The 72,089-nt window shown below is 42.4% G+C and overlaps 1 protein-coding gene and 1 long non-coding RNA gene across 3 annotated transcripts in view; one reads left to right on the top strand and one right to left on the bottom strand.

The window, feature by feature from the left end:
* Nucleotides 1-31,679: 31,679 nt before the first annotated feature.
* On the bottom strand, nt 31,680-67,215 carry LOC141917691 (polyadenylate-binding protein-interacting protein 1-like). 2 transcript variants are annotated; one of them, XR_012621406.1, is made up of 12 exons: nt 66,899-67,215; nt 65,519-65,700; nt 59,970-60,158; nt 55,863-55,975; nt 46,569-46,680; nt 45,153-45,278; nt 40,727-40,833; nt 39,137-39,254; nt 38,950-39,004; nt 37,922-38,009; nt 34,123-36,399; nt 31,982-32,035 (listed from the first exon to the last, which is right to left on the bottom strand). XR_012621406.1 is itself a non-coding variant. In XM_074811089.1 (11 exons), the coding sequence occupies exons 1-11, from the start codon at nt 67,122-67,124 to the stop codon at nt 31,942-31,944; spliced, it is 1,416 nt and encodes a 471-aa protein (XP_074667190.1). In that variant the 5' UTR covers nt 67,125-67,215; the 3' UTR covers nt 31,680-31,941. The 2 variants fall into 2 exon arrangements, 1 of the variants encoding a protein (XP_074667190.1); XM_074811089.1 differs by lacking the exon at nt 37,922-38,009 and having other exon boundaries at nt 31,680-32,035; nt 34,123-34,216.
* Nucleotides 67,216-71,099: 3,884 nt separating this feature from the next.
* LOC141917781 (uncharacterized) overlaps nt 71,100-72,089 on the top strand; it is a 1,476-nt gene continuing 486 nt past the window's right edge. The window contains exon 1 of the long non-coding RNA XR_012621449.1: nt 71,100-71,208. This is a non-coding gene — a long non-coding RNA (uncharacterized LOC141917781). The remainder of the gene's footprint in view (nt 71,209-72,089) is intronic.

Raw genomic sequence — 72,089 nt, 5'->3', positions numbered from 1 at the left:
AAAACAGAAGTATATTGCTATCCGGCAAGGTCCTAAAGAACCCTTTTTGCAATTTGTAGAAAAAATATCTGCTGCATTGGAGAAACAGGTAGAAGATGAAACGTTAAGACAAATGTTGTGCAAACAGCTAGCAAAGGATAATGCTAATGAGGACTGCCAAAAAATAATACAGTCTTTACCAGGAGATCCTTCTATTCCTGACATGGTGGCCGCATGTTCAAAGGTTGGTACAGTGGAACATAAAATGGCGGCTTTAGCTACTGCCATGAACATGCGAAATACAGGAAAATGCTTTGGATGTGGTAAAGACGGTCATATGAAAGTAAATTGCCCGAACAGAAGGTCGGCAGGCAAGCAGCCCATGACTGTCCCACCAGGAACTAATTGCAATAAATGTGGGAAATTGGGACATTTCGCGAAACAATGTCGTTCCAAGTTTCATGCTAACGGGCAACCGATACAGGGAAACCACAAGAAGAGCGCGAGAGGGCGTGCGAAGACAACAAATCCCCTCCAGACAGCAGGTCAAATCCCCTCTGTGAGCAGCTATCAGCCGCAACAACTGGCTCAGCAGGGTTGGATGTATCCACCGCCGACACAATAACTATAGTTACAAAAGACATTGTTAAGGTCCCTCTTGAGGCGAGGGGTCCCATAGGACAAGGACTGAGTGCGTTACTTATAGGAAGATCAAGTAGCACCTTAAACGGATTAATCGTGCATGTGGGAGTCATTGATGCTGACTTTACGGGTCAAATTTGTGCATTAGTTTCGACCCTTTATCCACTTGTTACGATTCCAAAAGGTACTCGTCTTGCTCAACTTGTTCCTTTTTTGAGTTGTGTCCCAAAAGCAGAACAGCGACTGCGAGGCGATGGAGGCTTCGGTTCTACAGGACCCCCTCAAGTGTGCTGGTCTCAGACTGTCTCATCATCTCGACCACATATGACGTGCACGCTGTCAAATCATGGACATTCGCCGACTACAGTAAGGCTTGCGGGGCTCCTAGATACGGGCGCCAATGTGACTATTGTTTCTAACTATCTGTGGCCATCCACCTGGCCAACAGAGGATGCGGACACAGGGGTAGTGGGGCTGGGAGGCTCCGCACGAGCAAGAACAGCAGCTACGGCAATTCTGATCACCAATCCTGAGGGCCAACAAGCAGTCGTTAAACCATATGTGACAGCAGCTCCCCTCAATCTATGGGGGAGAGATTGCTTGTCACAGTGGGGGGTGAAGATTACTACGGATTTTTAACGGGGGCCACTGTGCTGCAGGGTGTTAGACAACCCACGCTTGTGTTAACCTGGTTAACGAATAGCCCTGTGTGGGTGGGTCAGTGGCCCCTACCAATTGAGAAATTAAAAGCCCTGCAAGAATTGGTGGCAGAACAGCTAGCTGCTGGACACATTGAACCCTCTCAGAGCCCATGGAATACTCCAGTGTTTGTGATAAAAAAGAAATCAGGAAAATGGCAATTTTTGCATGACCTGCGGCAAGTCAGTGCTGTCATGGCCACGATGGGGGCTCTACAACCAGGCATGCCTTCACCTGCCATGATCCCTCAAGATTGGGAAATCATTGTCATGGATCTCAAGGATTGTTTTTTTACAATACCATTAGCCTTTCAAGACAGAGAAAAATTTGCATTCTCTGTGCCTTCTGTCAATCATGCAGAACCTGCAAAAAGATATCAATGGAGAGTTCTGCCGCAGGGCATGAAAAATTCACCAACAATTTGTCAATGGTTTGTGGCACAAGCTTTGTCACCTGTAAGGGAAAGATTCCCTACCAGTTATTGTTACCATTACATGGATGACATCCTGTTAGCATCAAACAACAAGGAGCAGTTGAATGACATGGAGAATTTAGCCAGAGATTCGTTACAACAATATGGATTAGTTATTGCCCCTGAAAAGGTGCAGAAAGTAGAACCCTGGAAGTATTTAGGACTAACAGTCACAGGTAGGCAGGTAATGCCTCAACCTGTGAAACTTAACCTTGAAGTTAAAACCCTTAATGATGTACAGAAGTTAATGGGATCTCTGAATTGGATTAGACCCTATCTCGGACTGACCAATTCACAACTGCAACCTTTACTGGAATTATTAAAAAATTCCAATGATCCAACAGAACCCAGAGTATTAACTGAGGAAGCATTAAAGGTAATTCACATGGTGGAACGATCTATACATGAGAAATTTGTTTCTCGAATAGATCTGTCTCAATTGGTGCAACTCTTTGTACTAATTGACAAAACTGTACCATTTGGTGCTTTGGTGCAGTGGAATCCTGAGTGGGATGACCCATTACATATTCTGGAATGGATGTTTCTGTCATTCCGACCACGAAAAACTGCTCCTGGACTGTTTGAGCTTATTGCTGATGTAATCATAAAAGCCAGAAAACGATGTACAGAACTAACAGGGCGTGACCTGTTTTACCTGTTCAAAACTGGTATTTTGAATGGTGCTTGGCAAATAATTATGAACTACAGGCAGCCATGGCGGGTTTTCAGGGACAGGTGTCATATCACCTGCCGTCACACCCGCTACTGAAATTTGCTCGAGAAATACCATTTGGTCAAAAAAATTTAAGCCACCCAGAACCAGTGAACGGCCCTACTGTTTTTACAGATGGCTCAGGAAAAACAGGTAAAGCAGCAGTAGTATGGTATGAAAACAACAACTGGAACAACAAAGTAGTATATCAAAATGGTTCTCCACAAGTAGTAGAGCTGCATGCAATGGCTGTTGTTTTTTCTATTTTTTCTGTTCCTGTAAATATTGTAACTGACTCAGCGTATGTAGCTAACTTGGTTTCCCGACTAGACAAAGTGGTTTTGACCATGTCAGACAATCAATTATTATTTGATGTACTTCTAGAACTCTGGAAAAGTATTCAACTACGGACAGAACCTTATTTTATCATGCACATCCGTAGTCATACCACTTTACCAGGATTTTATACAGAAGGTAATGCCAGAGCGGATGCTCTTGTTTCCGCTATGGCTCTTAATACTGTTCCTAACATAAAGCAACAAGCTGTATTATCACATCAATTTTTTCACCAAGGATATCGAGCTTTACGACGGCAGTTCGGCTTGTCTCATGCGGAAGCTCGGTCTATGGTAGCTGCCTGCCCTGATTGCCAAGGAACTCACACACCAGTGTATTTTGGTACTAACCCCAGAGGTATGCAGGCTTTACAGATTTGGCAAACTGATGTTACTCACATAAATGAATTTGGCCGACAGAAGTATGTTCATGTTTCCATTGATACTTATTCTCATGCCTTGGTAGCAACAGCACATAATGGGGAGACAGGAAAAGATGTAGTTCGACACTTCCAAAAGGCTTTCTCTATGCTTGGGGTGCCACGCCAAATAAAAACGGACAATGGCCCAGCATATATTTCACAGAAAGTTCAAACATTTTTTAATTTGTGGGGTGTTACTCATGTTACAGGAATTCCCCATTCCCCAACAGGACAAGCAATTGTTGAGCGTGCACATGGCACGTTGAAGCGGCAGCTTCAAAAACAAAAAGGGGGAATGATTGGGGAACCACCACAGGCATGTTTGGATAAAGCAGTTTATGTTCTTAACTTTCTCCATTATGGGGATAATTCTTCTCTACCTCCTCTTTTTCAGCATTTCTCTTCTCTTTTTTCAAAACAGGATTTGCAAAAAGACATCAAAGTGCATGTTAGAGATCTAATTACTTGCCAGTGGAGTGGACCATGTGAATTATTAACCTGGGGCAGGGGTTATGCTTGTGTCTCTACAGATGCCGGCCCTCGCTGGGTTCCTGCTCGGTGTGTTCGGCCTGTGCTGGAACCTGCGTCAGGCTGAAGGATGGGTAGTTCCACAACCCAAACAGAATGTCTGGGTAACTCTGCATTGAAAAAACTAATAAAGTTAGGGTGATGGCTTAGTAAACAAACTAATGCTACCTCATTAGCCCTTAGTGGCCTTTTAACTGATGTTGATAGTGTTAGACATGCTACTTTACAGAACAGGGCTGCAATTGACTTTTTGCTTTTAGCAAGGACATGGATGTGAAGATTTTGAAGGAATGTGTTGCATGAATTTGTCTGACCACTCAGAATCTATTTTCAAAAGCATACAGCAGCTAAAGGATGGTGTGAGGCGTCTAACAGAAGAGGACGGATTGGATTGGCTTACAAGGATGTTTAAAGGATGGGGACTTTCTGGATGGTTGATATCTCTGGTCAAAACTGTGGGAGTCATGATCTTGGTAATTGTGACTGTGCTTTTGATGTTGCCATGTCTTGTCAGTCTTCTGCAAAGGGCCCTGCAGAAGACTGCTTCTGCAATATTTCTAGCACAAATACAAAAAGGGGGAATTGTCGGGGGAGGCAGCGGGTCTGCCTCTAGTCTAACTGAAGAAGAACTTAACCTTGAGGAGATTCCAGTGTATCCATGAGAGACCAGAAAGTCCCAAGAAGTGCCATGGAAACAAGATTAGAGAACTAAGATAAGAAGAACTGTCCTGACGATCCAGGCAAGAAACTATCACCCAATCGTGAACTATTAGTTACTAAAGTAAACCAATCCTGTATGAACACCTACTTTGAAGAAGGTTATAAAAAGGCTTGTTAGAACAATAAAGGGGCTTTTGCAGCCATTTTGGTCGCTTTCACACAATCTGATGTTTGTCGTGTCCGTCTCTACTGCGACAGGGTACTAACATTCAGATCCGCAATTGCTGGGGAACCCTGGATGCAGCGAGAATTTAGAGTGCCCTTCCTCGCAAACCGGAAATCCTACGCGATGCGTCCATCCGTAGGTGAGGCATCCAACATCGCTGCAAGCAGGTCCAGCCTCATCTATCTAATTCAGCAGGCCAAAATAACTGGCAATTTTCTTTGAGTGGTGTACTGGGTCTGGCTGAGCCGGAATTGGTTTTCCCCTGTAGCAGCCCTCATGGTGCTGTGTTCTATGTTGGGAGCTGGCAGGGTGTTGATAGCACACTGGTGTTGTGGCTACTGCTGAGTAGTGCTTACACAGCACCAAGGCTCTTTCTGACATTTCCCCCCTGCCCCAGTGGGACGGGGTGGGCAAGATCTTGGGAGGGGACACAACCAGGACAGCTGACCCCAACTGACCAAAGGGATATTCCAGACCATATGACGTCTGCTCAGTATAAAGCTGGGAGAAAGGAGGAAGGGGGTGGGGTCACCCTTGGTCCTCCGAGGCAACCACTACGCGTATTGGAGCCCTGCTTCCTGAGAAGGCCCGACATCGTCTGTTCATGGGAAGTAGAGAATAAATCAGTTTGCTTGTTTTGCTTCTGCATGCAGGAATTTGCTTCACTTTGCTTATATTAAAACTGCTTTTGTTTTACCCACAAGGGTTGGGTTTTTTTTTTTTTTTCCTATCTTATTTTCTTTCCCCTCTTTGCCCTGTTGAGAAAAAAAGGGGAAGGGGGGGGAAGTGATAGAGCGACTTGGTGGGTACCTGGCATTTAGCCAAGGTCAAACCACCACAAGTGGAAACATCTGATTTCATCCTCCTGTTGGGTTCCACCCAGAGCCAGGCCACCACTCAAGGGGGAAAACCAAGGGAGTTTCTAATAAGGTTAAATACTTGAGGTCTTAATTCTTAATGTTGCTAAACAAAGAAAGTTGAATACACACATTCTTACAGCATTTCATCCTTATTAATAACTACATTTTGTCTAAGATACATCTTTCACTAGTGACTAGTAAGCCTATATATTTCATCAAGGAGTTGCAATTACTGTCAGCATTTTCTCTTAAAAGAGTTGGCAACTGTAGTGTGATTAAGGACAGAGATAGTGTATTTTGTCCTATTGCAGTAGCAAGCATTACCCATACATTCTGCTTAAATGATCAGTCGAAGAGACCGCAAACTGTCGGTACAGGGGCACCCACAGCACCCACAGCCGGCTCCTGAGTGTCCACCAAAAGCTGCCTCTCACGCCTCAGGTGTGGTCACACACACCTTGCCGGTAACCACTGGGGACCGTGACCTGTGGAGGCACAAGCATAACCTCTTCCCCGGGTTATTAAAGGATATGGTCCTTCCGAATTAGCACTTTCTAGGTTTTTTGCTAACACTTGAGCCTTGCCCTGGACTTCTTGTTGATCTGGTATCTGCGATGAGAAGTGGTGCAATATTGACGGCACCTGTTTTAACGATCCAATTGCAGCAAAGCGAGTGATGTCAGATTGCCATAATTCTGAGGAGGTGAGTCCCCGAGGGTTGACACCACTAGCTGTTGAAGAGAGGGAGTCCTTCTGGCATTCAGGGCAAGTCGCAATGATGTCTTTAGCCTGAGGTCTTGATAAAGAGAAGTGATTTTGTATTGCCCTGGCATTTTGGTGGAAAAATTGCATGTGAAAGCCGTGCTTGCTGTGTTTCTGAGATCGCATTAGCTGCATGGTGGAGATCTTGTTTCGCTTTCTCTGTAAGTACTCTGGGTGATGTCAGTGAAGGATCTCCTCGCAAAATATCAAACAAGCTATGCAGATCATCATTACTTAGGCTCAACAACAGCTGTATCCAATTTATGGCTCCCAACAGTTTCTGTAAATCGTTTAAAGTCTTAACATCAGTTTTAAGTTCAACCTGTTGCGGGACAATGGTCTGTTCACAAATTCTCCACCCCAGGTACTGGCACGGTGATGATCTCTGTACCTTTTCAGGTGCTATTTGCAACCCCACTTGAGATACTGAGTCTTTGGGTAAAGCAAGAGCCTTTTCCATGATCTCCTGTGTTTCTGCTGCTCTAAGGATGTCATCCATATAATGATATATAACAGCCTGGGGGACCTGCATTCTAACAGGGCTCAAAGCCTTTGCAACAAACCACTGACACATCGTGGGACTATTTTTCATGCCTTTTATGGTAAAACAACCCAGTGGTACCGTCTTGCAGGTTCACTAACATTAATACTGGGAACAGAAAAGGCAAATTTAGGTGCATCATCCGGATGCAAGGGAATAGTAAAAAAACCCAATCCTTCAGATCAATTATTACAAGATGCCAGTTTTGGGGAATCATTGTTGGGGAAGGCATTCCTGGCTGTAACGTACCCATATCCTCCATGGCATCATTAATGTGTTGGAGATCATGTAAAAGTCACCATTTACCACTTTTCTTTAAAATAACAAACACCGGGGAGTTCCAAGGACTGGTGGTAGGTACGAGATGTCCTGCACTTAATTGTTCCTGAACTAAATCATTAAGGTGGCACAACTTTTCCATTGGCAAGGGCCACTGACCCACCCACACAGGTGATTCTGTTTTCCAGGTTAGTTTCAGGGTGGGTTTCAGGGTGGGCTGTGCTGCAGTGGCAATTAAGACAAATTTGATCCAATTTGAGTTCCCCATCGAGCCATACAATCATGACCCCATGATGTAATAGGGGTTTCCAATATAAATGGATGAATATTTGCTACCCAGTTTTCTGGGCCCCTTACATGAATGATATCTTTGCTTTGAAACGTTACAGCATGACCACCAACCCCGAAAAGCACTTGAGTTACCCGAGCTAACAGCCAATCTGCTCGCAGATATTACGGTCACATCCGTGCCAGTATCTAAAATGCCTGTCAGTTCAACAGATTCTTCTGCTTTGGTGAGGGCACATTTTACCAGAGGTCGACCTTGTGTCACTGTCTGAGCCCAAAATATTTGAGGAGTACCTGCTGATCCAAATCCTGAGTCACCCCGGCTTCTCGGCATACTATTAGGGGGAGCTGCAGTAAAATAAACAAGCTGAGCAATTTTTGACCCTTTTGTTACTGAACACGGGGGTCCAGGGGTCCAGGCCATAATTCTGATTTCCCCTTCATAATCGGCATCTATGACCCCTGGTGAAATGAACAACCCCTGTAAGGTTGTAGATGATCTTCTGACAATATCCCCTCAGGCAGATGGTACAAGGGTGCACTCTCCCCACAGAGTATGCACCTAAATTCACGACAACAATTAACACAGAATTACTGCCTCCCGCTAGAGGAGATATCTCACCTATGACACTTCAAACACTGAGCCCGAACAAACAGGCAGCACCGATGACCCAGCAGGCACTAGGACGCTCTGTCAGAGAACTCCACACTCCGCAGCTGCAGCTGGGCTGCGTCTCACACACGCAGAACAATCACACAAAGAGGCCTCTTACACTTATTACTCACACAACATAAAATGACAAACGCTGCAAACATCAAAACACTGTTAAGAATATATAAAGCCATTGCTAGTTGATTATGTGGTCTTGGCAGACAAGGGGCGCTGCATCCCAGTGTCAGCAGCTTCTGTAAAAACTGCCGCTTGTGGCGGGGGGGGGGGGGCGAGAACGCGGTGCCGGGCTCGGCCGCAGGTGGGTAAGAGACTTAAGACTTTCTTAGTTTTGTCATTAGCATTATCATAAGCAAGCATATCAAGAGATTTAACTTTCATTTCATCATTTAAGTCAGGATTACCATTAATAGCAGCATGTAGTCTATCAGTAAATTTAGGCTAGGGCTCCGTGGGCCCCTGTCTTAATCCTGTAAATGCTGGCGCCGCTTTTTCATCGTGTACAGCTAAAATCGTTTTTTAGGGCTAATTCTTGGGTTAATGTAACACTTCCGGTTGAAACCCTGCTTGCCAGTCCGGGTTGGCAAAAGGGCCTGCGCCCATCAGCATCTGAGCTTGCACCCCATATAGAGGATCCCCTTGCTGACGGGGTGTGGCTGCCGCAGCCTCGCAGGCCACTTGCCAACGTTGGAGAAATTGCAATTGTTGGGAAGCTGTTAGTAAGGTTTGTATAATCATGAGCATGTCATAGGGAGTTAATAAATGTGCTGTAAAAATATGCTGGATTACTAAATTAGTATATGGTGATTTTAACCCATATTGTGTTACTGCTAATTTGGCCTCCTTAATCACTTTACAGTCTCAGGCCTCCCACTCATTGCCGTGTGGGGTTACTGTTACCGGGAACACCACAGGTCCCAGCTCGTTAAACTGCCCCTCAATTATTGCATCCCGAGTAACTCCCCGCCATCGATGTGCCGGATTACCATTACCACCCGCGCCTCCCAGTGCCCCCCCTCCCGTCTGAGCCGACGATGGCCGCAGCCCGATTGCCACTGTTCCCCCTGACCGCCCCCCCCAGTGTCGGGGAAAAAGGGGTTAATCGGAAGAGGGGGCGGCGGCGGTGCCGGAGGAATAGGCTGAGCCGATTCCTTCATTCGCATTTCAAGTTGCTCTAGTTTTCTCGTTAGTTCTCGCAAGTGTGGATCTTGTAAACCATAACGAGATTGTTCCTGCACCGACCGGGGTGTCGGGGGCGAGGACGGGGGCAGGGCTGGGTCGGGGCCTTCCTCTGGCGAGGCGGCGGCGGCGGCGGGCGCGGGGTCGGGCGGGGGGAGGCGGGATCGGGGCGGGTCCGTGCGCTCCGGGGATTGATCTTTTGGGCTTGAGGGAGGGGAGTCGAGCTGTAGTAAACCTGTTGATTTTTGCTCTTGCCTTCCCTGCCGCACGGGTGCTGCGCGTGCAGCGTCCCCGTCCCTCCTTTTAGGAGCCGCCTTGGGGAACAGGGATCCCGCGAACGTCCCAGCAGTGGCGGAATCCTGAGCGCCAGCGCGTTCGGCCTCTGCTGACCAGGCAGCGAAAGCGGAGGCGGGGGTCTGCCGTTCTGCTTTCAGTTCTGTCAGAGTGTCTAGGACCAATCTCCACACGGTGGAGAGTTTCCCACTGTCTTTAGAACCTGAACTAATGTTGTTCCACAGTGCCGCGCCGATCTTTTCCCAAGTAGCTGCTTCAAAGGCTGCGCTCACTGAGGGGATTAGTCCGTGCTGCCGAGCCCACAACAGCACCCTCCTCAGGTTCCCCTGATAAGATAATCCTCTCTCAGAGAGTATGTGTTGGAGGAGCTTAACCACTGCCGCTTCTTCTTTACCCAGCGCGGACCCCATCTCCTCCCCAGCCGCTCACCTGATCAGGGCGAGATTCCCACGATTGCGCGCGCGTCTTCCCAGGCGCCGGGGCAGCGCCTGCTACGGCTGATACTGCCCCCTCTGGGCCGTCTTCTCTTGCTCGGGAGGGCACTGACGGGAGGGTCCCTACTCCCAGGGTACAAGCCCCACGTTGGGCGGTCCCTGTTCGGGCGCCACTTGCTGATGCAGAAGTCCCGGACCCAACTTAGATGACCAATGTGATCAAGTTGATGCCACTTTATTAAAGGTTACACAGCAATTTATACTCTATCACAAAGCTTCACGTGCCGCTATCTTATTGCTAATAGGCTAAAGCTACTTGTTCACACGCCCTTCTGCCCTCTATGATTGGTCCCGGTGTGGTGTCCACGTGCTGCTCTCCCACTAGGTAGGCATCCTGTTTTCAACAGTCCAACTTCTTTATCTTTTGCCCAGGAATGTAGTCTCTCAATCTATCTCAGCCTTGCTTATGTCCTTGAACACAGCTGCAGCCTGTTGTTACAGTGAGGCCCCTTGGTCTGGATCACTCATAATATGTCCGTTGTTTTCCAGCCATTCCACAGGTGACAAACCCCCAATTTTTGGGACAACAATCCAACAAACTCCTGCCAAATATTATCAGTATTTATGTAGTCGCTCTTGACCCAGGACAAATCCCAGTTGGGATTTCACCATCCCCCTTTCTCAAATTTTTCTCCCAGTTGTTGCCACTCAGAATCAAGTTTTTCATTCTTTGCCATGGGACAAGCAAACACAGACACAGAGACACAGATAATGTCTTTGCACTCAGATCAAACATTGCCTCAACAGGCACAGTAAAGCAGCTTGTGCTTGCCAACAGAACGTGTTCAACAGAGATCCTGCTGCTGACACCAATAAAATGTCACAATCTCTTTGGATCTCTCAAATTTACAGGACAATGTACTCTGTGATTTAAACTTTATTTCATGAGCTCATTAAGAAAGACAATAAACAAACATGACAAACAGGGGCTCAATCCCCTTTTGCTTAGACTAATCTATCAATCACGTTAATTCACTTACCATTCAAGTCATAAGATTTCATAACTTATAACCCATAACTCTTAATATCGTGCACCTATGAGCAAAAAAAGAATTAGTTACTTAGCCAACGGTGAGAGTGCTCATCCTTCCTCCTCCATCACAGTGTGGGCATCCCATGTATCGCACCAGGAAGCATGAAAACCTCAGCAGTCCAACTGCTGTTGGATCCTCTTCAAGATCTTTTTGGGTAAGCTGAGGTTTTATACCTTCCAGCTTGGTGATTTGGTCTATACCATTTCTATAAGTTAGTGGATTCTGAGGAAACTGACAGACAAAAGATGATGGCTGCAGGAGACAGAAATTTGCAGGTGATCATGGCTACATAATGGGCCTTCAGGTCTTCCTGGCCACCTGTCCTGCCTATATGGTGCTCTTGCTTTGACCAAATGGTGCTGCTCCCAGCATACATCAGGCCTTAGCATGTACTGCGTTTGTTAGCCAAAATCTGAGCAAGAGCTGAGTGAACAGTCACAGAGATCATGTCAAAATGCATCACAGCAGCTGGCTCTCTATTTTCATTAAGCCAGGTACCCCTGTCAGAGAAGTGTATTTGTTTGAATTGACATAATTTGTTCTTGATAGGTCCATGTGGGCTGTTTTATTGCTTCATAATCTTTGTTAGTATTTACCATTTTGATCTTGATTGTTTAATAATTTGCTTTTGTATCCTCTTGTGAAGTCAAGTTAGGTTAAGTGTTCCAAGAGTCCACAGATCTTCCTTTTTCTTTTCCTAAAGATAACTTGAAAGATGTTCTTTAATCCCCTGGGATATTCCTAATCCTCCATAATTTTTAAAAAATAATTCCCAACAATTCAAAGATTATTTATAAACACTTGAATTGGTTTCACAGAACTGGTAAAATCAATTCAAGGATATTTAATGCATCTAACTTACTTTGTTCTTTAATGTTTTAGTAATCTTTTGCTATTAAGGTTTGTTTTGCTGATTAAGGATACCAATTAAACTCGGACACCAGAGTGAAAAGAGTAGGTGTATTTTACTGGTGATAACCAAATAATGTAACAGAGTAATACAGAAAACATGTAGTAAGAAAAGGCAGAATAGTGCACTTAAAGCAACAAACAGGAAAATACAGGGTAATGCATCAAATCATTTCTACCTGAGAGAGAGAAAGAATAGTGATTAAGAAAGACCCATCACCACTTGCATACGTTACCATCATCCAGATCCGCAGTTGCTGGGGAGCCCCGGTTACAGCGAGGATTTGGAGAGCCTGTCCCGGCAAGTGGGAAATCCTACGCGGTGCGTCCACCCATAGGTGAGGCTTCCAAAGTCGCTGTGAGCGGGTCCAGCCTTATATACCAGAGATCGACAAGCCAGAATAGCTGGCACCTTTGTTTTGAGCGGAAAGTTTCTGGTTTCATTCTCCTGTTGGATTCCACCCAAAGCCTGGCCAGGGCTGGGGGGGGGAACCAAGGGAGTTTCTAACAAGGCCAAATACGTGGGTTCTCAGCCTTGAACAAGGCTAAACAAGGGAAGTCGGATACATTCTCTCAGCATTTCATCCTCACTACTGATTATATTCTAAGTTGCATCTTTCACTAGTGAGCTTACATACTTTGTTAATGACTACATGCTAAGTTAGCAGCTTCGGCTTGGGGCCTGTTGTTCAGGCTGCAGCATTTCAATGCTTTAGCACTTTTTACACCAGCATAAGTGGGTTGTTATAACTTAGTACAATACCTACTAGCACAATGGTTATCAGTTATAAAATATACAGGATTCATCTATAGGTCAACTCTGGCTTGGGCCTGTTGTCCAAGCCTTAGCACTTCAAGGTTCAAGCTGCTGCTGCTTGTTAAAATTAACCTTATGTGAAGCCTGGCACATTTAACTATTTTTTTCAAGTTTGAAGAAGAAAAGGTAGTGAAAAAGTTGCCCAGAGAATTTGTGGAATCTCCGTCCTTGGAGATATTCTGAAGACATCTGGACATGGTCCTGGGCAACCAGCTCTAGGTGGCCCTGCTTGAGCAGGGGGGTTGGACAAGATGACATACAGAGGTCGTTTCCAAAGTCAACCATTCTGTGATTCTGTATGTCAGCTGTTTACTTTCTCATGAGAGAAAAGCTTTGCATTTCCCTCCCACACTTTGGTTTTAACATTCACAGACCTTTTCTTATTGTTCATTACTTTTCATTCATTTTTAGTCTACAGTTTTCTGACTTTATGTTTATTTTTGCTCTTTCTATTTACCTGTCCTTAGTAAAACTTTGTGCCTGTTTATAGATGATTTCTCTTTAAGGCCTTGATATTTCAAGACCACTGTATCTACCTAGATAAATCTCTTGCTATGCTATCTTTCTCTTTTAGTAACTGTCAATATTCTGACATTTCTTTGCTCCTTAGGCTGTCTATAGTAGTAAATAAATAGTGATAGCCACTTGAGATGGATTGTTGTGACATGTCCCATAACACAGTTGACACTTCCTCCCAAGGGAGAGTGTGGGAGACATCGGCCTGTCAGCCTTGCACAGCCTCTGAGAAGTAGCAAGGCTTTGATGAGAAACAGGCCTTGGGAGAAAGATAAGAAACTGCTGAGTTGTGCCAAGGTGTCAGGGAAAAACAACAGACAGCTGCAACACTGAACTGTGGAAAAGTACTGAACTGTGAGAAGTTACCGCTGCGTGAACAGTGCATGAACAAGAAGGTGATTGGTCTGCACAGCGCGTGTTAGAGTGGTCTTATGCTGATAGGAGAAAAGGTAGATAGCTGTCTAATTGCTGATTTGCTAATTATGAAGTAAGAGCTTTGGCGAGAGCATAAGTATGTACTATTGTAATAATAAAGGGTCTTTCCTTCTGCACTTCAATGGAGAGTCCGTGCCTCAATTGCCACAAATGGTGCCCCGTGTGAGCGGGCGATAAGTGTGACCAACTTGGATCACTCCGGTGGCAAACCCTGCAGAACTTAAGAGCTGCTGTGAGGAAGCAGAAGCCGGCATCAATCACCGTTGCAGGGTGAGCAAGGTGAGCTGTGGGGAAGCGATGGGTAGTTTAATATCCTCGGAAGAAAAGTCAGTGCTTGCATTGATGGAAAGACTGTTAGCTAAATATAAGTTGCATAATAATCTGCATGCCTTGAAGAGAATTTTAAAGTGGGTAGCAGCCGCGGTTACTATATTCACTGTTCTGATATGGGATACAGCAGGAGGAAGACTGTGGGAGTGTGTAACGTGAGGGAATGAGGTTGCGGCAGAACTCTTACTGACATGGAGAACTCTTTTTGAGATAATAAAAAGACAAGATAAGGAACATGACCAGTCTGTTAAGACAGAGGATGAGGACACAGAGGGCGAGGACACATGTTCTGAACCCCTGCGGCAAGCTTTATACCTAAAAGAGAACCTGGCCTGTGCCCTCCCTTAGCTGGGGATGATCCGTGGGTAAAAGTGAGGCAAGAAGCCTTGGCGCAAGGGGATATGGACATGGTGAGAAAGATTGTTGCTCCTGTAATCTATGAGCCGGGACGTCAGCCACGTTGGGAAGGACTGCATTTTTCTGTTATTAAAGAACTACAGAAAAGCGTTAATGAGGACGGGCTTCAAAACTCATTTACAACAGGTATACTGGAGGCAATCGCTTATGGGTATCAATTGGTCCCGTGGGATTGGCTGGCACTTTTAAAATCGGTACTAACGCCGGCACAGTATTCTATCTGGACACCGAGTGTGTGGATCTCTGTACTCAGCATTCGCGCCCCCCCACCTGCAAGCACGGAGTTGGTGGCAGTGGCCCGGGGCCTCCCCGAGCCCCCCCCGCCGCAGGGCAACCACCTGCGGCTGAGCCCGGCACCGCGCTCTCGGCCCCGCCCCCCCCCCAACGCCAGAAGCGGCAGTTTTTACAGAAGCTGCTGACACTGGGATGCAGCGTCCCTTGTCTGCCAACATCACATAATCAACAAGCAATGGCTTTATATATTCTTAGTGGTGTTTTGATATTTGTAGTATTTGTCATTTTATGTTGTGTGAGTGATAAGTGTAAGGGCCCCTTTGTGTGGGTGTGTGACTGTTCTGCGGGTGTGAGGCGCAGCCCAGCTGCAGCTGCAGAGTGCGGAGTTCTCTGACCCGCAGTTCCGTTATCCCGCGAGGGAAGCGGCCGGAGAGGAACGAAGCGCAGGGCAGACTCTGTACCAGTGGGGGGGTAGTGCAGGACCAGTGAACATTCCTTAGTACAGAGCGCCCTAGTGCCCACCCACTGGGTCACTGGTGCTGCCTGTTTGTTCAGGCTCAGTGTTTGAAGTGTCATAGGTGAAATATCTCCTCTAGTGGGAGGCAGTAACTCTGTGTTAATTGTTGTCTTGAATTTAGGTGCATACTCTGTGGGGAGAGTGCACCCTTGTACCATCTATCTGAGGGGATATTGTCAGAAGATCAACTACAACCTTACAGGGGGAAATCAGAATTATGGCCTGGACCCCTGGACCCCCGTGTTCAGTAACAAAAGGGTCAAAAATTGCTCAGCTTCTTTATTTTACTGCAGCTCCCCCTAATAGTATGCCGAGAAGCCGGGGTGACTCAGGATTTGGATCAGCAGGTACTCCTCAAATATTTTGGGCTCAGACAGTGACACAAGGTCGACCTCTGGTAAAATGTGCCCTCACCAAAGCAGAAGAATCTGTTGAACTGACGGGCATTTTAGATACTGGCACGGATGTGACCGTAATATCTGCGAGCAGATTGGCTGTTAGCTCGGGTAACTCAAGTGCTTTTCGGGGTTGGTGGTCATGCTGTAACGTTTCAAAGCAAAGATATCATTCATGTAAGGGGCCCAGAAAACTGGGTAGCAAATATTCATCCATTTATATTGGAAACCCCTATTACATCATGGGGTCATGATTGTATGGCTCGATGGGGAACTCAAATTGGATCAAATTTGTCTTAATTGCCACTGCGGCGCAACCCACCCTGAAACCCACCCTGAAACTAACCTGGAAAACAGAATCACCTGTGTGGGTGGGTCAGTGGCCCTTGCCAATGGAAAAGTTGTGCCACCTTAATGATTTAGTTCAGGAACAATTAAGTGCAGGACATCTCGTACCTACCACCAGTCCTTGGAACTCCCCGGTGTTTGTTATTTTAAAGAAAAGTGGTAAATGGTGACTTTTACATGATCTCCAACACATTAATGATGCCATGGAGGATATGGGTACGTTACAGCCAGGAATGCCCTCCCCAACAACGATTCCCCGAAACTGGCATCTTGTAATAATTGATCTAAAGGATTGGGTTTTTACCATTCCCTTGCATCCGGATGATGCACCCAAATTTGCCTTTTCTGTTCCCAGTATTAATGTTAGTGAACCTGCAAGACGGTACCACTGGGTTGTTTTGCCACAAGGCATGAAAAATAGTCCCACGATGTGTCAGTGGTTTGTTGCAAAGGCTTTGAGCCCTGTTAGAATGCAGGTCCCCCAGGCTGTTATATATCATTATATGGATGACATCCTTATAGCAGCAGAAACACAGGAGATCATGGAAAAGGCTCTCGCTTTAACCAAAGACTCAGTATCTCAAGTGGGGTTGCAAATAGCACCTGAAAAGGTACAGAGATCATCACCGTGGCAGTACCTGGGGTGGAGAATTTGTGAACAGACCATTGTCCCGCAACAGGTTAAACTTAAAACTGATGTTAAGACTTTAAACGATTTACAGAAACTGTTGGGAGCCATAAATTGGATACAGCTGTTGTTGAGCCTAAGTAATGATGATCTGCATAGCTTGTTTGATATTTTGCGAGGAGATCCTTCACTGACATCACCCAGAGTACTTACAGAGAAAGCGAAACAAGATCTCCACCGTGTAGCTAACGCCATCTCAGAAACACAAGCATTGTGATGTGTGCCCGGCCATCCGTATCAACTGGTATTATTTAACCCTCCAGGGCAGCCCTATGCTCTGCTCTTTCAGTGGGATGAAACACTTAGTGACCCTCTTGTTATTAATGAATGGATTTTTTTGTCACACGAAATGCACAAGACGGTCACTACTCGTCCAGAAATGTTTGCCAAACTGATCATGAAAGGTAGGCAGCGCCTACTATGACTTGCTGGTCAGGAACCTGTGTGTATCATTGTTCCGGTTACTATGCACATGTTACAGTGGCTAATACAAATTTCTTTGAGCAAGCACGGCTTTCACATGCATTTTTTCCACCAAAACGCCAGGGCAATACAAAAACAGTTTTCTTTATCAAGGCGTCAGGCTAAAGACATCATTGCCACTTGCCCTGAATGCCAGAAGGACTCCCTCTCTTCAACAGCTAGTGGTGTCAACCCTCGGGGACTCACCTCCTCAGAATTATGGCAATCTGACGTCACTCACTTCATTGCATTTGGAACGTTAAAATATGTACATGTGTCTGTTGATACCTTTTCTGGAGCAGTGTTTGCGTCCTGCCATACAGTGGGGAGTCAAGCATCTGACCGGCATTCCCCACTCACCGACCGGACAGGCCATTGTGGAGCGTACGCATGGCACGCTAAAGCGTCTATTGCAACAACAAAAAGGGGGAGATGGAGGGTATCAATCTACACCTCACGAAAGGCTAAATAAGGCATTATATGTCATGAACTTTTTAAACATTTCCCCTGTCTCACAGGTGCCACCAATATTGCATCACTTCTCGTCGCAGATACCAGATCAACAAGAAGTCCAGGGCAAGGCTCTAGTGTTAGCAAAAACCTGGAAAGTGCTAACTGGGAAGGACCAGATCCTTTAATAACCTGGGGAAGAGGTTATGCTTGTGTCTCCACAGGTCACGGTCCCCAGAGGTTACCAGCAAGGTGTGTGCGACCATACCTGAGGCGTGAGAGGCAGCTTTTGGTGGACACCCAGGAGCCGGCTGTGGGTGCTGTGGATGCCCCTGTGCCAACAGTTTGTGGCCTCTTCGACTGATCATTTAAGCAGAATGTATGGGTAATGCTTGCAACTGCAATAGGACAAAATACACTATCTCTGTCCTTAATCACACTACAGTTGCCAACTCTTTTAAGAGAAAATGCTAACAGTAATTGCAACTCCTTGATGAAATATATAGGCTTACTAGTCACTAGTGAAAGATGTAGCTTAGACAAAATGTAGTTATTAATAAGGATGAAATGCTGTAAGAATGTGTGTATTCAACTTTCTTTGTTTAGCAACATTAAGAATTAAGAACTCAAGTGTTTAACCTTATTAGAAACTCCCTTGGTTTTCCCCCTTGAGTGGTGGCCAGGCTCTGGGTGGAACCCAACAGGAGGATGAAATCAGATGTTTCCGCTCAAAGAAAATTGCCAGTTATTTTGGCCTGTTGATTTAGATAGATGAGGCTGGACCTGCTTGCAGCGATGTTGGATGCCTCACCTACGGATGGACGCATCGCGTAGGATTTCCGGTTTGCGAGGAAGGGCACTCTAAATTCTCGCTGCATCCAGGGTTCCCCAGCAATTGCGGATCTGAATGTTAGTACCCCATTAAGTAAGTGTGCTATTCTGTATTTTCCTTACTGTTTATTTTTGTAGTATTTAGTCATATCCCTTAATTATGGGTAGTGAAATTTGCCTACTCTTTTTAACTAGTAACTGTAACTGCTGTATTTTTTCTAGCCTTCTGTGGAACTATTTTGAGTATGCTGTGTTTTTTGAAGTTTGCGTAACCCTTAATTGATAAAGCCTTGAAACAATTCTTGCAGGTGCAGCTGCAAAACAAAGAAAGGGGATTGGGAGGCATCAGCCTGTCAGCCTTACACAGCCTCTGAGAAGCAGCAAGGCTTTGATGAAGAACAGGCCTTGGAAGATAGAGAAGAAACTGCTGAGTTGTGCCAAGGTGGCAGGGAAAAACAGCGGACAGCTGCAACACTGAACTGTGGAAAAGTACTGAACTGTGAGAAGTTACCGCCGCTGTATGGCAGAATGGGCCAGGGAATATGGGGAATTAGTTCAATTGACCTGTGGAAGAATTTCTGGGTAACCTGGGCAAATCAATCAGGACAGGAGGCATTTTGCCTAGGTTTAGCAACTGCTACCAACCCATTTCGGACCTGTTTGATTGGTATGCCATATTTTAGCGCTCGGGACTTTAAAGGGTTTGTTAAAAATATGGCAAGAATAAATAAGGGAACAGAGGACGTTAACGGGATGTGTTGGGCATTGTATAACAACGCAGTACAGGCAACGAAAAGTTGCCCACAAGCAGGCTTGCCTATGCTACAGGGACATATTGTGAATTATCACAACCAGACAGCCCCTCTTCCGTTACAAGAGTTAGAGCTGAGAGGCTCTCTTCCCCCAGTAAGTGGAAATAACACGCAGAATCAGCCCTGGGGGTGTATACGATTTGGGGGGAGGGATACACTGTGGGCTCGCTGGGGTTGGGAAAATCCATCGAAATGAGAAGGCTGGCAGAATGTGACTCCTGTCGCAATACCCATAAATGAAACTTGGTTCTGTGGTGGTCAGCACGCTTCTAAAATGGACCTACATCTTGAAGAAGGAGGAATATGGAATAATGGTTCGGCTAAAAGGTTACCACCTGGGTAATTTTTAATATGTGGGGATTGAGCGTGGGGAGAGATTCCTGCCAATGTAGTTGGAGGTCCATGCTACCTGGGAAGGCTGACTTTATTTGCCCCTAGTATAAGAAATCTTAAAAAACATCAAAGATCAAAACGGGCCATAACACATCATGAACTCACCCCAGATTGCCGAGACCAAGTGGAATTATGGGGGCCTGGAGAGATTATTGCTGCCCCTCTCTTGGCCCCAGGAGTAGGGGTTGCAAAAGCCCTATCCACCTTGAATAAAATGGCTTGTTGGAGTATAAAACAATTTAATTTAACATCTACTATAATAAGTAATTTGTTGATGGATGTAGATAGCGTAAGGCATGCTGTTTTGCAGAATAGAGCGGCTATAGATTTTTATTACTGGCACAAGGACAAGGATGTGAAGAATTTGAGGGCATGTGTTGTATGAACCTTTCTGATCACTCTCAGTCGATTTCTAATCAGCTTCAGCAACTGCAAGATAATATGCATAAGATTCAGCAAGTTTCTTCTCCTTTGCATGAGTTTTAGGAAGTCTAGGGTGGCCAAAGTGGATTACAGAGCTTTTGAGAATGTTAGCAGGACCAATAATAATAGTGGGATTATTGATATGTTGTCTTCCTATTTTAATGAGATGTTGTCTGTCTTGTGTGGAAAACAGCATGGAGGCTTTAATAAAAAGAAAGGGGGGAGATGCTGGTGTGCATGCTGGCTTACCGAACTTTCTGCCCACACTGACAATGGAAAAGTACAACCAGCACTCGGGCAGAAGATTAATGATGTCTGAAAACAAGAAATAGTTACAAGAAGGCCAGAAGAAAAGAATGTGCTCGTTAAGGAAGAAACTGATAAAGAAGGGACCTTTTGGAATTGCAAAAGCAGGAACTTATCTACTGGCTGTGTGCGGGTAGCAATGTTTGTGGAAAGTACCGAGGGGAGCTACTTTTAGAATGCACAACAGTATATAAGGGCTTGCTCTATTTTTAGAAGGCACAAGAGTATATAAGGGCTTGCTTGCTAATAAAGCTTTGAGCTTGACTTCCAATCATATTGATTGTCTGTGGTCTTGTCTCCTGTGGCCTGCATGGGAATTCGTCCCCACAGTCTGGCTTGCTGTTTGGGCTTTATTTTTGGATGTCTTGTACCCGTTTAGTCCAAGAAAATTTAAAAGTTCTATTGTTACCTTTATGCAGGTGCATATTTAATCATGATTATTTCTTATCTTAAACTCCAAAATCATCAACTTAATAACAAATCTATGATAATCAGTAACAGGGGCAGTGGGATGGAGGGGAAGAGCAGAGCTCCTGGATTGAGGCAGAGAGCAGAACGATGCCTTCACACCACCAAGCACTTTTCCTGCAGCATTGGTATTTGCTTTGGCTGCATTTTCCATGAGACATGCACCAAGGTGGCAGAGCTGTGGAAGGATAAAGCCAATGGACAGTGGCAGTTTCTCTGAAGTCTGTGATGGAAATTGAAACATCCCAGCATAAGCAAAAGGCCTATGATTAGTTCTGCAAGGGATACAGTGTGGGTATAGACTTATCACCCAAGAAACAAGGGTGAGCTGCTGCTTGTGAGTGTCTGGAGCACAAACCAAAGCAAAGATATTTCAGCACAGCTGTATTGAAACTGAGGAGATCATATAGCTAAAATCTCCAATAGCTGTCAGGGCCAAATAATTTCTGGAACAGTTTTAGTGATTTAAGGTGTTACCATCTGTGATGGAGGAGGTCTCCATCACTTTCAAGGAAAGGAAGAGTTAAATAAAAGCATACCACGGTCCCAGAGCTCCCTGACTTGGGAGACTTAGACCATCTGATAGGTAGCCACATAAGGGAGCAATCCACTGATCCGTTATAGCAGTAAAGAGTTAAAATTCTTGCTTCCCTTTTCTTTAGACAAATAAATATTTCTGTGGTTGCCTTGAAGGAAAAGCAGGCTGTGGTACATGGACCTCTGAGAGTGATTTAGGCCACCCTTTGTGGTGGGGGGAGAGACCAGTGTGGCAAGGCTGCTGCAAGACACCTCCCACCCCACGCTTCTTGCTCAAGTTTGGCAGTGGACGTTCAGCTGCCTGCTCCTGTCATGGCCATGCTGGGTTGTGATGTTCCCCAGCAGTCCACATCGGAGTGAGACAGGCTTGTCCATGCCCGGTTATTCTGTATTTACCTTCCTGTCCCTGGAGTCTGTGGCACATTGAGAAAAAAAGGTCACTGAAAAATGTCATGGAACAACGTTGTAAAAGTATAGCCACAGAAATATTGTATTTAATTTAGAGTAACCATACAACCAGTTATGCTGCTACAAAGTCCTTTGTAAAGTCCCAGGCCAAGGCCATGTAGGCTGGTAATAATCATTAACCAGATTTCTATTCAAAGAATAAGATTCATGACCAGGTACTATTGTTAGGCTGTTTGGTAAGGACGATTTATTGCCCTGTAAACCGGGATGTTCTAAAGGATACGTTGTGAAAGGGCCTCGAAGCATGTTAAAATTGCAATGTGAGCCAAAGTCCTTGAGACAAGGACATTGGAGGGTCTTTCTTTTGAGTCAGTAGTCTGTGGTGGTCGCACAAGCAGCCTCCCGACTTGTTTCAGGACTCAAGTGCGCATGACCGGAAAGAGGTGGGAATAAGAAAATGAGTTACAGGAATTATCATGTTTATGTATGATTTGTTTATTATGTATTACTGTATCCTCTATAATCAGCATGCTACACGAGTTAAGGGTGCGTTGTTGGTGAGACGACTCCCCTGCGCACCCGGCCGTTAATAAAGGAGTGTCTGCTTATCTGCATCACACTGGTGTCAATAAGTTCTTTTATCCCGTTTGGTGACGCTATGATGTAAATCATAGCACTGTTTTTCCCTTGTTTTAATGAAAGATGCAATTGGTATTGCCCATGGCTGTTACATGATCTGCTTCCTCTTTAAAATGTTCTTCTGAGAACAACATTCCTTCCCTATTATCTTCTCTTTTCTCTCCTCTCCCCTTCTTCCTAATCCCTTCTCCACAGACCAGTCATTTGTCATTATTTTCTCAGACTAAATTCCCCATCAAAACCTCCTCCACCAGAGGTGGAGAAAGGGGGCTGCCAACATCCTACATACCAGTCTTCAAGGCTTTGCAATGCCTTGCACAGACCAGCCATGGCTGCCCGCCCCAAAACTCTCCACAATACCTCTTCTCTCAAAACATATCTCAGGGTATTAGGTGGGCAACACAATGACTTGTAAATGCCAAGAAAGCTTAGCGTGGGGTGCTTGAAGAGCAGGGAAGGATCTTGTTCTGCTCCTGTCTGCCTGTTGCTTACCCAGGCTTGCCACACACTGAGCAGCCAGTAGCGCTTTAATCAAATAAGCCACCTCACAACCTCTATTTGGTTTTAGTTTTGCAGGACTGAAATTACCATCAGGATGCTGTGAATAAGCTAATGTAATTTTTACGGGAGGTCAGGTATGTGGTTTACTATTTTTGACAAACTTGATCATACGCTTTTAACTCAAGCACTTTACTATGTGCTTTTATATAGGTGTTTTCAAGCAGCTGATGACAGAGGGGTCAGGGGAGTCTCATCTACCTGAGCTTCAGGTCAGCCTCAGGGTAGGGCAGTTTGTCAAGGAAAAGAGGGCAGGGAGAGGAGGGAAACCAGACTGTACACGGTCCTGCTAACATTTTTTTTTTCATCTTGCTTTTTGTCTTGCTAAACATTTTTTTTACTGAGAATAAAGTAGGTCAATGTCAATGTAGCTTCTGGAATGTGCAGACACAGCTGAAGGTTGGTGCTTTCGTGAAGAAGAAAGGGGTTTGAAGATAAGACAGTAATAAATAAGACAGTCGGGGCCTATTCTTGAAGATAACAGGAACAAGGACGGGACAAACTAAAACAAACCAGCTCAAGACACAACACAGCTGCACAACACCTCCTAAACAGACCTTTGTGAGCACGCATGAGCGCTGAGGTCAACCAGCAGGCACGGTGAGGAAGACTGCCAACGACCACCAGGGACCCCTCGAGACCACCACCCAGCAAGAAAGCGCATGCGTAATTAGGATGCAGATATTGTAATTAGTTCCAGGAAATCTAATGCACATGTAACTCATTTCTCTGAAAAGTTATGAATATGCATAATCTCACTGTATATCAGCTGCCGCTTATAGATCTGGGGCGCACACACCTTTGCGAAGCTATTTGCGTGTGCACCCAGCGCTGCAATAAAGAATGCCTGCTTGCTAACACTCCAAAACGAGTCTTAGAGAGTTCCTCTGCTGGCTTTTATGGTAACACTGCTGTGGTTTTGGTCTCTCAAGATTAATTAACTTCACTGAGAGCAGCCAGAAAGCATCTCTAATGTACATTGCAGCTGCAAGCAGTGTAGGCACAGCATGAGGAACAAGGAGATGAAATCTTCTTGAAAATCACATGCCTGAAACCAGTTGCCATTGCTCATGGTCTAGAGCATGCTTTCACTCATCTCCCTCTGAACAACTGCCACCAGCAGCTAAGAAATGTCCTTGGGCAGGGCATGGGGGAAAAAAGCCAAAGGCTCTTGTTTAAACCAGTTCTGTGTTTGCGTTTTCTTCAGAGGAGTCACCCCAACCATCACACACAAACCAGAGAACAAAATTTTAGACCCTCAGGACTGGATCCCATTTCCTGGGAAGTCAGTGACTAATCTCCCAGGAATGACTGTGGTGGGAGGTTGCTGCTACACAGTCCTGCTGCCTCACAGCTCGCCCCAATGGTGGGCTAATAAGGCTCAGCTGAGGACCTCCACAATGAGCACGCTTCCTTGTATTGCCCAGTAACTGTGCAAACATAATTGTTTCTCATACTGATCCTTCCCATCCATCCTTGCCAACCTGAGCTGAACTGATTAGTATCACTGAGATGCTGGATCAAGAGTGGCTGGAGAGGGGACAGGGAAAGGATGGGGTGAACACTCCTGGCAGTGAAATTTCAAATTTCCCTTCTAGTGTTATTGTAAATTCAGTCTCAAAAGAACCCCCTAAGACTTAGTTTGAAGTTTTAGCAGGCAGGCATTCTGTATTGCAGCACTGGATGCACGGGGGATCATTCCACCTAACATGCATGCCGAAAGACAAAGGCACACTTATTATATACAATAAAAGAAATGAATACTCATGTAATTTCCAAGAAGTACACACCTATTTCCAGAGAATCTAATGCATATGTTAATACATTGCGCAAGCGTACTAAAATTTGGGGAAGGGTCTCTGAGGGGCTTCCACAGGTGTCTGCTGGTTTATCTGCCCTGTCCAGGATGTACCCATAACGGTTGCAAAAATTATATCCTTGGGTGCATTCTTGTCTGAGGCCCCTTACAACAATTAGCACCAACTGCTTGCAGGCATCAGCTAGCAGGCATCAACTCCCCCCTTTTCTTGAGACTTTGGACTCACAAATCCAAGGTCTCAATACTTAATACCCATACCTTAGTTTCATGCAGATTTGGCTACAACAACTACAACACTGAATCATAATGCAAGCTAAGATACAGATGCAGACCACTACTATTATTATTACAAACAGATTTCTTAACCATACCCAATTTGGTAGTCATGAGGTAAGTTTGTGCCACAATTCTTCAAAGCCCCAGGACGTATTGTCCTTGGCGGCTTGATGCAAGACCTTTGTCTGTTCCCAAATTTCTGCCAAATCCATGGAAATTCTACCATTCTGATCTACATATACATAACAGCTTGTTAATCACAGTGCAGACACCCCCTTGTAAAGCCAATAGTAAGTCAAGGGCCATTCAATTTTGTAATTTGTTGTGTTAAAATTAAATGGAGATTCTGATTCCATTTTGGGTCTGGCCAGACTTGAGCCATGGCTATCATAATTGTCACAGACCGAACATAAAACTCAATCATGACCTCCTTAATTTCAATTTAAGAGGAGGCTGCTGCTCCACTACCCATGGGCTGGGAGCTTTCTTGATTCTTGAATAATGAATCCAAGGGCTTTTGCCCCAAACCTTGACTGCCGTATTAGGTAGTTAAAAAAACCTGAAACGGTCCTTTCCACTTTTCTGTCAGAGGTTCCATGACCTGATGTAGACCCAATCTCCAGGCTGGAAAGGATGTGCTGGTGTGTCAAGTTCCAAAGGTCTATTAGTCATGACATATTTCTGGAGTTTCTGTAAGGTATTCCCTAAAGATGTCAAATAAGTTTTAAGATTTAGTTTTCCCATGATATGAGTGGCACGTGTCACACGTGGAGCCTGGTATGATCATCCATATAATAGCTCATATGGATTCAAATTACCCTTTCCACGGGGCTGGATTCTAACTCTCAGCAACACTAAGGGTAGGGCTTGTACCCAAGTCATAGGTGTTTCCTGACAAATTTTCCAAGCTGCTGTTTGAGAGTATATAATTCATTTGCTCCACTTTACTGCTGGATTGTGGTCTATAAGTAGTGTGGTAATCCCAAGTTATAGACAAAGATTTGCTCAACTGTTTCACAATTCCAGCAATAAAGTGAGGCCCATTATCTGATGACATCCCCAAAGGCGTACCAAATCACGGGATAATTTCTTTTAGCATAGCTTTAATTACCTCTTTTGCTTTGTTGGTGCAACAGGGGAAAGCCTCGGACCACCCAGTAAAGGTATCAACTAAAACCAAAATATATCTATACCCCCCCCTTTCCAGGTAGTTCAGTAAAATCTATTTGCCAATAATCTCCAGGAGAATTTCTTTCTTCGGTAACCCCAAATACTAGTTTATTGCTAGTGTTTGAGTTATTTCTAAGACAAATTTCACACTTCTCTGTAATGGACCAAACAATTTTTGTCATAGTTCTGCTCATAATTGTTTTCTAAAAGTGTTTCACCAAATTCCTGTTCCCCAATGTACCTTATTATGTTCTTTCCTAGCAATTTCTCTCATCAATGAGGGCGGAATGATCACCTGTCCAGTGGGCATAATGGCCCACCCATTCACCTGCTGCTTGGCCTGTAATTTAGTTATCAATTTACCATCCTTTTTATCATACTTGGGTGGTGTGTCTGGTAAAATTCTTTCTTTTTTCAGGTACCAGGGCTAGGATGCCTTTTTCTGCAGCCTCCTTTGCAGCTTTATCTGCCAATTGATTACCCAATTCTGGTGCGGTTTTACCTGTCTGGTGGGCTTTATAATGCATAACTGTGATTGTCTTTGGTTTTTGAATGCTTTCCAGTAGTTCTTGATCTGGGGGGCGTGTTTAATCACAGTTCTTTGTGCCAATAACAACCCTCTTTCTTTTCAAATAGCCCCATGAGTGTGGACTACCCTGAAGGTATACTTGGAATCTGTCCATATGTTGGCTCCTTTTCCTTCCCTCAGGTCTAGTGCTCTCTTGAGGGCTATTAATTCAGCTTTCTGGGTGGACACCTCTGAAGACAAAGCTCGGGATTCTATTACCTTGTCAATGGTGGTTATGGCATACCTGGACATTCACTTTCCATCTTGAACAAAGCTGCTTCCATCAATATACAGCTCCCAATCTGGGTTCTCTAATGGGGTGTCCTTGAGGTCTGGTCGACTGGAGTAGACTCCTTCGATAGTCTGCAAACAATCATGCTCTGGCACTCCTTCTGCTTGGTCAGTCGAGAGAAACACAGCAGGATTAACAACTGAGGTGGTTTTAAGATGAACATTGCCCTGTTCTGGCAACACCACTTGATATTTAAACATGCAGCTGGGAGCCGGCCAATGACCCCCTTTTTGTTCTAACACAGTAACCACCATGTGTGGAACATATACAGTAATCTTTTGTCCCACAGTAAACTTGCAGGCTTCCTGGATTAGCAACACTGTCGCTGCTACTGCTTTAATTGCTTAAATGCAGTTCTGCCGTTATCAGTCCAATGAAGATACCTATTGTGGGAATCTTTTAACATCTCATATAGAGGTTTCACCAGTAATCCATAGTTAATGAACCATAGGCAGCACCATCCCACCATTCCCAAGAACGCCCATAATTCTCTCAAAGTTTTGGGCTCAGGGAGGCGGAAGATGGCCTCTGTGTTGGATCCTAGCTGTCTGTGGCCTTTCAGGATTTCAAATCCCAAATATGTAACCGATTCTTGGGCAATTTGGGCCTTGTCCTTTGACACCCGGTATCCGCTGATGCCCAAGAAATTCAAAAGGCTTATGATCAGGGCAAGATATTGTTCCTCAGTCTCTGCTGCAATCAAAATGTCATCCACAACTGTAATACAGGTCTTTGGTGATTTTCTTTTCTCCAAATTTCCAACTCTTTTGCCAATTGATTTCCGAAGATTGTTGGGCTATTCTTAAAGCCCTGAGGTAAAACCGTCCAGGTATGTTGTGTTTTTCTCCATTTCTGGATTTTCCACTCGAAAGCAAAGAGCTCCTGACTTTTAGTATCGAGAGGAATGCAGAAAAAGGCATCTTTCAAGTCTGAGACTGAACCAACCCTGTTTCTCAGTGAGGGTTGTTAACAATGTATATGGTTTTGCCACTACAGGATGAATATCCTGGGTTATCTGATTTATTACCCTCAGGTCCTGGATGTAAAAGGAACAAGCTTTTAGAAGACTCTTTTATCTTAGGATATTATTAATAGCAGGAATAATTAATAAATAGATATTGTTTTATAGGTTTAATTAATAGGGTACAGGTGGTCTAGGAACAATACTGACAGTTCAATGCAAATACTGCTCATTTGTCCCCTGTACAGCCCTCATCATGGCTGGCTTAAAATCCAGTCAAGATGAATTACCAAAAATTAATCTTAGGTATTAAGTTTTAGACATGACAAAAGATAAGAAATAAGTGATTAACTTAGGGTAAGCAATTTAGAAAGGCTAGGTAATGAAAAGCTAGACATTAATTAAGTATATGTTAAACAGAACATTTTGAGTCTTTTCTCAGAAGTCTAAAGGTGAATTATGATGAAGATTGTTTAAGAAGATAAGTAACCATGATGACCGAAGACTGCATCAGTGAGCAGTGGCGTCAGAAGAGGAATTAGAACGGAACGATAAGAACTACTAGAAACTGTGGAATACAATGGACTTCTGAAATTGATGATGAATTGAGAGCTGAAAGTTCCTGGAAAATCACCAAAGACTCTTTGTATTGTATGTTATATCACATATATAGAGGGCCCTTTTTGTTAGCTGTTGCCACTCACTGAGGTGATGGCCCAGCTCTGAGTTGTTAATAAAGCCAGCCTAGAGATACCCACAGTCTGGCGAAGTTCTTTAACACCTGAAGCAAGTTTCAAAGTATGTATCTGGATTATGAATCCTCCTTTTATAACTTTTATTATATGTAAATCTAGCAGTATAGAAATATTTGGTTTTAAAACAAACAAGTATAACTTTTATAGGGCTGGACTAGGGTTCAGAAATGCACATTCTAATTCTGGCCGAGTTTTGAAGTATTTGTATTTTATTCATCAAAAATATGAACAATGGTAGTCCTCTGGCTTTATTACTTTTTACTATTTATGGAAAATTCATTATATTTTGCTGGCAACTTCACTACTATGGTCAGAACCCTAAGTGTAGGAACTGTGGAAGTAGGTCAAGTAGGCTGAAGTAGAGGTGGCAAATCAGTAAATTCAGAGTATAAACAGTGCAGTATCTTCCTTGACTTTTAGCTGGAATATCATCTTCTGTTCCTGTATCAACTACTAAGATCCACAGGCATAAACTGGATGATTAGAACTATAATTGAGTCAGAGAGAAGTTGCAAACTTGAACTATCACTAATTGAATGAATTCTATGCAGTAAGAAGGAAAGGCAGAATGTGATAATGAAATACTGGCCCAGAGAGAAATAAACCAACATTCAAAAACCCAGTGACCATCTGTTTCCCTAATAAATAAACAAAACAGGCCAATAGCAAGAAGTTCTTAGCAGATTTGAAAAGAAATTACCGAGAAAAAGTTGACTTTGTTTCTATGTAACTCGCATTGAAGAGCAAACCACATGCAAAGCAGCACCTCTTGCAGCCCAGTTTGAAACAACTTTAAGCAAAGCATGATTTTCAAATACTAATCATTTTCCTTAAATCACAACTGATTTGTCAAGAGTGGCAAATATTGTGCATACTTTTTCTGATGTGTGAAGCTTGGTCACATGACAGAATTTGAATGCAAAGGATGTTTCTTTTCAGAACCAGTGCTAAAGAAGTTTGCTTCACTTCTCCCCTAAAGTTTACTTTCCATGCTTCTGTGCCTTCACTGGCTTACCATTATGCCACAAAGAAAAATTTTTAAAGGGTTTTTTACCTGTAAGGTATTGTTCAAAAACTTGTAGATGAAAAACACTTTTACACAGTGCGCAGTACACTTCAGATTTGTAAATGCTAGAATTCAGGTGAAATCCTCTTTAAACCTCTCAAGACTCACTGATATCATACACAGAACTACTGGCAGTTAAAAGTGGGCAGAGAAGCAGAAAATGGTGATTGTGACAGTGTAAAATCTGCTTCTTTCTTTTGCTCTCTCACATCTCATTCCACCATCACTAATCTGGTATTAGACTCCTGTGAGATTTAATACAAATAGGACAGATTGTTAAACATTTAAGGCAAAGATTATCCTGTCTTCCTTACTCAGTAGGACAGAGTTAAAACCAATTTTTCCTTACTGCAAAAATACAGGCTTAAAGCTCTTGCAAACCTTCATATGTACAGACACCACAAACTTCTCCACTCTTTTGAGCAAAAGTCTCACTTTGATTTTTCAGTATTTCCGGTGGAGGAAAAAAGTTTATTTTGCAAACCTTGATTTGAATTGCCTTAAATATACAATTCCTAGTTCCCCAAATTTTTGTACGGGATGACTTAGTGTATTTTTTCTCTACATCTAAGACATACTGTCTCCACAAGCTGACAGAGTATACATCTGGAGCCTGACAGCTACTTTTCAGGAAAAAAATACACTGTACAAAAGATGCAAAACTAAACATGTAAGGCAGAGTTCCCTGAAGACACTATTACCTTATTATAATGCATTTTTGAATAAAAATAAAAGGAAAAAAAAATTTTTTAAAAGCAAAAAGACAAGATAGTGGAAATTATACCAAAGGAAACAAAGCTAGTTAAATGAGTATGTTAAATATCCAGAAAACTATCACTGTATTAGCAGACACACAAATTATTTCACCAAACAAATAACAGAATTATTTACATGCATATTTACAACATGCGTTCTTTAAAGTAGCTACCTTTTGGGAAATATTTCCCATTTGTTTTTGGTAAGGGGTTCTACTCAGTCTAAGCAATAACAGGTAACAGGAAGAAGTACAACTGAGTTTGGCAACAACAACAATGGTGTATCCTAGGAAGGCTAACATGATTATATGGGGTCAAAAAAGAGCAGTTGGCTTCAGAATATTAACATGAAATATATGAATTTACTCAAACTACAAAATTAAAACAAACTATATAAAATAACTAGAAGAATGGAGAAAGTTACAAGGGTTGCTAGAAGGTTAGACATGTTAGATACCTTCAAAAAAATATATCAAGCACTGCACATACTCTTTGAGAAGCATGGGTTAAAACATACCTATATTCATGTAGTCTTAAAGAACACAGCAAATTAAAGGATAGTTTTTGCTTGTAAAAGTTGAAAATAAGCTTACCTGAACCAAAGGTCTTGAAAGCACAAGACTTCCAAAATATTGCTTGCTTTTTTACATATCAACATACAACATGTTTATTCCAGGAAAGAGTCCAGACCTCACTCATATGCCTTTTTGGAAGAGGAAGGGAAAGGAAAAAACCAAAACACACCCCCATACCTCCCCCCCCCCCCCCCAACAAACTCTTCACAAACCACTTCTCATGATTTCATGATTGTGATCTACAGGAAAAAAAAAAAAAACAAAACAACAAAAAACCCCCACCTGTATTTGGGTCATATGCTCCTTAAAAAAAATTAAATACCAGATCTTGTATATGGCAAAAAGGATAAGTCCTAGTGTATACTAAACCAAACAAGCAATTAAAATTTAGATCAAGTTATTCTTCCCCCTTTCCCCCCCCAAAGGGAAATTTTATGGGATAGTTCCCCATTACATTTTAGTTTTCATTATGATAGTTTTAAAATCAATTTTATTGCAGCCAAAACATTGTTCATATACCTGTCCATAAAATAAACTATGTTATATACACAACATTTTAAGTTACAGGTCATAAGTTTACAATTTTTGGCAGATTCTGTTTAACAAAATGGAAACTGTATAACTTTAGTACTTGGAGAAACTAAAACTCCTTATTTTGGTACAAATGTTTTGTGTCCCCCTGTATTCTAACCATACCTAAACTGGTTTAATAAACTAACATTAATGTGTAACATCTCACTGTTTTCTCTTATGTTCTGATTCTAGACAGAATTTTTCATATGCTTCTTCAATTTCTGGATCCATCTTGTCATCAAGGTCATCAAAATACCTAAAAAAAAAATCCACCAAAAATATTAAGGTTATGTACAGATTTTCAGAAACAGTAAAAAGGTGAAATATCTATGCAGATGTCAAGAATAAAACAAAGCTTTATAAACAGTAGTTAACTATGACATTTACTAAAAGGGGACGAAGAAAAAAATTATGGGTACTAGAAAAACAAACAGAAACCTCAAAGCAGCATAGATATGTACATAATTGCTATAGTGTTTCTCACCATTTTAGATCATCTTATGCTGTCCACACGTTAAAAGACAGAAATAGTTTCCAAGATGATAGAAAAATGCAATAATGCAATACAAGCTTTCCAGAATGTAATAATGCATTTGCACTGATTGTTATTTGCAAAAACCCAAATTAGCATCATATTAGCATAATTTTGGTTAACATCCTAATTCAAATATTGCATCAACTGTCTTGGTTGCACACTAGTCAGAAAAATGTATTTATATAGAAAACTTGTATTCCTATTTGTTGATATATGAAAGAAAGCAACCTTAATTCACCTCCCTTTTGCATATGCGTTATATTACCTTCTATTACATGGTAACCAGTCTTTCAGAAAAGTTGTCTCATTTAGGTCAGAAAAGAGACTGAATCCCATTAATGATAATCAGTACTGCGCAGAGTGGAGACTACCACAGAGTTTCAAAATAAAGCTGCGAAGTGATGGGGATCACTTAACAGCTTGCTTTCTCCTCACAGTTACTGAGAAGCAACTTGAGTGTTCCTTGTTTTCTCTAAGTCCAACTGGAGCGTTCATCACCATAAACTAGGACAACAGAGTTGTAGTTTGAACATGATAGTGCATATAATTCTAAACAGCCTTAAAAACAGTCATCAGCTATTGACTCTCAAAAAGTGTGCATTAGTTTCAGGTGCCCAGTTTATTATCTTCTGTGCCTTAGTTCCAAACAAGGGAATTAGCATGCGCATTAAAGCGGCAGTCTACATATTTATTTTATTTGTTCCTCCTTTCCTGTAGGAGTGTAGACTTGAAAAGGAACTCAACACAGAACCCTTCTCCCTGATGTCAGTCATGAGAAATAGCTGACAGAGGATCAGGATAGATTTGTCTAAGCTTTTCTTAAGCCTTCAAAGAAAGTTCCAGTCACCTTGCATGAAGGTTGACTCTCAGTCTTCCACATGTCACTCTTCAGATTTGCTGTGTTTAACTGCTGTCTGTCTCCATTTTTCATTTAATTTGTTTCAAGCACAGCAGTTCATGAGGGTAGTTTTTTTCCACAGTATGAGCTTGTTGATTTCTGATAAAACCTCTAATTTATCTTCCAAAGTTCCTGTAACTCCCCTCAGCTAGGTGCCATCTAAAAGTTTTCTAATTTATTAACAAATGTATCTAATTTATTAACAAAAATATCAATCCAGACCAGCACTCTTATCACACAAACACAACACTGAAAATGCTTTTGGGTATCAAATCATGATCTGAAAGTCCTCCTTCAACCAAATGACTACAAAGTTCAGAGCAATTTATTTTAGAGTGTATTTCTTTCACTGATTTCCTATCCAATTCTTATAAACCAGTATCATATCAGAAAGTCAGACTATATTCCCATCTATTGCTTCCCCTTTTTTCAATAGGTTGTTTTTCTTGTTCTACAGGAATACTGAATAGCCATTTAATTGAGGGAATATTACTTATCGTGAGGAGAGAAACTTAACCTCCTCTCTTTCAAAGACACTGAAAATTTTATCATCTCTGGCTAGGATGTGTATGCGCATCAGTCAAATGATTTCAGGTTGCCTCACTACCAACACTTGAAGGCCTGGTGCTTCATTTTGCTTGCAGATTTATTTTTTTAAAACTGCAGAAGAGAGTATGTCTGTATGTGTGCAAAAATATCTGAAATTTAATTGCCCTACTCAGTTGGATAAATATAAAATTTATTTCAAACTTGTGTGATTACAAACCAACCTGAACAAATACATAACTTCCATTGTAGGGCTAAATATATTCTTTAGTTTCATTTTTGTCAAGATCGGATTCCTAAGTCTGCAGTAAAAATAACTAGTGTTAAAAAAACCCCACAACTATCACTCAAAAAGAAAACATACTGATCTCCAGGTCCTGATAAATCTGTTCCATTTTCTTCATAATCTGGAAAGAAATCCTCTCTTTCAAGCAGCTCTTGGTATTTTTCTTGGTAATCTGGCATGGTAAAAATGAGACCAAGTAATATATAAGACTAGCCCTCTAAATTAACATACATCTATAGTTTGAAAATAGCCTATTTTATGAAACCATAAATGGCATGAAATGTATTATAGAAAAAACTTGTGCTACAGTGTTTTCTCAGGACATCAATCAACCTCTAAGAATGATACCCATCTTCCCAGAGAACTGTAGTCACAGATATCTTTACCTCAAATGATGTCATGCCATGTTGCACTCAGATTATAGAAAACAAAGAAACCAAGGAGAAACAAACCCTTTTGCTACTAGCAATGGACAAACAAAAGAAGACTTGAAGATTTCTGGCTCCTGTCACGTCACGCTCAGACGAGGGAGACAAGTGACTTAGATTTGTAAATCCCCAACGGAGTGGACAATGGTGAGACAAGTCTCAAAGTCCAGACATTTATTAACTACCCACAATGTACTAACTGGGTACACAATAATTGGCTAAGTATATAACGAGTTATGGCAAGCAATACAGTATGCTTTGCATTGCTTAATGGTAGTGAGGGAAAAGGAAAAAAAGAAAAGGAGGGAGATAGAATAGAGATCACCGATCCAGGTTCCTGCATTGGTCCCGTCCAAGTTCATCAAGGATGCATCCATCTTCTTCACTACTTCATGTCTTTTTTCTTTTCTCTCCCCTACTTATCACCCCCCACCCCCCCCCAATTTATACACACTTTCCTTGGGTCCATCACCTATGTGTCCTGGTTTCAACCAGGATAGAGTTAACTTGCCCTGGGTTGAGAGGGAGCCCAGCTCGAGGGCCGGGTCCTGATCAGTCATTGGAGTGTTTCATACCATGTGATGTCATGTCCAGGGTATACAGGCGGGCGCGGGCTCTCTCTGGCGCGCAGTTTTCAGGTTCCGGTCTGGTCGCATGTTGCTGTGTGGGGGCGGTCGCCGCACTCAGTAAGCCACTGCTGCATGTTACCTGTTTCTTTTTGGACTCACTATTGTTACTGTTGTTCTATTTAGTAAATTCTTTCTTTTTATTCAACCTACGAATTTTCTTCTTTTTGCCCCTCCCCTATTTTACCAGGGAAGAGGAGGTGAAGGCCAGCCATGTGGCATCTGGCTGAGTTCAAACCTCCACAGTTTTTGGCGTGCAACCTGGGGCACTGAGGTGTTTTTTTTGAGATAACAAAAAAACGGGTAAAATGCGGATTGCTTGGCTCCTTAAGATCTCATCACCTCATTTGCAATACGTGTTTCCCATGCTGTTGCTCACCTTCCACGAGAGTTAAGGTTTTGTTTCTGTTGTACTATGTGATGCTAATCTATGATAGCGTGCAGTCATCAGCCCTGGGGTTATTTACAGCTGTGTTTGAGAAATTTGGGGAGTTCAAATATCTTTGGAATGTTGACATAAACATGGTTACCGTGTTGTTAGGAGCTAGTGTGTTCCTGAATGTGGTTTTGGTTTTGTTCAGGGTTAAGCAACTATTTAAGAGCATCACTTGGAAACAGAAGAAATTAAACAGCTGTCTGTGTTACCTGGTCTCTCAGAGGATCCTTCTGTTGTGGGATTACTGAGGGTTGAAGAACAACGGGGGCCAATTGCCACTACAACAGTGCACCGACGGCAATACCGCACCAGTCGAGACTCTGTAATCCCTATCCATGAACTGATTCGTCAGCTAGAGAGCCAAGGAGTCATCAGCAAGACGCGCTCCCCTTTTAACGGCCCCATATGGCCAGTGCAAAAGTCTAATGGAGAGTGGAGATTGACAGTAGACTATCGTGGCCTGAATGAAGTCACCATACCGCTGAGTGCTGCCGTGCCAGACATGCTAGAACTTCAGTATGAACTAGAGTCGAAGGCAGCCAAGTGGTATGCCACGATTGATATTGCTAACATGTTCTTCTCCATCCCCCGGCAGCAGAATGCAGGCCACAGTTTGCTTTCACCTGGAGGGGTGTCCAATACACTTGGAATTGACTGTCCCAGGGGTGGAAACACAGCTCCAGCATTTGCCATGGACTGATTCAGACTGCACTGGAACAGGGGGAAGCCCCAGAACATTTACAGTACATTGATGACATCATTGTATGGGGTAATACAGCAAAAGAAGTTTTTGAGAAAGAGAAGAAAATAATCCAAATCCTTCCGAGAGCCAGTTTTGCCATAAAGCACGGTAAAGTCAAGGGACCTGCACAAGAGATTCATTTTTTAGGAGTAAAATGTCAAGATGGACGTTGTCAGATTCCAATGGAAGTGATTAATAAAATAGCAGCTACGTCCCCACCGACTAACAGAAAGGAACCGCAAGCTTTCTTGGGTGTTGTGGGTTTCTGGAGACTGCACATTTCAAATTACAGTCAGATTGTCAGCCCTCTCTATCAAGTGACTCGGAAAAAGAATGATTTTGTATGGGGCCCAGAGCAGCGACAGGCTTTTGAACAAATTAAGCAGGAAATAGTTCATGCAGTAGCCCTTGGGCCAGTTCAAACAGGGCAAGATGTTAAAAATGTGCTCTACGCTGCAGCTGGGAAGAATGGCCCTACCTGGAGTCTCTGGCAGAGAGGGGAGACTCGGGGTCAACCCCTGGGGTTTTGGAGTCGGGGATACAGAGGATCAGAAGACCGCTATACTCCAACCAAAATATGGGGAGGCCTGTCAGATTGATTATATCACGCTCCCACAAACTCGGCACGGCAAACACTATGTGCTTACAATGGTGGAAGCAGCCACCGAATGGTTGGAAACTCATGCCGTGTCCCATGCCACTGCCCGGAACAGCATTTTAGGCCTCGAGAAGAAAGTCTTATGGCGGCATGGCACGCCAGAAAGAATTGAGTCAGATAATGGGACACATTTCCAAAACAACCTCATAGACGCCTGGGCCAAAGAACATGGCATTGAGTGGATATATCACATTCCCTAGCATGCACCAGCCTCTGGGAAAATTGAGCGATACAATGGGTTGCTAAAAACTACCCTGAGAGCAATGGGGGGTGGAACTTTCAAACACTGGGACGTGCATTTAGCAAAAGCCACCTGGTTAGTCAATACCAGAGGATCTGCCAAGCTAGCTAGCCCTGCTCAATCAAACCTCCTATGTACTGGGGATGGGGATAAAGCCCCCATAGTGCGCATTAGGAATATGTTGGGGAAGGCTGTCTGGGTTACTCCTGCATTGGGTAAAGGTAAACCCATGCGTGGGATTTCTTTTGCCCAAGGACCTGGGTGTACTTGGTGGGTAATGCAGAAGGATGGAGAGGTCCGATGTGTGCCTCAAGGGGATTTGATTTTAGGTGAGAATAGCCAATGAACCTAACTGTCAGATAACCCTGTTATTGCAATTGGTGCCTCACAACATCCCCGTGTCACATCCAAAGCCTCCTGCTCCACCGACTGAGCCAACTCTGCCTCATTCCTCCAGCCTTATAGACTGTCATGACAGATGGAACCCAAAGCTATGGACTAAATGAACTCAGCAGACATTGTGGAAGGATGGCCCATAGACTAAGGGAATTAAATCTGTGAGACCCAGGAAAAAAAGGGGTGGTGATTCCTCTGGATGTATTTGGAACCTGAGCATAACGTCAATGGTATGGAATAAAGGGTGGAGACTGTCCTGGTTTCGACCAGGATGGAGTTAACTTTCCCTGGGTTGAGAGGGAGCCCAGCTAGAGGGCCAGGTCCCGATCAGTCTTTGGAGTATTTCATACCATGTGATGTCACATCCAGGGTATACAGGTGGGCGCAGGCTCTCTCTGGCATGCACAGTTTTCGGGTTTCCGGTCCGGTCGCGTGTTGCTGTGGGAGGTGGTTGCTGCGCTTGGTAAGCCACTGCTGAATTTTACCCATTTCTTTTTGGACTCACTATTGTTACTGTTGTTCTCTTGTTATATTTAGTAAATTCTTTCTTTTTATTCAACCTACGAATTTTCTTCTTTTTGTCCCTCCCCTATTTCACCGGGGAGGGGGGAGGTGAACAGCCAGCCACGTGGCATCTGGCTGCCAGCTGAGTTCAAACCTCAACACTAGGTCAACCCACATACCTACATATCCCATGTATGGGGAGGGGTAAGGTGCTTCATGGGATGATGTAATTAGCATGATCTTGTTAATTTTTATTAGCATATTCAGGGGTGTCAACTTTAATATACATTTCGTGGATAATGAAGCAAAGGTCATTCACCGGACAGATGGCCCCTGAAACTTTACAAGATGCACCAGAGCAGAACCATCCCGTCTTCACAGGGCTCCCTCCTCCAGCCCATCCTGTGCTATCCAGGCAGCTTTATCAGCTCCAAACTCCACACTATCCACCCCATGACTATAGTTTCATTACTTGCAAGTGTTCGAGACATTCCTCAGCTCGGAGGCCCTCCACTCCCCCCATCCCTTATCTCTCTCAGGCTGTTTTTTCTCGCAGGCCTGTTTCTCTCAGGCCCTGTTTTTGGGGAGTTAGAAGTTATCTCTCACAGCTCCCTGGAAAGACCAAGTGCTGAGGACTATGACACAAATTCTTCTGAACTATATGAACTCAAATGCACATTCTTCATTTCAAACACTTACCTTCCTTTAATACAGAATAAGGCATGTGTTACACAAAACCAGGAATTCAGACATAATTTTAAGTTGTGAGTTTCAGCTATTTTAAGAACAACGTTTTATGTACTTCAGCAGGACATAAACTTAATTACAACTTTTTAAAGATTGAGAAGACAGGTATGCTAAGCTTGTGACATACCTGGATCTGCTGCAGTGAAAGGAATACCATCAGAAGTGTAAAATGTTGGTTCATTCTAAAAATAAAGTTATACAGCAAGTTATATGTGTTCAAAGACAGCTGTTTGTAGCTTTCAGCAATGTGATTATCTATGAATCAAGTTAAATTCACATTAAATTAAGGAACCGAAGTGTCCATACATTCTTACCATAAAATAGTTTGGGTCATTTTCAGGGGTCGCTTCTGTATGTGGAGAAGTTCCATGAACTCTACCCCAGTTACTTGATCGTAGTTCTACTAGTTTCAGAAGCATATGCTTCACATCTCTGAAATAAATAGAAGCACCACAAAAGTTAGAATGTTTTGTGCTAAGCAATAATTGGGCTATATCTTGCATATACTAGATAGCTAAATCTCAAAAAAAAGCTCCAAAAAGGACAAAATTTGGTTCAGTCTGCAGATAATTTTGAGTTAGATTTTTTTTCCCTGCAAGTCTAGATGCTTTATGTGTCCCTCTCAGTTATGAGACACTCACTCTCCTCTGTGGTAAAGTAAGGAGTCCATATGAAATAGAAATTGCTACAGTTTTTAAATCAAGATGCCAAACCTTCAGCACAAGTTGAGGAACAGAACCTTTTCTTATAAAAGAATAGTACTAAGAAAAAAAGGGGTGATCTTCAAATTGTATTTTAACCATCTAATTTATGTTCCTAACTTTAGCTCTCTAAATCACATTGAAATTCTGTAGTTAACAGTGAAAAGTAATGTCTCCAATACATTAGATGCCACCACCCATTTAATCCCTAAAATAAGAGAAATTGCTTTCTTCTTTTAAGCAAGTCCATGGAGAAAAGTTCAGTGAGTCTCATTAAGAGAAAAAACTAATAAAGAAAAATCTTTAGTTGTTTCCTCAAGAAGTTCATGCTTCTGTGTCTTTGAAGCCTCAGGCTTGTGCTATCTATTTTCTCTGGTTCCTGAAGCAAGATTTTCCTCATCTTCCCTGGGAGGCAGCTAAATTACAACCAACAGATGGTACCAGCTACCTGCTGTCCTCCCTCCATATGCCAAGAGATCAGGTCACAATGCCTGAACCCTCCATAGGTTTTTAGTAAGTTTGCAAGAATAAGAATGAAATACAGCAAAATAAGATAACCTCATGCATTCAGTTGACTGCAAATTCAGAAGCAGAATACAGTAGCTAACCACTCATTCTTTTCCAGCCTGTAGTAAGGACCTGCCAAAAAGGTACATTCTCCAGGAAAAAAAAAACCAAAACCAACCAAACCACAAATATATTCCATTTTGCCTTTACATTTATAGTGATTTGTATACTATATTTAATGCTGTTAAATTCAGATTTAAAAGTATAAACTATGATATATCGGCACTATTGTATTTTTGTATTTATACATGCTTTTAGAGCCTAAAGCACTTAAAGGAGATTTCAACACCTAAAGATTACCCCCCCCCCCCCCCAAAAAAAAACCCTCAACCAAACCCAACCAACCAAAAAACCAACCAGCAAAAACAAACCACACATCACCATCTCATTAAGTGGAACATGCATCTCTAGTAAAAGATAAAAAACAAAACCAAACCAAAAATAACCACCCCCACCCCCCCACCCCCCCTTGAAAATTACTTTTTGTTACATGGGAAGTGACACAAATGCCACCTTACTTTTCACAAATTAAAGCTTTTAAGGTAATGTTTTGGACACGTCCATTATTCCTGAAGAATTTTAAGGTGTTCTGTTTAATATAAAAACAAAACACTGCACATAAATTTATCTTCTCACCTGCTACAGTTTGCATCCAACACAACATTTTCAATTCTCTGAATCATTTCCTCCATATCATTCTTTCCTTTTTCTTTCCAGGCATCTTCTAAAACTGAGCCTGTCAACTAAAGACAAGGGATTAGTTGTTGTTTTTTTTTAAAGCAAGTTATAAAACTTTTAAGAAATTGTGAACAGAAGAAACTCTGCAACATAACATTTAGATGCATTGTGGAATTACCTGAGGGTTGAAGGTCCCAATCTCCTACATCTTTTTGCTAAACAGATGAATAGACCTTGTAAATAGTTTATTTTAGACTACAGACAGTATGGTAACTTTATGTCCAATGTTTATGTTGTCTAGAAGTTTACAGCCACTTCCCTCCTTTCAGTCTTGAAGCATGATTTTGAAATAACTCTCCAGTGATTTACACCGTGAAACAGTCATGTTACAACAAAATGCATACACGTGGAGTTTTTTTTTTAATATTGCAGTGCCTTCTTGTGAAAAATCATTACACTTCATCTTTCTGAAGTTGCACATCAGTGGGACACGGAGATTGCATTTGACCATACTGTTACTTGGGTCACGTTGACATAGAAATATTGTAACATTCTGAAACCTGTTTGAAAGGACTAACAGCATTTGTCAGATCTTAATTGTTTTAAGTACATGCTATGAAAAGAGATCATATTTTTGCAGATGATGCCACAGGCTTACCTGAGAATAACAATAGATTAGTAAGCTTTAGAAAGATTTCAGTCAACATACCTAGCATCAGACATGCCAGAGAATTGCATCTGCATATATAAGAGGAGCCAAGAGTTATCTGACCAAGCCAGCCTGTTTTAATACATACAATCTGTGAGACTGAAGCTGCTGCTGAGAGAGCTTTAGCAGCAGACAGTCTAGAACTGCTGTGGATTAAAGCCTTTTCTGTTAAGAATAGGTACTTCATTGCCCAATAATTGCACAGTAGGAGATAAGAGTTAAACTAGAAAAAATTAGTTTGCCACTATGGTCAAAGTTAACAGCAATTCCTGATCTACTCGGCATAAATATTACATGATCCAAAAATGCTTGGAATGGCATCTGACAATACAAATGAATAAACTGCAAAGATAAAAGCAAGCATCTTGGTCAGCACTTGTTTCACATTCCCAGTTTTCTACTGTGGTCCTGCCTTGATCCTAGGTAATTAGAGAACAGCACCAAGAAGGTTTAATTAAAAATAAATATACTGCAAAGCAAATAGGTGAAAAACCTGTATCTATCACTATATTAAATGGAAAGGACAACAGGAGACATTTATTGCTTTGGTAGTGAAACCAAGGTTTCATGAGGTAGCCCAGTCTAGCTATGGATACACTCTGACATTTGTAGATACTTTGAGACATCAGAAAACACTTGCATTAACCAAAAAACACCACAAAACTGTCTTTTATTCTGGAATAGACACTGAAGCCAAATATTCACAGAAATAGTGAGCCTGCCATCTCCTTTAGAGAACAATTGGAAAACACAGCAGCAGCACTGGAAAGCTTCCTGATTTGTATACTGCCTTTTTGAAAGGTCCTTCAGTGAGCCTTGCCTCAGGAAAGCACTTTCAACATAAGGACCGACTGCTGACTGCTATGCTCCTTGAACAAAACCTCACACTTGCTACGAAGCAACCTGCTTAAACATTCAAACTTCATTTGAAGGGTTTAAATTGGAGGATGAAAAACCTCTATTCCCTATTCACCATAACAAAAGAAGCTCCCAGAATTGGAATTTAAGATACAAGAGTCTGAAAAAAAAAAAAAAATTATAGAGTGGGAAGAAGGGGGAAGAATGAGGAAAAACAAACCAACCAACCACAAAAAACAGAAACAAATCTCCACAAAAGTACTGTTTAGCTTTTGACCTTTATTCCTGGAATAAACTGTTTTCCTAACTATGAGTATAACCATGGCTTGTGAAGATAAAAAGTTTCTCCCTGCACAGAACCTAACAACTTTATTTTTTTTAAGTAAAACTTAAGAGCAGAGGTTTGTCTTCACAGAATCACAGAATCATTTAGGTTGGAAAAGACCTTGAAGATCACCTAGTCCAACCATTAACCTCACACTGACCGTTCCCAACTCCACCAGATTCCCTCAGCGCCATGTCAACCCGACTCTTAAACACCTCCAGGGATGGGGACTCCACCACCTCCCTGGGCAGCCCATTCCAACGCCTAACAACCCCTTCTGTAAAGAAATGCTTCCTAATATCTAGTCTAAACCTTCCCTGGCACAACTTGAGGCCATTACCTCTTGTCCTATCGCTTATTACTTGCTTAAAGAGACTCATCCCCAGCTCTCTGCAACCTCCTTTCAGGTAGTTGTAGAGGGCGATGAGGTCTCCCCTCAGCCTCCTCTTCTCCAGACTAAACAACCCCAGTTCCCTCAGCTGATCCTCATCAGACCTGTGCTCCAGACCCTTCACCAGCTTCGTTGCCCTTCTCTGGACACATTCGAGTAATTCAATGTCCTTTTTGTAGTGAGGGGCCCAAAACTGAACACAGTCATCGAGGTGCGGCCTCACCAGTGCCGAGTACAGGGGTAAGATCCCTTCCCTGTCCCTGCTGGCCACGCTATTTCTGATACAAGCCAGGATACCATTGGCCTTCTTGGCCACCTGGGCACACTGCTGGCTCATGTTCAGCCGGCTGTCAATCAACACCCCCAGGTCCCTCTCTGACTGGCAGCTCTCCAGCCACTCCTCCCCAAGCCTGTAGCGCTGCTGGGGGTTGTTGTGGCCCAAGTGCAGTACCCGGCATTTGGCCTTATTGAAACTCCTCCAGTTGGCCTCAGCCCATTGCTCCAGCCTGTCCAGGTCTCTCTGCAGAGCCTCCCTACCCTCGAGCAGATCAACACTCCCACCCAACTTGGTGTCATCTGCAAACTTACTGAGGGTGCACTCGATCCCCTCGTCTAGATCATCAATAAAGATGTTAAACAGGAGTGCCCCCAAAACCGAGCCCTGGGGGACACCACTTGTGACTGGCTGCCAACCAGATTTAACTCCATTCACCACAACTCCTTGGGCCCGGCCATCCAGCCAGTTTTTTACCCAGAGAATCATGTGCCCATCCAAGCAGCCAGGCCCTGAAATGTCTCTTCATTGCTTTAGGACTTCTCCTGGCAATGTTGTCGCTACCTACCTGAAAAACCAAGAGAGGGTAGTAGTCCTTGGGTCTCACTAGAGTGGGGAGTTTTGCCTTGAGGTCCTTCACCTGGGCCCCAGGGAGGCAGCAGACTTCCCTATGATGCAGGTCCGGTCTGCATATTGGGCCTTCAACACCCCTCAGAATGGAGTTACCCACTACAATGACTCTTCTGGAGTTCTTTTTAGAACTGGTTTTAATACCCGGTCTAGAGCGACCCGGCCTTGGTGGACCTTGGTCTTCTTCCTTGTTTGCCTCATTTTCTTCCTCCTTCTCTACTTCATTCAAAAGTTCCAGGGCCCTGTATCTGTTGTGAAGGGGCACCATGGAAGGTGAGGGAGGTCGGGAGGGGATTTTCCTGCCTCCCTGAGCAGGAAACTGTTTCCAGCCTCCCCCATCTCTTAGGTCCCCTCCTTCTGCCTGGTAGCAAGAGGGTGAGGGATCGCCTGCCTCTTTTGGAGCCTCCATTTCCTCCTTTTGCTTCAGGGGTGCTAAGGTGCTACTCCACCAATCAATTTCCCTTTCGCGCTCCCTAATACTTCTTAATCTCTCGACCTCTTATTTGAGTTCTGCCACCAGGCTGAGCAGGTCATCCAGCTGATTGCAGCGCACACAGGTGTTGTCACTGCTGCCCTCCGACATGATTGACAGGCTCAGGCACTCCCTGCAGCCTGGGACCTGCACCACTGCATGTTTGCATGGCAGCTCTGTTTGGGTCGCCACATTAAGAGATGAAACACTCCCTCCCTCTTTTTACCTAATAAATTATGAATTTCTAATTACCCATAATTAGAAACCTCTCCATATTACTTCATTTCATTAGAGCTGTTAACCACATACTATAGTACCGACCTACAGAAGGAATAGTGTGATGTGGCTACCTCCGTTAGCCTGGATCTTGAATCTGTGGCCCAGGAATCCATTCTAGCCTGTGGCACAAAGAAACAGGCTTTCACTTGTTTTTTTTTTTTTTCCCCACCAGTTCACCAGCAGGAACTATATATGACTATCTTGTTTTCCTCACTGTCAGCTATCATGTACTGTATTTTTACTTATCCCAGATGAAAGAAATCTCAAGAAGAAAAAAACTAAAGTGTCTTAGTATTTGTATTTAAACTATATTATGATCTATATATAATTATATAAACAAGTAGTGTTGATGAGCTTCCCTCTTTCATTCAGGACTATGATGATATATTATGAAAAAAACCAACAAACAACTATTTTCTTTTCTTCTTTTAAAACTACTGTCTCACCTTCAGCAGTTTCACTGCACACATCAAATTATTATCCACAGGATTAGAGAAGAGTGCATTTAGCAATTCCCGAAGGCCTTCTTGAAGAATTTCTGCTCGCATTACCTGTCCCTTTGTTCCTTTAATCTGCAAAATATATTTAAAAAACCAAAACATATTTAAGAGACTTAAGTTTTAGAAATTAATTTAGTCACATTTTCTCTCGAATGTTGTATGATTTGGTTTGTGATTAACATCGTTGAGCTCTTCAGTTGGAAGAATATGCCAAATACTGTAACTATTGTAGAACATAGACGTTGAGTAGTATCCTTACAATTCTGACATATACATAACAATGTTTGTCTAACAGTTTGTTTCTTTACTAATAAATTGCTAAGAAAAGCTGCAAAATGCCTGGCAATTGGTCCACATCATCCCAAATTCTCAGAACCCCATGCTCTTTTCCATCCTATATTATGTATTCTCTACAGTTGTAGAGTAGCTTACTTCTAGAAGGCACTCTTCAAATATTTAAAAATTATAGAAAATGGTTAAAAATAAATGGTATACTCCAAACTGGGCAACTTCTCCTCCCCCAAATCCTTTAGAAAGCTTCCTTTTTACTTCTAACAAGTGAAAATTAGATTTCAAGGCCCACTTATGAACAAAAAAGGAAGAGTCAGATATTTTCTTTCCTCATGCCAGCAGAACAATTTCATAGTGTCTGCTTAAATCAAACCTTTGAAATAATCCAGTGAAAAATATAATTAAGGACACTACAGCAGTCAGTGAACTTCCTGAACTCACAGGTATAAGAGTCAAAGAATTTTTATGTGTACATACACTTTTTTGTACATATCAGATACAAAAAACTGATCTAAATGCAAGATTTCATGCTTCATGCACAAGCCAAGGACTCAACCATCAGAAGAAATGTCTTTAAACGTCTCTATTTTTAATTGCTCATTTTGAAGATTCCCACACTTTCCTCAAGTATTTGATAATAGTTCCTATTCCAGCTGAATACTGGATTACATGGGTTATCGATCCTGATCTGTTTCTGCTAGGTTGCAATGTTTCCTATATTGGTTAAGTGTAGTAATCTGGTGGTTTTACCAGACAAAAGAAAATACCAAAAGCTTAATTCCAAAGGTGGTTTATGGTTGGTTCTTTTTATGAATTTTTACATTTTTTTTTAAAATCTTTATACATTGCTCTTCTGATGATCTTGTCCTTTTTTGTTTATCTGCTTCTTGGACACACATTATAATGAAACTATTCTAAAGTTCTTCTACTTTATTCTCCTCTCCCTTACAAAAAAACCCCCAAAAAACCCAAACCCAAAAAAACACACCTCAAATGATATTCCATTTTAGTGTTTACCTAAACACAACAAAAATTCATGAAGAACCATCTGACATGCAACTTTCTTCTTACCTCTAGGTTAAGGTAAAGTTCAGCTAAGAACAACACGAAGGCATGAAATTGTTTTTGAGTAGTCTCATCTCCTTTGGCAGCTTCATCTCTGTTTTCATACTCTGTTTGACACCTGAAAACATTAAAAAATAAATCATATAATCTGTAGACATGCCAACATATGTAACATGCTACTTATTTAATAGAATGCTAAGAACTTATTTACTGCATTAAACCCATTAAATGCTGAATGCTAGGAAGTATGATTTGTGAAGTAAGTGAGAAGACTTCACAGAGACAGTGTGGATTTTTGTCCTTCTAGATGAATACATATGATTACATGATTGTGTTTTCAAGCACTGAGATATACAAGACAGCAAAATGAAATAGAGCAAACTGCAACATGTAAAAATTAAAAGACAGTTACACAGTTTATATATTAGAATATGGGTCCAGGAAGTTTAACATAGGCAGCCAAACATCAACAGAAATAAAGTAGGTATACTCTGAAAGACATTTCCCCCCTTTCAGGGTGCTGCCCACATTGACTTAGATGCCCTTACACTTATTGAATAACTTCTTTATCCCACCATTTTAAGTGACAGTGATGCATAAATTAGAAATAAATGCAAATATTTAGGATTAAGATAACATGGCAGTGAGGTAATTTTCTAGTATTCAACAACTGTGTCAAAAACATACAAGTCTACATAGCAGTTCAAAAACAAATTAAAAAATATTTGAAATAAAAAGGAAAGCAAGACAGCCTCCAATGTATTCTCAATGGTGATGTAATAGATTAAGAAATACCTGAGAAACTGAAAAATATAAGGAGTCAAAATAAAAAATCTGAAGTAGAAACTTGGGCTGAGAAACAGTTCTCTGTATTCATATCGTTCGTTTGTTTATCTCCTTCACCCCTCCCCAAATCCATCCATATTAGCAAGAAAAACATAAGCAACTTTAAATTTATGGCTTCAGGGTGCTAAAAGGAATGTAATATATTGGGTTGACTTTAAAACCAGTAATCAGATAATCTAACATGAACAATAACATGAAGGAAATCCCTGTTAAAATAACAAACATATTTTAAAAAAAAAACCCCACAAGATAAAATTGATAATTTTGAAGGCAAAAAGGCTCATCTGCTTTGGGATAAGGAAAAGAAAAAAAAATAATTTAAAAAAATTCACCTTCTTCATAAGGTACAGTCATGGTTTAGACCCAGAGGGCAACTGAGCACCACACAGCCTTTCATTCACTCCTTCCCCCCCCAGCGCTGGGAAGGAGAAAATGAATCAAAAGGCTCAGAAATCGAGATAAGGACAGGGAGGGGTAGCTCACTCATTGAAATGGTCACAGACAAAAGACAGACTCCTTAAGGGAAAAAAACCCCAAGAACATCACTTTAATTCACACATTAACAAAACCAACATTAACAGACAGAATGGGACAGTGAGAAGCGTAACCATATTTTAAAACACCTTCCCCCTACCCCCCACTTCTTCTTGGCCCAGCTTTTGTTTCCAAGATTTCTACCTCCTTCCCTAGTGGCACAGGGGCAGGGGATGGGGGGTGCAGTCAGTCCTGCCGCTTCTTCTTCCAAGGTGTGGGGGAAGCACTCTTTTGCATTCTTCCCCCTGCTCCACGTGGCATCCCTCTCACGGGAGACAGTCCTCCACAAACTTTCTCCATTGTGAGTCCTCCCCACAGGATGCATTCTTCTGGAGATGCTCCGGAGTGGGTCACCTCTACATGTTGCAGTCCTCCCAGTGTCGAACTACAACAGGGGCTTCTTCCCACAGAGTCCCAGCCTAGCGCAGCCACCTGCTCCAGTGTGGGGTCATCCACAGGCTGCAAATGGATCTCTGCTCCTCTGGTAACCTCCATGGGTGGCAGAGAGGGCAGCCCTGCTGTCTCAACACAAGATACAGGTGGGCTCTCTGCCCCAGCACACCTCCCCCACTTCCTCCTCCTTCCTTCCACTGACCTCCGTGTTCCCAAAGGTGCCCCTCACGTAACGCCTCCTCACAAGGCCCCCAAACCCCTCTCAGGTTTCCCTTCTTAAATACGATATCCCATAGGCATGGTCACCATCATTAATTGGCCCGGCCTTGGCCAGAGGCGGGTCTGACTTGGAGCCAGGGGAGCTTCGAAAAGCTTCTCAAAGGGGGCCACGACTGTAGCCCCCCTCCCCTGCTACCAAACTGTACTAAGTCTGGCTGAGCCGGAATTGGTTTTCCCCTGTAGCAGCCCTCATGGTGCTGTGTTTTATGTTGGGAGCTGGCAGGGTGTTGATAGCACACTGGTGGTGTGGCTACTGCTGAGTAGTGCTTACACAGCACCAAGGCTCTTTCTGACATTTCCCCCCCACAGTGGGACGGGGTGGGCAAGATCTTGGGAGGGGACACAACCAGGACAGCTGACCCGAACTGACCAAAGGGATATTCCAGACCATATGACGTCTGCTCAGTATAAAGCTGGGAGAAAGGAGGAAGGGGGTGGGGTCACCCTTGGTCCTCCGAGGCAACCACTACGCGTATGGGAGCCCTGCTTCCTGAGAATGCCTGACATCGCCTGTTCATGGGAAGTAGAGAATAAATCTGTTTTCTTTTTTGCTTCTGCGTGTGGACCTTTGCTTTGCTTTGCTTATATTAAAACTGCTTTTGTTTTACCCACAAGGGTTGGTTTTTTCTATCTTTTTTTCTTTCCCCTCTTTGCCCTGTTGAGAAGAAAAAGGGGAAAGGGGGGGAAGTGATAGAGTGACTTGGTGGGTACCTGGCATTTAGCCAAGGTCAAACCACCACAGTCTTTTTTGGCGCCCAACGTGGGGCAAGACAACGGCAGTTTTATATTAATTGTGCTATAGCTATAGCAGTTAGTAAGCGACAAGCTCTTGTGCTGGTCACGGGTTTGTTGATTGCTCTGCTTATCTTTATTTTGCTAAGCTCGGGAACATGCTGGAAGAAATTGGGAACATCATGAGTGGTTTTATTCTGCAGGCTCCCGAAGTACTTATTCATCCTTATGTTAGCTCTTTGATACTGTTCATTAATGCTATTCGCCTATTGTGGGCTGTGTGGAGCTCGGTAGGTTTTTGGTGTAAGAGAAGGCAAATTTTGGGTGAGCCAATACCAAAATGTGCCCTGAGGCGGCCTGTCCCTGGGTGGCAGGGGGAGTGGAAGGATTTGGGCAGATTCCTAGGACGGTTATCACCTCCTGTAGCCTGGGATCTCACCCCTGAACAGGCAAGCAACCCCGCAAAACTGACACAACACCTGATAGAAGGGTGCCTTGTCTATCCCAGTGAAAATCAGCAACTCCTAGCGCTGTACTGGGGCCTGGCCTGTGCTTATCGAGCTGCAGTTCAGTGCTCTCAAAGGACTGTGGTGGAGATGGGGACTCAAACAATAACAACAACAGCAGAGATTGTCCCACTAGTAAAAAAGAAACAGTGGACAAGGAGAACAACAGGTCCATACCCTCGATTAATAAGGGAGGAGAAAGAAGAGGAAGAAGCGGGTCCTTCAGCAAAGGGGTCAGAAGAGGGAATAACAGAACTCAAACAGGAGGCGGAAACTACCCGGTCCCTGACGTCATCAGAACTGCGAGACCTGCGGAAAGACTATAGCCGCCAGCCGGGTGAGCGGATTGCTGCCTGGCTGCTTCGATGCTGGGATAATGGGGCTGATGCTCAGCAGCTGGAAGGTAAGGAAGCCCAACAGCTGGGTTCCCTTGCTAGAGATCGAGGAATTGAAAGGGGAATTGGAAAAGAAACAGCTATTTGCAGTCTGTGGAGACGGCTCCTTTCAAGTGTTAAAGCAAGATATCCTTTCAAGGAAGATCTTACGGACAACTCCCCAGGGAAGTGGACTACTGCAGATGAAGGTGTCCAGTACCTGAGAGAATTAGCAGTGCTGGAAGTCATCTATAGTGATCTAGATAATGATGAAGCCCCTAAAAATCCCGAGGATGTCCTGTGCACACGGGCCATGTGGAGGAAGGTGATTAAAGGTGCGCCATCCTCGTATTCTGCCAGCTTGGCTGCAATGTACTATCCAGAAATGGATGTGGGAGAAGGACTAAGATGTGCACCAACTGTGGAGGCAGTCTCTTCCTGGCTTCAGAACTTTGAAGAGAGTCTTGGTACCTCCTCATCTCTACGGGCGAGTGCCTTAGATGTCAGGAGCACCTCAAGAAATCAGTTCTCTTCCACCCCAGTCAGAGGGAAAGGGAAACCCAGGCGCGTGACACGTGGCGAACTTTGGTTCTTCCTGCGTGACCAGGGGGAGGACATGAGGAAGTGGGATGGTCAACCCACCTTCAAGTTGGAAGCTCATGTACATGAATTGCGAGGAAAGACCCCTGCCAAGAAGAAGACATCCAAGAAGGTTGTTAATGTAGCTGGTGTGAAACCACAAGAAAGTAATCAGCGATCTCCCAGATACAGGAAGACTGAGATCACCTCCCTTGGCCCTGATGAAGGAATCTCCAGCCTGGCACGGCAAGGGTCAGACAGTGAATACTCTGACCAAGAACAGGAATAGAGGGTCCCTGCCTCCAGCCAGGAGGAGGAAAGGGATGATCGGGTGTATTGGACAGTGTGGATTCGATGGCCTGGCACATCAAATCCACAGAAGTACCAGGCTTTAATCAACACCGGGGCACAGTGTACATTAATGCCATCAAGTTATAGAGGGGCAGAACCTATCTGGATCTCAGGAGTGACAGGGGGATGTCAAGAACTGTCAGTACTGGAGGCCGAGGTTAGCTTGACCGGGGACAAGTGGGAAAAACATCCCATTGTAACTGGCCCAGAAGCCCCTTGTATCTTGGGCATTGACTACCTCAAGAGGGGGTATTTCAAAGACCCAAAAGGATACCGATGGGCTTTTGGTGTGGCCAGTGTGAACACAGAGAAGGTCAAACAGTTGTCTAATCTGCCTGGCCTCTTGGAAGATCCTTTTGTTGTAGGACTGTTGCGAGTTGAAGAACAACAGGTGCCAATTGCTATGAGGACCGTGCACTGACGGCAGTATCGCACAAACCGAGACTCTCTGGCTCCCATCCAAGAACTGATCCGTCAACTGGAGACCCAAGGTGTCATCAGTAAGACACATTCGCCTTTTAATAGCCCAATATGGCCGGTGTGAAAGTCTGACGGAGGGTGGAAGTTAACAGTAGACTATCGTGGCCTGAAGGAAGTGACGCCACCACTGAGTGCTGCTGTACCAGATATGTTAGAGCTCCAATATGAACTGGAGTCAAAGGCAGCCAAGTGGTACGCCACAATCGTCATTGCCAATGCATTCTTTTCAATTCCTTTGGCAGAAGAGTGCAGGCCACAGTTTGCTTTCATGTGGAGGGGTGTCCAGTATACCTGGAATCGACTGCCCCAGGGGTGGAAGCACAGCCCCACTATTTGTCATGGACTAATTCAAACTGCACTGGAAAAGGGTGATACCCCTGAACATCTACAGTACATCGATGACATCATTGTGTGGGGCAACAAGGCAGAAGAAGTGTTCAAGAAGGGACAAAGAGTAATTGAGATTCTTCTGACAGCTGGGTTTGCCATAAAGAAAAGCAAGGTCAAGGGACCGGCACAAGAGATTCAGTTCTTGGGAATAAAATGGCAAGATGGACGCCGTCATGTGCCTATGGATGTTGTCAACAAGATAGCAACTATGTCTCCGCCGACCAACAAGAAGGAAACACAAGCTTTCTTAGGACTTGTGTGAGTTTGGAGGATGCATATTCCAGGTTACAGTCAGCTGGTGAGCCCTCTCTATCAAGTAACCCGAAAGAAGAACCATTTTGAGTGGGGTCTTGAGCAACAACAAGCCTTTGAGTACATCAAACAGGAGATAGCTCGGGCGGTAGCTCTTGGGCTTGTTTGGACAGGACCAGCTGTGCAAAATGTACTTTACACATCAACTGGGGAGCATGGCCTCACATGGAGCCTCTGGCAGAAGATACCAGGTGAAACTCGGGGTCGACCATTAGGATTTTGGAGCCGGGGATATCGAGGATCAGAAGCCCACTACACTCCAACTGAAAAGGAGATACTAGCAGCATATGAGGGGATTCGAGCCACCTCAGAAGTTGTTGGTACAGAAGCACAGCTCCTCTTGGCACCGTGATTGCCTGGACTACATTGGATGTTCAAAGGAAACATCCCTTCTACGCACCATGCAACCAGTGCTACCTGGAGTAAATGGGTAGCGTTAATCACGCAACGAGCTCGACTGGGAAAACCCAACCATCCAGGGATCCTGGAAGAGATCATGGACTGGCCAGAAGGTAGAGATTTTGGAGCACTGCCTGAGGAGGTGGCTCGTGCCCAAGAGGCACCGCCATATAACGAGTTACCAGAAGATGAAAGGCGGTATGCTCTGTTTACTGATGGATCAAGTCAGTTTGCAGAAGTAAAAGTTATCCAACTAGCCCTAGAGATTGCTGAATGAGAAAAGTGGCCAGTACTGTATCTCTACACTGACTCCTGGATGGTGGCTAACGCCCTGTGGGGGTGGCTACAGGAGTGGAAGAAGACCAATTGGCAGCGCAGAGGTAAACCCATCTGGGCTGCTGCACTGTGGCAGGACATCGCTGCCTGAGTGGAAAATGTGGCTCTAAAGGTACGTCATGTAGATGCTCATGTGCCCAAAAGCCGTGCCACCGAAGAACATCAAAGCAATGAGCAAGTAGACAAGGCTGCCAAAATTGAAGTAGCTTGGCTGGACCTGGACTGGGAGCGCAAGGGTGAGCTATTTGTAGCTCAATGGGCCCATGAAACATCCGGGCATCTCGGGAGAGATGCAACGTACAGATGGGCTCGTGATCGAGGGGTGGACCTGACCATGGAGGCCATCTCACAGGTCACTCATGAATGCGAAACATGTGCTGCAATCAAGCGAGCCACACGAGTAAAGTCTCCCTGGAACAGAGGGCGATGGCTGAGTTTTCGATATGGTGAGGCCTGGCAAATAGACTATATTGGACCATTGCCACGAACACGCCAAGGCAAGCGTTACATACTCACTATGGTGGAAGCAACTACTGGTTGGCTTGAAACGTACCCTGTAAATCATGCCACTGCCCGAAATACCATCTTAGGTCTTGAAAGGCAAATTTTATGGCGACATGGTACTCCTGAAAGAATCGAATCAGACAGTGGGACCCATTTTTGAAATAATCTTATAAACTCCTGGGCAAAGAAACACGGCATTGAGTGGGTGTATCACATCCCTTATTACCCACAAGCGTCTGGAAAGATTGAAAGATACAATGGACTGTTGAAGACTATGTTGAGAGCATTGGACAATGGGGGATGGAAGCACTGGGATATAAATTTAGCAGAAGCCACTTGGCTAATTAACACCAGAGGATCTGTTAACCGTCCTGGTCCTGCCCAAACAAAACCCCTTCATACTGTGGGAGGAGATAAGGTCCCTGTAGTACACACAGGGAAATGGCTGGGGAAGGCAGTGTGGATTGCTCCTCCCTTGGGAAAAGGCAAGCCCACTCATGGGATTGTTTTTGCTCAGGGACCTGGATGTACTTGGTGGGTAATGCAGGAGGGTGGGGCTACTCAGTGTGTGCCTCAAGGAGATTTAACCTTGGGGGGGAAATAATCTGTGGGCTGAGTTGTATGTTGCAGGAAGCGATGGAGGAAGTAGGAACGATGAAGAGTGAACCAGATGCGTGCGATGATGACCCAAACCTAGCCGGTGCTGGAGTCCAACAGTCAAACATACTGCTCTGTCCTGAACATCCATCTTGACAGATGGGGGCCAAGTCACTGAACATCTGGAGGAGTGAAGAAAGCTTACGGAATGGATAAATGAGTGTTATGTGGGACCTGGGCATGATGTAAATGGTATGGAATAAGGGGTGGAGACTGTACTGGGTCTGGCTGAGCCGGAATTGGTTTTCCCCTGTAGCAGCCCTCATGGTGCTGTGTTTTATGTTGGGAGCTGGCAGGGTGTTGATAGCACACTGGTGTTGTGGCTACTGCTGAGTAGTGCTTACACAGCACCAAGGCTCTTTCCGACATTTCCCCCCCCCCCCACAGTGGGACGGGGTGGGCAAGATCTTGGGAGGGGACACAACCAGGACAGCTGACCCCAACTGACCAAAGGGATATTCCAGACCATATGACGTCTGCTCAGTATAAAGCTGGGAGAAAGGAGGAAGGGGGGGGGGGGGGGTGGGGGGGTGGGGTCACCCTTGGTCCTCCGAGGCAACCACTACGCGTATGGGAGCCCTGCTTCCTGAGAATGCCTGACATCGCCTGTTCATGGGAAGTAGAGAATAAACGTGTTTTCTTTTTGCTTCCACACGCGGACCTTTGCTTCACTTTGCTTACATTAAAACTGCTTTTGTTTTACCCACAAGGGTTGGTTTTTTCCCTGTCTTATTTTCTTTCCCCTTTTTGCCCTGTTGAGGGAAAAAAAAGGCGGGGGGGGCGGGAAGTGATAGAGCAACTTGGTGGGTACCTGGCATTTAGCCAATGTCAAACCACCAAACGCAGCACAGGTACCACTCCCAGTTAACAGCAATGCAATTTGATGATCTTTTAAGTTTATCATGCCTTTACTCCTAAACATAGGTGGACTAAGTGAAACTTTTAAAGTAAGTCTGAAGCTTTGAAAGCCAAGAGTCCTTAAAGAAAAAAAGACCAATTTCTAAAGAAGTCTGAAGTATTAAAGTGTACTATTACAAACATCATACAGTAAAATATAAAAGCAAATATATCCATTTAAAAAAATGTTGCATTTTTGTCAACTATGAAGGCTAAGTATTATTAAGACCCCAAATTCTGTAGTAACTGAAAATTGAAGAAATTTATCCTGGATTTTATGCATCTACTTCATAGGTGTAAAGTCATTTAGCCAATCAATGCATAAACCTTACGTAGCAACTCCAGCCAGAAAATTAATTAAAGAAAAAACATAATGAAGTAAGTGCTGGCAAGAGTCAAAGGACAAGGACAGTACATATATGTGCATTAAGTATACTTTTAAAGTTGACTAGCTTTCAAATTTACCGTGTAATTCGGTATCAGTCTAATACACTCAGTTTAAAAGAGCCTATAGAACCCCCAATTGAGTCCTATTTCCATATTAAAAAATACTAAAATATTTTAAAATGTATGTATTCATTATCTAGTATGCACCTGTGCTTTAATAATCTTCAATCTAAACCTCTATTTTAAATATATACCTCTTCACACACTATGTTAAGAGTTACCTACAAAAGACGAAGACACAACCTGGGAAAGTAACAGGCTTAAAATGATATGCTGATACTGACCTTTGAAGTAACAACTGTCGGAAGTTCCCACTTTGTGGACTAATGGTTAGATGGTGAGATAAATAGTTACACAACCGTGCTCCCATGTAGGAAAAATTTGGGATAGATGTGGCCTTCCAAAATAAAAGTGGAAAAATAAGTTATTCGTAGAGGTCATGATTAGATTATCAGGAAATATCTTCAAAAGCTTTTTGGAAAACTGTTTAACAACAGTTAACTTTGAATTGACTTGAATTGAAGAGCAGAAGATTAATAATTACTATTTCTCATGTTAATTTTTGTATCTCATCAACACTTTGCTATGTGCATTTCAGCGTTTAAAAGTTCATTATACTGTTATTTTGTGGCTTTAAGAAAACAACCATTATGCCACGTGTCCTCAATTCTACTTCTCCATTGTGACCTACACCAAAGAGTGTCTGAAAGTCTATTAAAAAAAAAAAAAAAAAATAAATCAGTGGACATTAAGACACTTTTTCAAGGACACGCACTCTCTCAAGGAGCAATGAGTGCATTAAAACAAAATAAATAGATCACCTTCATTCAGTCTAAGAGCCCAGAATCTATTTTTGGCAATAGCGAATGCCCAGGGAAAGAGCACAAGAACATGGCAAGTAAAGATAAATACTGTCTCCTGTACATGCTCCAGCAAACTGCAGAATAGCAAACTCCTGAATCAGATATTAAAACTGTATCATTACAGTTAATAGCTCTTGAAGGGTCTTTTTTCCTAAAACAAATACCGTTATTGTTGAAAATTTATACTTTTATCATCTAAAAACAGGTGATGGCAACAAAATTCCACAACATAAGGTATACACTATCTGAAAAATATTTTGCTTTAAATCTGATACTTGAAAATTCCAAGAGGTGCAAAAAGTAATTGGGAATTCATCAGTGTCTACATTCAACTTCTCTTAGAACTTAAAGCAGAACAACCCCTTATTTTGGCAATTTATTACCGTTCATTTGTTTTGAACTCTCTTCTAACAAGACTTGAATTTGAGATTATTTCTCAGATACAGCTTTAGTGAAAAGAGGCTCTGGTCTAAGTAACTCTATCAGCTCTGCCAAAAAAAAAAAATCCCAGGGATACTAAGAATTCATTAAACTCCTCCTTTGGCTTTTTCATCTTTGAACATTCCTTTTCTATTTGATCCTCTATCAGCACTACAGATATGCTTGCATGCTTCTGCTTCTAACTTGTTTGAAAAAAGCATCTTGCCATTAGCATATCAATGCATTATAGCTAGTTACCTTCTACAGGCAGAGGAAAATATACACTTAATGTAACTGTATTATGTGCATAATGTTGCTGGAAAGAACTAAGGTATCTTTGGAAGACACAACAAATTTAAGTAATTAAGATAGTCAAATCTACTTTAATTTCCAGTAAGAGGCATGTGAAATAGCTAACGAGGACCACCAAAACCCACAACTACTTCAAACCTCATCTGTATTTTTTTTAAACCATTATCATCCCAATTAGTTGGTTTATATTTGTGGTTGCATCAAATGCTGAAACAATTCAATTTTGGGTATTATGACCTGACATAGCACACAGAGACCAAAGAAAGCCACCTCAGATCATCTTAATAACCAATCATTATAGGGCAACATCTTCCCTGAATTATTGTTGCTTGGTAATCCCATTTTATCTCCAACTCAAAAAAAGTCACGATCTAAGCACAAAGGCTAGTCTACCAATATGTATCTTGAGAAATTTTAGTTGCTGTAACAGCAACAACCCACAGCTTTAACTAGACAACAGTCAAGATTCTTAAACCATGAAGTCAAAGTGTTCAGCTTTTGGAAAACAAGAGAACTGGCACTTCACTCTGTTGAGACATAAATGGATTAGGAAGAACAGGGGGAAGTAGATGATTAATTCCTATAGACAGGCTAAGACACCCAATACCTAGATGTAGGGAAGACTGTACAGGACTTGGGTTTCTTTCATTTTAGCATTTTTCCCTTCACAAACCTAGCATCTGTATATCTGCTCAAACATCACTGAAGCAGATGTTTATAAACACACTTCAGCAATTTTAATATAAGTTTTGTCTCAAACCAGGATGAGGAAAAAAATATTTGAGCAGAAGCTCAAGACAGAAGAATAATAAGCATAGTTGACTGACACTCAAACACTATTGTTGTCCCAAAACAGGGGTTCATCACCCAGTGTGCAGATGCCCAATTCACACACAGGATGGAGGTATTTTCCTTTATTACATGAATGTGCATGCACGGGTGCCTGTCCCAAGACAGCACACCATGGTCCCAAAAACTATGACTATTTATACACACAACTTTTACATATTCAGTACACTGATATATAGCTACTAAGTGATTGTTTATAATCTCTACACTTAGCATGTAAATTAGCACGCATGACTAGTTTGCCTTCTCTGCCTTCTTTTGAGCCTGGGGTGTAATTAGAGTCAGTGGTCACTGGGTCAGTGGTCACAATCTCCCCCTGCCAGAATTACCTTCTACCTAGTTTCCTCATAATTTGGCTGATGTAGGCACATCATCGCAGCTCGCTGTCTCTACTTCCTATTAATCCTATCTAGGCTTCTGCTTTTTGTCAGGTATACACAATAGTGGATTATTTCAAGGTTAATCATTTGTTTCTACCATTATCCTAACTGCTAATCATTTGATTCTACAGTGTTCCTAACAAAGCTAACCTCTGACCTTTTAACATTTCTTTTAATAATCTGACATCACTATCATATCCTGACATACAACAAATAAAATCATATGCTTTTGGATACTAGGACAGCATTTTGCACTGAGCCGAGTTTTATTTTTCACATAAAACTGTTATATTTCAGACTGATAACACTCAATGCTTCTCAGTTAAGGAAGGCACAGCCAACCCTAACATTGGACTAGTTTTAAATAATAGGGGGAGAGAAGAGGAGGCAACGTTAAAAGACTTACATTAAATGAGTCAATTTATTTAACATATGAAGTTTTAAATAGGATAAATTCATCTTTTTTACTTCCAATAAAAAGTTATATGGAATATTTTAATCTTTTATTACCTATTCTCCATGTGTCCAAATAAAGGATGGGAAAATGATGCTGCCAAACACAGCACAGGTAATCTTAACATCTAACTAAACTGTTCTGAATTAAATGTGCATCAATTCTATATTATAATAAGAAACTTAAGACTCTACAGTTCTGTACAGTGACCAACCAGTCACGCAGCTTCTACATAGCCCAGATTATTTCACAGTAAAAAAAAAAAAAAAAAAAAAAATTCTGCAAGCATCTGCACTTAAAAGGTGAATAAAGTTTACATTCTTCAAGGTAGAATTTGAAAGCAACCCAGTAAAGTGAGAGACACCCAATGTAATAAATAGCAAGCACAAGTGTGACTTCATTCTCTGCAGTAAGCCTGGAAGACCGTAACAGCAGCTCATTTTCTTAGCAACACAGATTAAGCTGTTCTTTCCAATGGCTCCCCTAATTAGTACAGTGTTCAGTTCAAGGTCTCTGTCCTCATTTCCATGGCCATCAATGGGACTGGACCTAGTTACCAGCAGACTAGCTTTCCTTTTTTCCAATTATGCTTTTTTGAAATAGGTATAATTCCAAATGAAGAACAAAGTCTATCAGTAAAAGAGCATTTCCCGAAGGGTGATGTGTACAGTAGGTACAAATTTATTTTTTTTAAATAATAAATATCTAAGTATTATGAAGACTTTTTTGTAGGATAGAATAAAAATATACAACTGACATTGCTTAAGAGTTTCTTCAGTCTCTACTATATAAATCCAGCAATTCAAATATAACTCCTTTAATTAACTGTTGTAATTTCAACTCTAGTATATGACCTGGGAGATTCAAATAGACAGCAAAGGAAACAGATTAATTCAGGGAAATTTATCAACCAGCCAAGTATCCCACACTTGAGCTGTCATTTCAGTTTACTGAAAAAAATCTTTCCCTGTACGTTTCAGTCTAAAGAAAAATTCAAACCATTAAAATACTACGTAGGTACAATGATATAACAAATAATACTAGTATGCATATCTTGGACACTAGGTAACAGAGGCATAATATCCATGTTATAAGACAGAATACACAGGCTACCTGCTGATATACGAGTTCAACAAGTTCTTGCAAAGTTTCATCTGCAGCGACCCAGCCATTCAGTGTTTCAGCAAACTGTTCTATTTCAGTTTCAAAGCAACCTGGTTGCTTGGTGAGGTGATTTAGGAAGTCTTGCACATATTCTGCCAAAGTCAGATAGCCATCATATCCATCTTCAAAGGAAGAATCCTATAGCAGTGAAAGAATATACCAGCTATTTAGAAGGAACCTAAAATAAAGTTGTTACACTTACTATCTCCAGAAGTAACCATATAACCCTTAGTCTTGAGTAACTCCTGATGCTCTGCACGCTTGATAGCAATCTTTATTACACAGTTCACTTAAACATTCTTAGAGAGCCTAAACCTCAATGCATCAGAAAGCTCCAGTAATCCTATCATCTTAAGAACTAGGTAACATGTTTTTATAAAGATTAGGGTCTCCCAGCAAAACACGTCAAAAGACAAATTAAAAAGAAATCAGTTTGCCAAATTGGGTATAAGATTAACTAAGAAGTAAGTATATCTGCTAAGAATAAAACTACCAAACTGAGGCTCAACACCTTTTCCTGATGCACACACTGTGCTGCAGATATATGAACTGTAGAAGGAAAAATAATTGAAAATTGGAAACAAAATATTTTGAGTTTACATAGAGCGTAAAATTGTTCCAAAATATGCAGGAGGGGGAGAAATTACAGAAATACAATAGTGTCGTGTTCCCATGTATAAAATATAGCCACGAAAACTGATCTTTTAAAGTCAGCAAATTTGCATCTCTTGGCAATGGATGAAAGACTACAAGGCATGAAATAAAACTATTCAAATGGTATTGCATTAATTTGCAGTTACTGAGGTTAAAAACCAGACAGTAAACACCTGCTCCCTAAAGAAAGGGGGAGCTAGAACAATACCACTTTATCAATGTTTATGCTCCTGCTGATGGAACAGAAGGCTGCTAATTTTGTCCATTCAAAAATGAATGTATGTAACAGTCTCCAAAGTCAATGCTGTTCTAGATAATTACAGTGCTAGTATATGAGAGGAATAGCATAGGAAGAAAAATATTTTGTGATGTAACTAGTAATAACGCAGTACAAATAATTCACTTTGTCACACTATACAAAAGATTGTGAAAAGTATCTTGTATGAGATCCCAGAAGTGCAAGCAGGAGCCTGAAGAGGAATTGAAGAACTGACTTATAATTAGTGACTAAAGACATAAGGGTAACATACAGAATATCAGAATTCTCAACTGATCTAATATTTTAAATCTTTTTCATGTTAAATAGATCTACTATAATGAAAAACTGAGCTAAAAATGATAAATCACTTTTTCTTTACTTAGTGGACATAAATACATTGATAAGGTTTACAATTATATTCTCCCTCTCCCCACCATCCCTCCCTTAATGAGGGGATATCCTTTACTTTCTGTCTTCGAAATGCCTCAGTCTCTCCTGTACTGTGAAGCAACATGGATCTGCGAAAGATAAAAGCCCTGGATATGAACTGTGGAGAAAAACAAATACACATTGCTGAAAATCAAGTATTGACACTAATTTCACAACCTGTGAAGAATGTGTGGGGAAAAATGCAGATTTTCCAAAATTCTTCAGACCTATGTTGTAAGGGTATACAACTTAAGCTAATGAGACACACATCAATATAACAGAAGAAAAACTAGAAAGATTTCATATGGTGCTTAATTAATTAGAATATTTGTACAGTGAATAATACTGAAGACAAAGTTACATAATGTGGCCCACCAGAAATAGGAAAAAAAAAATAGGAGTTTAAGGAAATGGTGGCAAATTCTTACTACTCATAAGGATAAAGCCTTCAACAACCTGATCCAAGTTTTGCTTTGAGTTGGGGATTGGACCAGAGGAACTTCAGAGGTTCTTTCCAACCTAAATTATTCTAATGGTTTGGAGCTTATGAAGCCAAAGAATAAAAGTTAATAGGCCTCTGTAACTTGCTAAATATTCAATTTCTCTGAAGGAAAACAACTTTTACTAGGCAATTTCACAAACAGCCCAGTAAAAGTTCTATACAATAAAGTTAAACTACTTTATTTCACAGAACTATGACGTTATTGTGCAACAACTGCAGCTTAGTCACATACAGCTGAACTAGCATGTCTCCAAACAACCTGTTTGAAAACTCTCCAGCCAGGTTGCAGTGGATGAAATTGCTGTAGCTAGTAAAAGAAGCTGCTCTTTCTGACAGCCATCAGGTTGTTATGAGATCCTCATTTAGCAGAGAGGAAGGTATCTTCCTCTCATCCTCACCCGATAAAAATTCAATCTTGGAGGAAAATGTCCTTGTTCTGGAAGGGGCTCCAATCCTATTTGGCATATTGGTGTGCCTGTATTCATCCTCCTCTTCCCATTTTGTAATTAAAAGGCTAAACACAGAGGCTAAACTCAGCACCACATTCATCTACCTATACTAAATATGCAACTCCAAAGGCAGTCTAGGTTTTAGTAACTATGCCAAGGAACAGAACAAATGGGAGAGAAAAATGAATAATTCAAACATTAATATTTGTTGTATATTGCTAAATAAGTAACATTCGATACTTTAAAAACTAATTAGATTTAGTCCAGTAACTTCTAGACATAAACCACTCATGTTTCTCACTGGAAGATTTTAAGATTTAACAGAGAAGACAGCACCATGTACTGTATCAACTAAGGGAAAGTAAAGCAAATTCCTCTTGGTTATTTTTAAACAGTAGTTGGCTATCAGGAGGCTATAAGTTTACACAGTCAATACAAATTTATGATTCAAAGCCATGAAAGTAAAATAGAAATTTTTCATTAATTTAAATGATTTCTCAGTCAAGCCAACACTGTCTAATCCTTCTCCTTTATGTTTGATAGCTACAGGATGGGATCCTGGATTATTCTCAACAAAAACGCAAGGGTCACTAATTTAAAGGTAATAGATTTGCCTCTCTTCTACTAAAAGTCAGTTCATAGTTTAAAAACATAACAATGAAAAGGCTAGGTAGGTACTAAAAATCCCTCTGATTTACATAAAGATAAAAACCAGAAAGTCTTCTATAGAAAAGATCCATGAGCCAAATCTGCTCTCCAGCTCTGTTTCAGTACATGTGCACATGTGCTAATTACCACTTTCCTATACCTGAGAAGTATTCACAACATTTCCACTTTGGAACTTAGTCACCAATAATTTATCATTGATTTGATTTCTTCAGACTTCTTAGGAACAAGCTTTCTTTTTTTTTTTCCTTCAGATTATACGTACAAGTTTACAATAAAGTTATTGCAAAATTAAGTACAAAGACTGTTGCATGTACAAAATCACCTATTCATGTTGTATGAATTTAAGTGGCACCCTCACACTTGGCTAAAAGTATAAAAAGAAAAGACAAAAAAGACCAAGGGGAAAAAAAAAAAAAAAAAAAAAAGAGGCAGGGGGAGATTCCACCTAAAAATAATACAAATCTAATTCCTAAAACTATGAAGTGAGAACATTAAGCCCTTCTGATGGAGTAACAGCCATATTTTCTCATATACCCATGCCAGAGAACAAGTTTGACATTTCCTACTGGCAATCCAAACCTAAATCTAGTCACCAATTTTACTGCAGACATCGACAACTTCCTATGGGATGGACAGCTGTATGAAGAGAATCCCACAGAGGTCTTTCCTCCCCAAAGTCCTGGTAAAGTTTTTCTGAAAATTCTAGCATGCCTTGGATGCTGTACCCCTTAAAAGTATCTTCACAGGTAACTGATAGTTTTGAGTAGCAGAACTAACTGGAGATTACTTAATCTAATAATCAAGTGTTATATGGACACACATAGTAATTACAGTAATGTACAATCAAACAAGGAATCAACACATTATTTCTAAAACAATAAATGCTTAATAAATAGCAAAACCAATGTGAATTTTCAGATCTAAAAATTCCAGGGAACATTATAAATGAAAGCTAAAAAATATTAATTCTAAGTCAGAAAAACAGAAGTTTCTCAAAAATTTGTTTTGATTCAAATTTTAAAACTCACAGTGAAAATCTGTGTAATAGTAAAGTGTGCTAAATTCCTTATTTTTATTTCAGGTGGACCCAGTTTACAAAATTAATTCAGTCATTAAAGTAAAAAAACCAAAACACCACAAAGTTTGTAATAGTGAAGGACTAACAAGTCTGAAACATCACTCGTCTATGCCTAGTATTGATTAGATTAGGGTCCTTGCAACATACTTCCAAATAAATGTTCTAGGTTTTGCTAGCATTTTAAGAGTTATTTTCATTAATAGATGAGTCATATTCACAGCATATTCCTACAACATAGCAACCAGGAACTCCCACATGCTTGTGTGTTTTTGCAAAAACAGCTGAAAAGCAACATTGCTGGCCTCAAAACTTTGTAATTATACATATGCACACACATGCCATTCCAAATGGCATTTTTTCTTTATTTATAGAAAACATGTAACATGTACTGGGGCAAAGTAGTATTTTTTCCCCTAGATTATCTATTCACTGAAGCATGTCCATATTGGCATTTGTCAACAGTTGTATACTGGCTATGGGCTTGTATTATCCAGGACAGTGATTTTATTCAGTAAGCTGGCAAAGCTGGTAACATCCAGATAACATTGATTTTGCTGGTGAAGAAAAAACATCAAAACACCAAACCACCATGTTTCACATTCAAATCAAGTATTTTTCTGTAAGTTATTCAAAATCTATTTGTTTTAGTATAATTGTTTATTGTCACTTGATTGTATTTGTAAAAGTAATAGTACCAGAGTTTTTCTGCTTGCATAACAAAAGGATATTCCAAGAATTCACACAGATCTTCCCTGGAGTAGAATTACTATAGCAATAATATGGAAGACAAGGGGAGCAGAAAATAAGTAGTACCAACTTCTATTACATGATGAATCTACAATATTGATCTGAGATTACCCTTAGTCTGACTGCAAATATATTTCATATTAGGTATGTGGGTAGGTTAACTGCTAGGAATGAGTCCAACTCTACTTTTTTGTTCTTTGGTGATACATCACTGAAGGAATTTAGACACATGATGGTACATAAAGTTAGGCAGTCATGGCCAGTCATACCCATGGCACGGTAAGTTTAGGAAAGGTAAAGCCTGTGCTTAGAAAAGCTAAAGTTCAAGTTTTCTCCCACACTTGCTTCAAAAACCTGTGAAATCTGAATAAAAGTGCAGCTAAGCTTTTACTTAAAATGTAGTGCAGATGTAATTACAAGAGGCAGTCACCAAAAAGACAGCTTACTCTGATGTTGAGTGTAATCAACAAAGAATATGGTTATCTGCAGCAAGCTTTAGCAAAGTATCCCACACTAAAGACTCACGGCATAATATTCACTCATTATCACTTAACATTCTGACTGTGTCTCTAGAGGTTATCATCCAAATTTTTGGAATCTCTTTGGCAAATGCAGCATTCAAGTTATCTGATACACAAGATCTCAAGAAAACATTGTTAATTTAAATATAAGTAAATTGGTGTAAACTAAGAAGAGAAGATAAATACTCACTGCAAAGTTCTGATTGAAGTTCTGGTTGTATCCTGATGGATAAAATTCAGGTGCTTTAACAGACAACTTTGACATTACCACAGGAGCCACAGCCACCTGAGATTCAGCCATTTCTGGTCCAGAATCAGGAACTGAAACTTTATCTTGTGATCCAGATGGAATTCCTGTCTGCTGCAGGTGTTCTGAAAAGTTTTTGTTAAGAGTCTTTCTTAGAAATTGCTAAATTAGTATGTATTCACACAGAGTACACACAGAATACATCACTTTTTGGATTTTAAATATATTTTCAAGTATACTTCAAATATATTGTTTTTATTGTTTTTTCATAAATATGGATAAAGTTTTCACTTTAGCAAACTCTAGATGCCTTTCTACATGACAGAAAGTGAACACAACGTTCATGTGAAGGTGACCAAAAAAAAAGGGGAAAAGAGCCCTCTCCTCCCCCATGAAAACATCTTTTCTAAAAGAGCTAACCTGAGAAACTAGTAAATCTTATGACATGCTTGCTGGTTTTGTGGGTTTTTCATAGATTTCAGATGCAAAGGCAAGACTTTGAAGGTCAATAGATGAAAGACATGACTAATTTTTAACATAATCCTGAAAGATGCTTAACTATCATTGTTCTCATACACCATTTGCAAAAAAACCCCAGTGAAGTAGTGGTTTTTAAACCACTTTTTCCAAATCTATCTTTATAGATTAGCTCCTAAATTTATTGAAAACCGAATCTGATATCTACTTGAAAAAGCTAACCAACAGACAATGCTTTATATTACTATTGGGTGGGGTTTATTTTTCAGCAAACCTTTAGACCAGAGTTCTTCAATAAGGGATTGAGACCATCTGCGGTCAGATTAACAAATGGATAAAACACACACATACAAATGTGTGGGCACAGAAATGAAGGGACAGACAGAGAGGTGTTGCAAGCAGGCTGCAACACAGCATCACACCTTTACTTGGACACAGGCCCATAGCCTAGAAACATGGCCGCTCATCTAAGGAAAAGTGCAGTTGACCGGCCCCCTACGCGGCTCATCTCCATGCGGCGCCGAGAAGAGCCAGGCAGGCGCCCGGGGTGCGCAGAGCGCTGGTCCTCAGGCCACGGTGGCCTCTCAGCCCCTAGGTGCGGGGGGATGGGAGAAAGGACACCTCCCCTTGGCCAGGCCGAAGAGAGGTGTGCAGGAGAAACCCCAGAGCTCCACTCTCAGTGGGACGGCGAAGGGGATTGGGGGGGGGGGGGATGGGATGGGATGGGTGTGTCAGAGCAGCAAGCGAAGCAGGAGCAGGGCGGGCCTTAGGGGGCCGGTCCCCGACACCTTCGGCACCGGGGCCTCCGGAAGGGCGAGGAGGGGGCTACTACAGAGCGGTCAGTACCTGCGTTTCCGGTGCCTAACGGCGCCGTCTTCGGAGGCCGCAACGGTTCCTGCTGCGGGAAGAGGCCACTCCTTTGGTACCGCTGCTCGACCGAGCCTGAGCTGTGGGAACTGCTACCCCCGAGGCAGGCCTCGCCGCCGCACTCCGACGCGCCCACGCCGCTAAGGGGAGCGGCGCCTCCTCGGCCCCGGCCAGCACCTAGAGTTAGGTCAAAACTATCCGACATTCTCGGACCAGGGCGGCTCAGGCGCTCATGGAAAGGAGCAAGCGACTCAGTCCCGCTTCACCGCAGCCTAAGTCCTTCACTTTCAGTTTCACCCCCACACACACCGCTACGATAGTAGCGACGCAGAACGACTCATAGCACCCCCTCGCGGCCTTGCGCTGCCCGTCGCCATAGCAACCTCGGCGCTGCCGGGGCCTAACACCACCCGCCGCCGGGAGGGGGAGGAGCGCAGCCCGCTAGGCGGCCGCGGCTCCGCTGCGCTGGGAGTGTCCAGGCCGCTTCGCCACTGTCTGCAGGTGTAGGCTAGGCGGGGTGTCCGCGAGAGCTGCCACTATCGAGGAGGCCAGCGCTGTTGCCACGGGTTAAAGGCTCTCGCCCGGATTTCGGGCCGCGTTGCCAACCCCATGTGTTTAGAACTGATGAGTCAGTTGTCCCCCAACACGGGATCGACTTCCAACAACAAACAAGCTTGGGGTTTATTTGTGTCAGCAGCCGGTTCTGGGGCCTCAGGATGTATTTGAGTCACCCCTTCCTCAAAAATCACAAATGCTTGGAAAGGGCACTTTCAAAAAGGCAATATTCTCTTGTAATTGCTTCCCTACAGGAACAAATAGCATGCTGTGACCATAACAGGACCAAGATTGCAGCTACTCATGGTAGGAAACCTGTAGCTACAGGTGTCTGGTTTTAAAAACATCACACCATGCTGTGCGTATACGGCTGTTTTCCACAAGAAAGGGGTTTGTGTGAAAAAGCTGCAGGCTAAATTATAAATTTAAGCCAACAAAGTTAAGCCTCCAATGTGACAATATTATTGTACTGTTAGGTCTACTTAATATAACTGTTCAGAATAATGTATTTTATGTAGAACTTATACATGACATGATAACAAATGGTCTTCTGATTTAATTTTTAAAACCTTCCATGCCAACAGGAACTAACTGAAGGAGACAGTCCATGTAATGCATTTTGCTAATATTATCACATTAACTGCAAATGATTCAATTCACATGTCCATTCACAATTTAATTTACCTATTTATGTTCAATTTCAGTCCAGTCTTGTTCTACTTGCTTTGCGAACGCCAGTTCATAATCTGCTTTCAAGATTAGGAAGTTAACTGAGAACTGGGGTGCCCAGAGCACACCTCAGCTGATGTTTGTATTTTGTATCCCTGAACAGTCTGTCCCTTGCTGACCTTTCTACCTGTTCCTTCCACAAAGCCTAAGGCTTGTGTGGTGTTGCTTCAAACTCTGTTCATGATTCATGTATGTATTCAAGTATGTATGAAACATTATAAAAAAATCAGAATAGCAGTGTCTTGTATTTTAAAAAAAAAAGATTGTATTCTAAAATGGTGCCTTTAGAAGTTATGTTCCTATTTAGTTTATTATTACATTTTACTATTTTTAATTATTAATGGAGGGGGTAGGAAGTAAAATATTTGTTACTTCCCCAAGGCATGAATTGGACCGATTTTTGGTGAGAGACAAAGTTGGCCACACAGTAAAGGTAACACAAAACTAATTAGGCTCATGGGAAAACTGTTCCTAGGCAACTATTACTGAAAGTGAAGACTAATAAACTAACAAATCTATACTCTGCAACTGAAATGAGAGCAAGTGTATGAGATTTTGATGAGTTTTCAAAAAAGCAGACTTCCTTTGTGTAAGCAATTGTCAAAACTACATTTAAACAGTGTTACCAAGCATTTAAAGATCCAAAATTTGCTACTAAAATAACTAAATAAAAAATATTCAGTGTTCTTGTGTTATTTAAGTTCTGGTTTTAAAGCCTATATTGTGACCTCTGGTCACATTTGTAGACTTTATCTTGCCAGGAAGAGAATTAAAAGCTTACATTAATGTGGAAAAGAAAGTTGAGATTCTCAGTCACTGGTCTCAGGATCCTGAGGCTTTAAGAAAATCATCATTATATATTGGCATCACTTTTTAATATGCCAATCTTTCAAGAAAACAAATCTCATTCTTTAAGTTATATACCTATGAGGAATTAAATGCCTCAGGTTATCATTATTGATCCAGACAACTTTTCACCTTTGGTCATAAATATGAATTCTTTTCACTTAGCAGACATTGTTTATTATCTTAATTTAATGACTGCTTGGCAACTACTTACCATGTTGAGTGGAATGTGATCCCAGATCCATCTTTTCCTAACAGATGCACTACTGAAGTTTGGATGAGAGCAGTTGTGTTAGGTTGGGAACTCAATGTAGACACCTAAAAAAAATATTTCAGGCAGTTAAATCCAAAATTATGATCCTCAAATACTACCTACAATAGTCAACCCCTTTAGACAATGCCTAAAATTCTGCTTAGTATGTTCTGGCCCAAGTAGCTGAGGTTCTGTAAATTACTTCAATCCTCTGAGACCAAATAGCAGAAAACCTGAGATAGCTAAACTAGCAAGAATATCCTAAGCACCCAATAACTGGATTAAAATTTTCACCAAATGCAGTTATGACTGCTTATAAATATCCACTAGAGGAGTTACCTGCTTTATCCTAAGCATGTTATCTAATAGTCTAAAATATAATTCAGAAGCAATACGGCACACACCTGCAGTGCCTGGTGCTGAGAAACCACAAACTGCAACTTTGTCACTATTCAGAACACAAGCACTTTTACATGTTTGGGGTTTTTTTATGCTGACAATGTATTTCTAATTAGAAAGACAGAGAGCTGGTTTTACCTTTTAAAACAGAATATATTATTAATAATTGGAATTATATTGATCCCTATCATACCAATGAGGCATGTTGTTGCACTAGTCAATGGTTACTGAGTCCAAAACACAAAGCATATATTAGCACATAAGCCATAACTCTAAATGGAATCTTTCTCACAAATTTATTTAAAAGTACAGTAGTCTCCTGAACATCTAGTAGTGATATAGGATAAGAAATGTTTAGGTAAAATAAAATTTAAAGTTACTATATGTTAGCAATTCCTTTTCCATATAATCTTAAACTAAAGTAATCATTAACTGGTGGTCTATTTGTAAGAATGATTCTGTAACAAACACCATTGTTTAGGTGCCTGCTAGAAAACCATTTATTATCTTGCTGATCTGGATATTCTCAAGGATGCATTGTAAAGAAGCCTTGAAGCATGTTAAAATTGCAATGTGAGCCAAAGTCCTTGAGACAAGGACATTGGAGGGTCTTTTCTTTTGAGTCAGTAGTCTGTGGTGGTCACAAAAGCTGCCCCCGAACTCATTTCAGGACTCAAGTGTGCATGACCGGAAAGAGGTGGGAATAAGAAAATGAGTTACGGGAATTATCATGTTTATGTATGAGAACTTGTTTATTATGTATTACTGTATCCTATATAATCAGCATGCTACACGAGTTAGGGGTGCGTTGTTGGTGAGATGACTCCCCTGCGCACCTGGCCGTTAATAAAGAATGCCTGCGTCTTAATACTGCATTAGTGTTAAGGAGTTTCTTTATGTCCGATTTCAGTGACAGTAGTAGGGTATCCTATTAATCACTCTCAGAGACTCATGTTTTCAGTGCTTCACTTCTAGTCATAATTCACCAGTTGTGAGACTGGAAGCTGTATGACACTGTAAAATGCCTCAGGCAAAGCATATTTTGCATGAACAGTTGCACAGATGTAAATTAAAAAAACTAATTTATAACTAGAAATTACAGATTGTGTGAAATAGGACAACATGTACAGGCAATAGCATAGGCAACCTGACAAGCTGTTCTCTGTAAACTGTATCTTTAATAGCACATTCTCTTTATCGATTCATATATTAGTATTTATACAGTTGCAAGAGTTCCTCTTTTTCTTTTATCCTCCCGTATTGTAGGGAGCCGCCGGGCCACCCTTCCCCTGCGCGCGGGCATCTAAAGCACAAGCACGAGTCACCGGCAGCATGCACGCGTCACATGACAAGTATCCCCCACCATCCCATTCTAGAGTGGGGAGAGGGATGTTGTGTGATTTACCCGTTCCGATTTCCGCGTTCCTTTTACTCCTTCCGGGTTAGCAGGCAGACAGGCCGGTTCGCTTCCTTCTGTCCCGCGACTGCCTCACCGCCTCACCCCAAGGTTCGTCAATACCGCGGCGGGGCTGGCGGTATCGGCCGGTGGGTGTGTTGTTCTGTGGTGCGCGGGGGCACCTTCGCTTTCTTCTAGCGCGGATTCGGGGCCGGCTGTTGTTGAGGAGAAGGCTGTCGTGTCCCGCTTTTGTAGCGCCCAGGGAACGGCGGGAACGAAGGGCAGGAGGACGTGTGGAGAAGGCAGGTGATGCGGAAAGGGGCACCCGGGAGCGCTCCCGGGTGGGGGGCAGAGAGGTGGTTCCGGGCTTTCCTCTGGGCGGGTGCAATGGACACCGGCTATTGTAGCTGTGAGTAGCGGTGGGCCCGGGCAGCGGAGGACGTCTGTCCAAGGTCAGCCAGTGGCCACGGGCTATAAACAGCGGTGGGAGTGAAACGGGGCTGCTGCTTTATGGGCCCGTGGGGAGCGGTGGGCTGCTGTAGTGAGCGGTGGGCACGGCGCGGCGCGTTAATGTCTCTGTAAATGTGGGTGGTGGGATTCCGGGCGAAGAGCTTTTCCCTCCGTCAGCAGCCAGTAGCTATCTGCTAGTGAGGGTGGCCCGGTAGCCGACGGGGAGAGTCTACTGGCTCCCCTGCCCGCTCCTCGCTGTCCCACTTTGCCCGGTAGTGTCTTTCCCACTCGAGTGTCTACTTTGGTATGTCTCCTGACGCCTGTAAGTTGCTGTCCCCCTCAGGGTAACTCCTTTAGGAGCTCTGGCTGGGGTTTAAATTGTTTGTCTGGTTCCTTAGGGTGCAGAAGATTTTCACTTCTCAGAGTTGCTTGTTTAGAGCAACGGTGTAAAGAGAATGTGGCTTTGAGTTATAGAAATATCAATCTGTAGGTCAATTTGTAACATCAATTTTCTCGTGGGCTTGCTGCTTCAGTTTGATATT

Source organism: Strix aluco, chromosome W (assembly GCF_031877795.1).
Source record: "Strix aluco isolate bStrAlu1 chromosome W, bStrAlu1.hap1, whole genome shotgun sequence".
Classification (NCBI taxonomy): domain Eukaryota; kingdom Metazoa; phylum Chordata; class Aves; order Strigiformes; family Strigidae; genus Strix; species Strix aluco.
The sequence above is the reverse complement of the archived record's forward strand: the minus strand, read 5'-3'. Positions and strand labels throughout refer to the sequence as shown.

Excerpts from the sequence above, each read along its gene's own strand:
- LOC141917691 (XM_074811089.1), bottom strand. The coding sequence starts at position 67,124 with ATGTCGGATAGTTTTGACCTAACTCTAGGTGCTGGCCGGGGCCGAGGA. Across the intron at positions 60,159-65,518 it reads ACTTCAATCAGAACTTTGCA|GATTCTTCCTTTGAAGATGG; the intron begins GTGAGTATTTAT and ends TCACTGCTATAG. Across the intron at positions 39,255-40,726 it reads TTGGATGCAAACTGTAGCAG|AGATGTGAAGCATATGCTTC; the intron begins GTGAGAAGATAA and ends TATTTATTTCAG.